Source organism: Lathyrus oleraceus, chromosome 1 (genome assembly GCF_024323335.1).
Source record: "Lathyrus oleraceus cultivar Zhongwan6 chromosome 1, CAAS_Psat_ZW6_1.0, whole genome shotgun sequence".
NCBI lineage: Eukaryota > Viridiplantae > Streptophyta > Magnoliopsida > Fabales > Fabaceae > Lathyrus > Lathyrus oleraceus.
Window position 1 is genome coordinate 48,539,230 of NC_066579.1, and position 72,089 is coordinate 48,611,318.

The window sequence follows — 72,089 nt, forward strand, 5'->3', positions numbered from 1 at the left end:
CTGAATAGCACTGAACAACAGATTCATATATGACCTGATAATGGAATAAAGTTCAACAACAGGTTCATACATGACCTGAATAGCACTGAACAACAGGTTCATATATGACCTGATAATGGAATAAAGTTCAACAACAGGTTCACATATGACCTGAATAGCACTGAACAAGAGGTTCACATATGACTTGACAATGGAATAAAGTTCAGCAACAGGTTCATATATGACCTGAATAAAGCTCAACAACAGGTTCATATATGACCTGACTAAAGCTCAACAACAGGTTCATATATGACCTGACAATGGAATAAAGTTCAACAACAGGTTCATATATGACCTGAATAGCACTGAACAACAGGTTCATATATGACCTGATAATGGAATAAAGTTTAATAACAGGTTCATATATGACCTGAATAGCACTGAACAACAGGTTCATATATGACCTGACAATGCTCAACAACAATTGGACTCTTAACCGTAAGTAATGGATTATAACCAACTTTTAATGGATTTTGCCAACAACAATTGGACTTGAAAAAGACTGCGAAAACCGGATGTTGGTTTAAGGGTACCAAAGACAAACTGGGATTAGAGGTCAAAGGACATAGGATCAACAACAAGACCTAGGTCAATGCAAAATGAGCACGAAGTACATTTCGGCTATGCATGGTTTGGATTTTTTTTATGCATGATATATGAATGATCATGATTATGAGAATGCTGACACTTGAGTGGACAGGGAGTTTGTAAAGACTATTTATGGAGATCATGATTCCTCAACACCGAGAACTCAAACCCGTACAATTAACAGGCGCATCCAGAGGAGAATCTATCAAGCTAGACAACCACAACTTAGCCAATGGGATCCTTTTGTAGGATTAACGAATCGTGCTAGCATAATTTCCGAGCACTCGCCTTAAACTCAATAGTTATTGACGTATGGCAGAATTTGTTTAAGAAATTTGAAAGCACGAAGAAAGAGGTTCTGCCCCTCTGTGGCTCATCTTGCCCCAGTCTGTTGGGTCTTTGGAAATGTTCACCTTGAACGTGAGTTTGGAAACAACTTGCCATGAGACTACCTCGAGATGGCTTGCCCCTAGTGTTTGAAACTTGTAATGGTCCGAACTTGACTAACCAAATGTTGGAATGGTAAACTCTTGATTGACTGTCCTTTGGATAGTTTGACTCATTGAGCTCTGAGGTGGCTTGCCCCAGTCTAAGTCTTGAAGCAAATTACTCTTGGCGAGATGACCCTTAGGGTGATTAGCTCGAATTAACTGATGCTCAAAGTGATTTCCCCTATTTGGACTTCTTTCACTTTATCAATTTCCTCAACTGCATATTGTTGGAATTTCTTTAATGCTAAGTGTTGACTCGCAAATAAGATTGTGCATTCAAAAAATGGTAATTTTAATGCAATGTTTATGCAAAAATTTGAACTCAAAGTTTATTGATATGAATGGGTGAAATACAGTGAACGAGTCATTGATAAGACACACAATGGTGATCAAGTCATTCACAGTATGCAAGTTGTTGCCATCAAATGATTAACAAAAATCGTTTGGAGTCAAGTTAACACAACCTTGTTATAGTATGCTTTCAAAAATAACCCTGTCTCAATTAGGTCTTTTAAGGGTTGTAACGTGGTCTGGTTCACGGTTTTTTGAAACAAAAGGATATAATGAAGGAGAATTGCGACCCAAAGCGCAACGGAAATTAAAAAATTTCTCCTTTAGAGATCCTTACGAATGGTCATGATCAGTGATAGAATATTTACCTCTTGTGACGGTTGAAACCTTTGGTGCAGATCTCTTGTGACGATCAAAACCTTTGATGCAAATCCACGAAGCGATCACGAACGTTGAACGATGACAACGTCTCTACTCGGTCCACACGAACGGGTTCCTTCAATCTCAGTGCTAGCTGGTACGAATGAAGGCTTTGAGTGAGAGAGAGAGAGAGAGAGTGATAGAAAACGAAAATAATGCAACCGCAAATTTTTGCTTCTGCACAAGCGTTCTATTTATAGAACCACTTGTGTGGGCTTCAAGCTAAAAGCCCACTTAAGTGTATTTTGGCCCATATCTTATAATATGCCCAAAATCACTTAAGCTCATGGTACCTTACCATATTTCGTATTCTACTCAAGTACATCGTACCTTACGATGCTCTATAACTCACTTAAGGGCACCGTACCTTACGGTATTCCTTAGTTACTCTATCTCTCATCAATCCGTCCTTTGTGTGTGACCCTGTAGGTTTTCGTGACGTTGGCAATTATATTAAATCACGCATTTAACATAATAAACAGTGAGCGGTATCTAGCAACACATCACTGCTACCCAAGACACAAAAATGTCATGTGATCTGACAATTCCTTCTGTGATAATAATTATGTGTATAATTACCCTTTTGCCCTTATGTCTATATTGAACACAAGGCATAGACCGTGTCATCCTTGTTCAGTTCAATATTGGGCCCATAGACATTTATCCTGTTACGCAGGATGGGCAAATTCCATCTAGGACACTCATGTCCCTCAGCATGCTTTGTGGAGTACCCATTAACTGTCTTTATGGTTATCCAGTTACGGACAACGTTGGATCAGCAATAAAGCACTCGACTCTACATCTAGGATCCATAGTGGTTTCAGGTCGAAGAGTGGAATACACTATTATCACCATGAGAATAACTTATGACACTTTGCATAACTTTCTATATAGTATTCTCATAGTGGGTCAATCCGGTACAAATATTACTCTTAATATTCATACCTATGTTTAAGACTTGATAACTCTTTATCCATGATCCATGAGATGTGATCATCAGTCTACAAACATAATAGTCTTAATGCTTTAATGTTATCCCACTTCACACTAAAGCTCGACTACGGATACTTTAAGAATAGTGTCCTTATGTTTAATGTGATCTCATGATTAAGTCATACTTGATACATTAAACAGACTAGCTATTCTAGGGACTTTATTAAACAAACGTAATAAAGAAAAAGCCTTTTATTATTAATAAATAATTCGATACAAGTACCAAAAGTATTGGCCTCTAGGGCTTACACCAACATATAAGGCTCAAAAATTATTTTTACCCACCCCTTCTTCTTGATGATCTCCAGATCCTACGTTCAGCTAATTCGATACACGCATTCGACTTCCAAGAGGGTTCGAAGGTGTGATGAGGATTCAAGACGAATTTTCTTGAAATGGCAGTCATCTTATTTTGTTTTTGTTAAGGATTTAATGACCTCCTTTGATTTATTTATTTTATCCCTGATTTTTCCTGGACCGCTTCTTTGAAGCTTTCGGTCCATCGGGATGCCCTGACTTTTGCCTGAGTCATTTTGTGGTATTTGGCTTAGCGAGCTTTTTCAATCCTTTTTTTTAAAAAGGTGTTGACTGCCATATTATTGGTGGATAAGGATCAACCAACACTAATTTTAGCTTTTCTTAGCTTCTTCGACACTTCAACATGTGTGTGAAGGATAACATGTGGTTGAACCTAATTGGAGGGTGTACATATGGATGATTTTTTTGAAAGATCGAATGCACGATCAAACTATCTGAACATAACTACCCTGCCCCAGGTTAAGATTAAGGGTTTTAGATCCGAAATAAACACCAACTTCTAGGCTCAAAGTGGTTGACTAGGGATTAACTCCTTATCTCTTCAGTGTTTGGGGATTTGAAACAATGCCTTACATTATTGACAAGGTTTTACTCAAAAGTATACCACAACAATTTCAGGTGTTTTTTTTCATCATCCTCCTTCCAATCTTTGTTAACACAACGGTTTGATAAACAAAAGTGAATGAGAGGAGTATTTTTTGTTTTTAACATAAATGAGAAACGAGTGAATACGAATGGGTTAATTCAAAAGATGCATAAACATTTCATTAATCTTACCAATTCAAAGAAAACAACAATACTTAAAAGCAATTAACAATCAACATGAAAGGAAACTACAAAAGAAATGCTGAGACAGCCAAATGATTGCCAACTTTAGGGAATTGACTTCTTCAAACTTGATGGTTGGGATCAACAAGCTTTTTGACATTGGCATGATGATCTTCAAATTCTTTTCCTTCAATCTCATTGTTGAACGCAACCCTCTTGGATCCACTACTCACTTCTCCTTTTCTTTCATTGATATGGGTCGTGACATTGGAAATCCAAGGCGGTATCTCAATGCTCTTACCAGGAAACAATGATAGCTCATTAGCCACATCCCTGACATCTTCCTTGTGGAACAAAACCTTGAGGGGTTTCAAGGGTCCTTTCCCTTTCTCATTACTTGGCCCAAAAATCAAGGTATATGTACCTGAGCCTTCCTCCTTGAGTGTTGGTGACCTTATGTCAATCAATCTTTGCAGCTTGAGCTTAAAACTCTTGCATTCCTCGATGGAGTGCCCCATTGTTCCAGTATGGTATTCGCACTTGACCTTCGGGTGATCTTCTTCAAAGATTAAGCTCTTTTTGTTAATCAACTCTCGCACCAAGGCTTTCAGCGCTAAGCAAGAATCCAGGTCATATCCCAATGCTCCTTTATGGAATTCACATGTTGCATTTGGATTGTACCATGACAGGTATGGTGACGTAGGTGTGAGAGCTCGAGGGGTCACCAAAGCATTCTGGATCAGCTGTGGGTAGAGCTTGCTATATGGCACCGAAATTGGGTCATTGTGATTTTTGTTCCTCTTATTCTGATTCTGATTTTTGTTCTGAACCTGACTCCGGTGATTTTGAGGAGGAATAGCCAGAGGATGTTGATGATGACGTCTTGAGGGAGGGCCATATGCCGGTATATGAGGAGCTTCCACATGGAATTTCCCTTGACTTGAGGTAACACTAGATAGATGTGGAGTAGTAGCTCTCTTCGTTACCGCAATGAGTATGGGATGACCCTCTTTTCTCAACAAGACATGCGGGGTTTCCAAGACCCATCTCATTTGGCTCTTCAAAAGATTAAGTTCCTCCTTCAGTGCTTCTTGGCTTTTCCTTAGCTCGTCCATCATCTCCTGAGACATGGTTCTTTGTTCTAAACGCGTGTTGGGAATCACTTTGCTTGAACATGGACAAAGGATGGGTGAGTTTTTTTTTTGGTATTTTCGAGAAATGATATGAAATGCATGATGACGAATGCATATGCAATGGTATATGAATGGATGCAATGCATTGTTTTTTGTGTTTTGGTATGCAAATAAAATGCAATGCAGGTAGTTAGGGTCTGGGATAACGTGAGTAACTCAGAACACCCTACTAGGTAGTCTCCTTAACAGATAGTTCTAGGTTTTCTACCCATAAACCCACTCACAGGATAGTTTCTACATTTTTGATAGGGTTCCCAGAGTCATGGACCACAATCGTATCAACATCATGCAACAGGCTAGCTGCTTTATGATAAGAGTGACGAAAGGTCTCTTCTGAGCGGGGTTTTCATGTTGGGTGCAACAAGGAGAGGCCCTTGGAGTCCAACATTACGCGACCACCAAAGCAGGAACTGGTTCTAAGAGGGGCTCCTAGAGTCATGGACCCTTCATGAATCAACGTCATGCAACAGGCTAGCTGTATTATAACGAGATCCACAAACAGGTCTACTCTAAGGGGAGTCTTCACGCTAGACACGCAAGGAGTGGCCCTTGGATACTAACACTACACAACTTCCAATTCTAAACTTATGTGTTCTCTCTTCTTTTTCCAAAGCTCGGGTGTAGAGCTTTATTCATGATATCAAAATCCCAAAACCCACACATAGATATATACAGATATAAAAATGCAATAAAACAAAGATAAATAAAACATATAACAAAGGAAGAAAAATAAACAAACAAAAAGCTAACACACATACGAAAACTTAACTGAACTAGGGTTGACTCACTTAGGGATGTTCCTCACCCCAGCAGAGTCGCCATTTGTCGCACCTCGAAAAATGGGGATACGACTTTAAAGCGAAGCGCAATCACACGCTCGCATTGATGGACTAAACAGAGTCGCCACCGAACTTTATTTATTCCTAAAAAGGAAAGGGGAAATATCGATAAAACCCAAGACAAAACGACAATGATTATGGTCGTCGCAACCAATATCAGGGTTCGGGAGTCGGTTACGCAAGGGGAAGGTATTAGCACCCCTCATGTCCGTTGTATTCAACGGGAACCGTTTAGTTAATTTCGTTTTGAATGTTAGCTTATGTTAGTCTTCTTAAGTTATAATGAGGGAGAGAATAAATAGAATCAAAAGAAAAGAGAAGATGTTTTTTTGGATTTTTTGACGAAGGACTAAACCTAAGTTTTTTATTAGTGGGCCTGGAAAGATTTACAAATCCTGCTCCTACGTATCTCAATAGAGAAGTCAAGGCTTACGTAGTTCTGGGTAGAAAAAAAGTTTGTTTGTTGGTCGATTTTAGCGAAAGCTATACTGTATTAATCGACGAAAACATTGTTTTACCCAAAACAGATGAGGAGTGGATGCATACCACACATCGAACGGATTTATAAATCTACATTCGGAAAAGCGTCACTTATCTCGACTCAACAATCGTGGCCGAAACATTGTTTTGCATCACCTTAAGACAATATATCTTTCATTTATGAAAAAGGTTCTTTGATTAGTCACACGGCGGCGAAAAAGAGTTTGATTGGTTGGATGTATTTTGAGTAATGGCGAGAACTTGGATGAGCGAGATATCCATCTCGAATCCTAGTCTCAGGAGTGCACGGTATACACCATGTTCCATTTATATCTTTATTAACAAAAGTGTTTAATAAAGATTAAGTATTTTTCAGGTTTAATTGAGAAAGGGTCTGAAGAAACCGCATTGACAATTTTAGACGATGGCGAGAGTTAAGATAGGCAAGGCATCCACCTCGAATCTTAATCTCAGGAGTGCACGGTATACACCATGGTCCATTTCCATTTTTATTGAAAGGTGTTGAATAAGGATTAAGTATTTTTTGAGTTTGAAAGACGGATATTTGAGAATGAGGCATAAGCCCTAAGATCAACAATTCAGGGTTCTACTGGAATGCTAGATTCCAATGGTCCTTTTTCAATCGAATTATTTAAGAAAAATACTTGGACAACGAACACTTGATGAGAATCAATTATTCAAAGGGTTACACCAGAATGCTTGATCCCAACGGTCCTTTTCTTTGTCCAAGTTAATTATTGAGTGTTTTAAGAATGAAGAAAAAAGAATGAACGGTTGATCCAAAACGTGAAGCTCGGGACGGATTATTCGAGGGTTCCCACCGGAATGCAAGATTCGAATGGTCCTCTTCTTTCGTGTTTAAAAAAAAAGAATTTAATCGGGTTGTAAAGATAGTTTAAAATAAAATTATATTATAGAGATAGAATTAATTCTACAATTTTATATGTATATCGAATTAATTTTGTATATAATCGGGTTCATTTTATATATATAATCGAGCTCATTTTATATATATAATCGAGTTCATTTTATATATATGACCGAGTTCATTTTATATATATAATCGAGCTCCCACCAGAATGCTAGATTCTAATGGGAGGAAATGGAATTAAATGTCGAAACTATGGAAAGTTAGTGAAATTTAAATTGAAGAATTTAGTGAATTCGAATGTGATTGTTTACATGTGTAGAGGGTATGAACATAGGTATCAATAACCTAATTAAATTAACTAACGCATGCAAATTAAATAACCGTGCCAAATCCCATATCAAATAAAAGTCAACCATTAATTAAATCTAAAAGGTAAATATTTAAAAATCCAAACAAATAAATAACGATTAAATTAAATTAATAAAAATATAAAAGTAAACTAAATAGTAGAAGTTATAAAAATTTAAATGAAATGGTGAGCATAAAAATAAAAATATGGGGATATATACTACTTCCGAGTATCGAACCCCTCCCGCTAAAGAGAGTGAAATTGCTCTCTCTCCACTAAGCTACTTATTGTCATTTGTTTTCTTAATAATAACTTAAATATATAAACAAAAGTAACTAAAGATAAATCGAAGTAAACAAAAAAAATGGAACGAGGTAGTCTGCTGGGTATTTTTTAGAGTAAAATCTAATCTAAACTAAGGACCCTATCAGTATGGGTCTCTTCCTATTCTGCGTGGGAAACAGAGTTAACAGTCACATGGGGAAGAGGATGAAGAGCCATTAATGCTCTTGGGGAAAGGAAAAAGTCATTAAGTGGATTTTAATTGCATGTTTTTTTAAAATAAATAAAATAAAAGGAAATGAGAGAGTGCATATCAGATCCAAAAAAGTGTTCGTCTTCCTCATTAACGACATCCCCCATTCTCTCCATCTCTCGACCTCAACCTCTCGTCGTCTCTCAATCTCTCGTCATCTCCCACTCGCTTGCACCAACCTCACAATACCCTACCCTCATCCCAAATTCACAAATCCACGGCTTTAAAGAAATCCAAACAATAAAGCTTACCTTCGGTGGTGGTTCGGTAGTGACGATGAGGCTCAGATCTGCCTTCTTTACCTCAAAGCTTTCTCTTTGAAGTTCTTCTCCTTCGCCGTTTCAATCTAGGTTTTTTCGCCGTTTTCAAATTAGGGTTTTCGTCCTCCCCCTTCTCGCCTCCGCTTCCCTCCTTTTATATCAACAACTTAGGGTTTTTTTTAGCTGTCTCCAGGAAATCCAAAAGGGCATCTTCTGTATTGCTTTAAGGCGCTCAGACATTGGTCTGCCTCAATAGGCGCTCGACATGAAAACGGTAATGTGAACCTTCGCTTTTCTCACTCTATTTTGTTTTAATTCTTTTTGGGGTATTTTGAAATTTTACTGCCTTTGCTAATTACCTGTGTTTTACTGCAGTGAAAACTGGTGAAAATTAAAACTTCGGTTATTTGCAAAGCTTCGATTATAAACACGGGTTGAGTGAATTGCAGCATGGTCTCATTATGCAGGTTGTTCATGAGTTTCTGCAGCAGGTGATAATGTGAATTGCAAGACACCTGTATCGTTTTCCATGTAACTGGTGTGTTCATATGGTGTTGCAGATCATGGGTTATGGCAAGGAATGCACGAGGTCTGCTATTGTGCAAGCTAGGTATGCTTATTGCTGCAAAACTCTTCTGCAATCCTAGTTTGGACTGATGTAGGAGTTTTGATATGCATGATTCTGACTTGTCTCATGTGCTAATGGACTGTATGGATTGATGACAACGCCATTTTACAGATGAGATTCACATTGTTTTGTACAGTCTTCAACATGTATGCATGTCTGATGTCGAGCTTGCAAGGTTTTATTTCGGTTTATGATGGTGAGCTCTTGGTTATTGCTATAAGTTTACATGGTTCTATAGGCAATGCTTCACGTTGTGATTAATTGGCGCAACCCTGATCATGATATGTGAATGTGCTTTGCTTCTAACTGCTCAATTGGACTTTGCATTACCACGTTGTTTGTTGTCTTGATTGGTTTGTATGGCCTGAGTTAACTGCAGGCTTTTGCTCATTGCAGGTCTGGTTTGGGCATTGTGATGGACGTTGCAGAATGTGCAAGTAGATTCCTTCGTGGTTCATGTTCTTGTGAGGTGATCATGATTTGTAATTGCATAGCATTTTGGCATGGTCTGAACTTGGTTTAAGTAGCTTGTGTGTAGTAGGTACATGTCCATCTGCAATTCTGATCTGGCCATAAATTATTTTGCTCGGGTCTTTGGCTAAGAGGGTTAACAAACATTTGCTGCTTGCTGAGATGGTAGCTTGAATGCAGGTACATTCTAACTTTGGTTCAACATGGTTTTGGCTCAGCTTGTAAGTCTCATTTGCCTTGATATGGTTCTGCAATATGTTTGTGGTTGCAGGTCATGATTGGTTTGAATATGAAATGTTTCTTGTTTTTTTTTTAGAAAGGAGCGATGACACTGACAGAAGTATGTGAAGGACTAGGTCTGTTTGAACTAAGGAATAGAAAATGGCACATACAAAGAACTTGTGGTTTTAACGGAGATGGCCTTTTTGAAGGCTTAGACTGGTTGGCTTCAACTCTGAAGGAGAAAAATGCCTGTTGTGTTGATTCATGTATTGATTTTGAAATTGGCTCATGTATGGCAATTCAAGTGTACGGTTTTGTTATTGGTTCATGATGCAAGAACTACTCGGAAATGCAAGGCTATGAATGAACATTGGTTTCGCTTGTGGATTGGAATGCTTGGAAAGAGGAATTAGAAATTATGACAATGTTTTGAGCATGTAACCTATGGTTGGAATTGGTTTCTAACTTTTAATTTTTGTGATTTGGATGGAATCGTATTATAAAGTTAGTGAATTGTATTGAATGGTTGAATGTGATGAATGCTATAATTTGAAATTATTATGGAAAGTTTATTTATGAATGTTTGAATACTAAGATTTGGAATTTGAATGAAATTGAAATTGAATAGTTATGGAAAATTTCTATTGAGATTTGCATTATGATTGGAATTACTGGTTTGAACCAAAATTGGGAATTAACTGTGATTGAAAAATTATTGGACATTATTGTTAAATATGAATTTAAACATGAATGTGGATTGATGAAAAGTTAAGATTTTGAGTGTCATACATTGACTTAAAGTCTAGAAATGGTATGGTGGATTTTGATGGACATGGTTGTTAAAAGGGTTAATGGATAAATGGATATTTGGTTATAAAAATGGATATGGATTTTAGAAATAATCCAAGACTAATCTAAATGTCAATTTAAAATCAAAAAACCAATAAGACCAATTAAAATCAAATTAATCTATAATTTGTTAAAATTAATTTGATATCAATTCTAACATTTATTTGAAAATTAAAATCAATTAGAGTTTGAATCATTAGTAAAAAAAACAATCAAGATTAAATTGAAATTTGAAATTAGACTTAATTTGAAATTAAAATCAAATTGAAAATTAAAAAGTCAAATAACTTAAATTAGAATCCATTTTGTAATTAAAAGCACCATGATCGAAAAGGCCTAGATAATGACCAATGTTTATCAAAATCGAGTCAATATGGATTTGGGAATGGACGATTGACTTTGGTCAACTAATTGACCAGAAAGTCAACGATTGACCTCAGACGTGAATTAGGGTTTATATTAAAATGAATGCATGATGCATAGTGGATGAATGCAGATGGATCTAAAATCGGGGTATGACAATGTTGTAGTGCCATAATACAAAAAACTCTCCCAAGGAAGGAATCCGATCCGGGCTGAGTCGTTTTACCAGTAACCATTGGAGGCACCTACATTGGTAATGGTTTGATTGACTTGGGATCTAGCATCAATTTAATCCCCCTATCCGTTGTTAAAAGATTGGGAAATGTTGAGATTAAATCTACAAGGATGACTTTACAACTAGCCGATAAATTTACCACTTCACAATATGGAGTTGCTCAAGATATGCTAGTGAAGGTGGACAAATTCTTGTTTCCGGTAGATTTCGTGATAGTGGAGATGGATGAGGATCGTGATGTTCCTCTAATTCTTGGAAGACCATTCATGAAAATAACCCGGATGATGATTGACATTGAAGATGGATTAATGAAAGTAAGAGTGCAAGATGAAGAGGTAACTTTCAATCTTTTTGAAGCCATGAAGCATCCTAATGACAAACATGATTCTTTCCGAATCGATGCCACCGAGGAGGAAATAGTAGAGGTCGCAAACCAAGTTCATGTTTCTAATTCATTAGAGAGATCTCTTATCGGAGCCTACAATGTTTTGACCAAAAATGAAGAAAAAGAGATTGAAGCAATGTTGCATGAGTTATAGTCTTGTGGAGAGCTTGCTTATCATGAAGAGACAAATGAAGATTTGGATGTGACAAAGAAAGTGGAAGAACCAAAACTAGAGTTGAAAATGCTACCTTCACACTTGAAGTATGTGTTTCTCGGTGATGATTATACTAAACCAGTGATCATTAGCAATACCTTGTCCACAAAGGAGGAGCATAAATTGATACAAGTGCTGAAAAAGAATGAAGGTGCAATAGGGTGGGTATTATCCGACTTGAAGGGTATTAGTCCGGCCTATTGTATACATAAGATCATGATGGAAGAAAACTTCAAACCCGTTGCACAACCTCAAAGGCGCTTAAATCCATCAATGAAAGAAGTAGTTCAGAAGGATGTTATCAAACTCTTGGAAGCCGGAATGATTTATCCTATCTCCGATAGTGAATGGGTGAGTTCGATGCAAGTAGTTCCAAAAAAAGGTGGCATGACGGTTATCAAAAATGATAAAAATGAGTTGATTCCAACTAGAACGGTAACCGGGTGGAGGATCTGTATTGACTATAGAAGGCTAAACCAAGCTACAAGGAAAGATCACTTCCCACTACCTTTCATGGATCAAATGTTGGAAAGGTTGGCCGGCAAAAATTTCTATTGTTTCTTGGATGGTTATTCGGGTTACAACCAAATTTCGGTCAATCCGGCGGATCATGAGAAGACGGCTTTTACATGTCCTTTCGGCATCTTTGCTTACCGAAGAATGCCTTTTGGGTTATGTAATGCACCGACAACATTTCAACGGTGTATGCAAGCGATATTCTTGGATTTGATCAAAGAATGCATTGAGGTGTTCATGGACGATTTCTCCGTTTATGGATCGTCTTTTGATTTGTGCTTGAAACATCTTGATGTGGTTTTCGGAAGATGTGTGGAGACCAACTTAGTGCTCAATTGGGAAAAATGCAACTTTATGGTCACCGAAGGTGTTGTACTCGGTCACAAGATCTCCTCCGAAGGGCTAGAAGTTGACAAAGCAAAGGTGGAAGTCATTGAAAAATTACCACCTCCAACAAATATAAAAGGAATAAGGAGCTTTCTCGGACATGCCAGATTTTACCGGAGATTCATCAAAGATTTCTCAAAGATAGCGAAGCCCTTGAGTAATTTGCTCAACAAAGGTACGCAATTTCTTTTCGATGAATCGTGTCTAAAAGCTTTCCTTGATTTGAAAGAAAAGTTAGTCACCACACCCATAATCATTGCACCAAATTGGACACTTGATTTTGAACTTATAACAATTTGGATTATAGAACGGCGGTAATAACAACCAATCTCTGTGGATACGATATTAAAATATTTGCCAAAAAATATTTAATTAAAAATATGGGTGTTACTTCTAGTATCAAGTACTAAATCTATGGCGAACTCAACTTCATATCTCAGAGGTAAGTCACAAATATCTTCAAAAAAAAACATCAAGAAATTCACTAACCACCAGCATATCACTAGCCACAATATTGCTCTTCCTCACACTCAAGGAAGCAAACACCATGAGCACATGATCATCCTCCTTCAAAGACATCTCAACTTGACCAACATACTTGAATCTCGAATGCATACTCTCTTCGAGTTCGGAAAACAACACAGACTCAACAACACCTGCACTTTTATCCTCGACAACACACTAACCTAACCCTTCATACCTGAAACACCTCATAGGAAAATAAGCCTCTCTCCACTTATTTCGATCCCGCTTTTGATGACAAACAATTAGAAAAACAAACGAGCATCGACAATGATTTGCACACATGTCGCATACTAGGGAACAAACAAAAGTACACAAAACCTGGCCAAATGGATCCACCTACTTTGATACCACTATGTAACACCTAATCCCCGACTCAGAAATTAATAAAATAATTCAAATAAAACTCCATGATCGAAGTGTCACGCATTCTTCACCATAACATAAAATATCAACATAACATAGTCAGTAAAACTCAGCAGCGGAAAATCATTAAGTTGGCATATAAGTGTAGCACCTCAAATTTGTCCTCCTCATTCATGCATTCATTTCATTTTTTTAGGTCATTTATCATTCCATATTGCATTACATCTTGGTAGTCAGAATTGGCATCAAGAGAATCCTTTGTACAAAAGAGCAAGTCTTTCCTTGAGATGAAGACGACATGATTATTCTAAAGAGCTTATATGGGCTAGGGTTTCATGTTGAAGCAATTTTACCAAGTGGTAGAGGCCCAAATTCATCAGTACATTTCCAGGACATCTGAGGACCATAAAAGTCAACTGTGCAGTCAACTGAGGGCTTTAAGATGGGGAACTGAGCGGAAGCATCTCAATCATGTTCAAACAAGGTTTATTCATCATTTCAAACATCTATCTTGAAGATTTAGAGGTCAAAGCAAAAGTTTCCAAAAATGGAAAGTGACCTGTAATTTCAAGTTTCCAAAAATGGCAAGTTTTTGGTTCTCATTCAACTTGACTTTCCAACATCAAAGAAGCTTCAAATGGATTTTTGGTGAATATGAAAGTTGAAGACCTTTCTCTCCTCTTTTCAAAAAGTCCTATATCATGATCATCTGATGAATGGTTGAGAAGTTAAATGATCACAAAGTGTACATGGAAGTTCAAAGTAGCATAACTTTTGATTCAAAACTCCAAAACGGTCCACTCTTTTTGCAAAATAATTGTCATGACCAAGGCTTTCCAAATCAATCATTGCATTGCATGAAAGAAGCTCACATGATCAAGTGTCCATACATGTGCATTTTGGAGGGAAATTGAATAATTTGAATTTGGTGGATCATGTAAGCCTAATACCAATCCAATGTTACTTATTGACTGATTTTAAGTGGAATTGAGGCATAACATGGCACTGTTCACGTGCACTTTAGCCATGCATAGTCACATTTGCATTTTTTGTATTCCACTTCATATTTCCTTAATCCCAATTAACCAATGCCTAATCTTAATTTCAGTGTGATTAAGGAGGAGTATATAAGCCTAATCATAACTGTTTTTACAGGGGGAGGCATTTTCAGATCTCAAAATTTTCATTTCCCTCCCAATTTTCTCTCTCCTCGAGTTCCAAAATTCTTCACACAAACCTTGATTTTCTTTGCATATTCTTACTCCTTGTGGAAATTTGAGCAGGATTGAACCATTGTATTGAAGAATTAAGCAAGATCTTGAGCAGAACAAGTGCTTGAACACATTAATGGAAGCTTCAAATTGAGCTGGATCTAGGTGTTTCCAACTGGTAATTCTTGCATCAAGCTTCAAGTCACGGTTAGAGGAGAAGATCTGGAAAGTTTGAGAGCTGTAGCGCACGAATCCAATCACTGCAAGTTCAAGTAAGTGAAAATTCGAACCTCTCTTTTTGCCAATTCATTGCTATGAATGTATAGATCTCGCATCACTGAGCATGTTGATAGGTTCTGCTTTGAATTTGGTTAAGAATTGAGTTAGTTATGATGATTTAAAGTTTGGATGTGAAAAATGTTTCTCTTCGATCCGTGCGTATTAGTGAGAGTTAGATCAAATGAATAGGATATTTGAGTTCTACGTTTCAAGACGGTTCTATCCATGTATGATACGATGAATTCTGGAAAATAATGTTGAGTTTCCGCCGGAATCCAACCGGAGAAGACGACCGGAACCACTGTTCCGGCGTCTCTGCATATTGCCTAGGGTTTTTGCCCTATCAGCGTCCACCTGTGCACTTGCCTGGCTGAATCATTGGCCTGGCTTCGTTTGACCGAGCTTGCATGGCGTTTGACTCGCTGACTGGCTTGCCACCTATTAAATGGAACGCTGTGTTTCATTAGGTTCTTGGTCATGGCATGCGTGGGTTCGAATCCTCGCGTGTGCGTTTCTGACTTTAATTTTTGATATTCGCTTTATCCTTCAATGCGTGGGTACGAGACATAGCTTGTGCATTGTTTCTGATTTTTCAATTGAGCGCTCATTTTGACCGTGCCTACATGTGTTCGAATCCTGGCTGCGTACATTGCTGAATATTATTTGAAATATCACTTTCCCTCCATTTATTTTGTTTATGTCATTTTATTTCATCAACTTAGAAAAATCACAAAAAATAGTAAACATGTCCAAATTGATCCAAACTATTTTTCACATTCTTTTTTAATCTCTAGATTTTTATAGAATTTATCTCATGATTTTTGTGCTTCTGGATTTTTAATTGTGTTCGTTTGTTTGAACATGATGCCATATTGATATGTTGCATTCATTTGTTTGTGAAATGCTCATGGTTAATCCAATTGACTTGAAATTTTGCATGCTTGGTCCTAACATGTGACATGATTTTCTGGCTTTGGTTTGAGATTTTTATCACATACCATCACTGTTTTGGACACATGAACATGAAGTGTAACTTTTGGTGTCACAATCTTGACCTTGCCTTTGTACATTTTCATTCATATACCATTTGAGCTCTTATGGTTTTAATTTTTTGCATGATGATCATTCATAACATGATAAGCTCACATAAAAAATTTCATGATCAGTGGGTGCTTTTCTGTTTTGATTTGGATTTTCTATTTTTGATGTCCAACTTTGATCACATTGCTTGCCTTGGCTTTACCTTGATCATTTGATGGCTTTGCCTTATGAATTGAGTTTGATCCTATTGAGGACACTTTCTTGTTTGATTGAATGTGCTTCATGTGAAATATTGACTTCTGTTTTGACTATTTGACTTGCCTTTGACCCTAGTGTTTGTACTAGTGGTTTGTACTTACCAATTGTGTTTTGTGTTTCAGGCTTGAGCATTTAACACTAATGGTTGATGTGATCTCATTACATGAGATGCCATTTGATTTGATCACTAACTCTTGTTGTGTTGTAGGTCCATTGATGTGATGAACTCACTTGAGTGCTTGCATTTGTGACTTGCATTGTGTAGATATTGGAAAGTTCCACTGTTGTTGTCTGTTGGTTTTTTCTGTCTGAGATATTGACTGTTTGGCTTTTGTACAGGTACATTAGTCGCTTTTAGCTCTTGCTTTGGAGTGTGGTTGATACACCACTTAGGTAGCCACTCTTTTACTCCATGTAGTCTGGAAGTCCTGCCACCTTTTTGGCAGGCATTTGGCTGAAGTCCTCCTTAAGAGGCAATGATTGTGATTTTTATATTTGTGCCAAAGACCTCCAAGTGAGGCATGTTACTTGTTAAGTCCTCCTAAGTGAAGAGGCAATTGACAGATAGAAGGGATTTGCAATCAATCCCCTGTTATTTAGTTGAGTCTTTCATTATGCTCGCACTACGTGCTGATGCTTTTGAATAAACACCCAAGATCTTGTATAGAGTCAGTCAAGTGGAATAGGGTCCCTCTTTCTGGATCCCCACGCTTTCTTTGATTTAAGCTCACCCAAGCCCGGGTTAAGAGCATGAGGTCTGATCCTCATTTCCGTATTTGATCAGCTTCACCCTAACTCTCAATGTTAGTGGTTAAGAGCTTCAGAACAACCCTACAGTTTTGGCTTGTTTGTCGAGGTTGATATGACCCCTCTTGACTAAAGCCCAACCATTTGTCTGAGCCTCTTGTTTGTATATAAAGTGTGATGCCTGTTCATTTATGATGATGTTTATTTGATATTTGAGCTTACTTGCTTCCTGTGTGAGTTATGTTCTGATTAGAGACCTCAACTTAGGGATCGTTTGCATGACAACTTTTAGGCTCGAGTAGTAGTCTCCCTATTAGTTTGTTATCTCCCTAGTCTCTGGTTATGAGGAAGTTTCTCCCCTGTTAAGGGGAACTACGTCGCCCTGATTCTCATACCAGATGAGATACGTAGGCAGGAGATTGAGCGAGATCTCTCCGGGCACCCTTTTGTTTTTTTTTTGTGTGTGTGCTCCCTTTTTTCTTTTCTTTAGTGTGTGTTTGTTAACCTTTTTCCTTTTTGTGTGTGTTTGGAGTCGGATGTAAGGCCATCTGTTGGCATTCTGTTTCCTGTTTGTTGTTTGTTTGTTTTGAGGAGTTAGATGTAAGGCCATCTATTGGCATTCTATTTCCTGTTTGTTGTTTGTTTGTTTTGAGGAGTTAGATGTAAGGCCATCTATTGGCATTCTATTTCCTATTTGTTATTTGTTTGTTTTGAGGAGTCGGAAGTAAGTCCATCTATTGGCATTTTGTTTCCTATTTGCGTTTGTTTGTTTGGAGTTGGATGTAAGTCCTTTTATTGGCATTCTGTTTCCTTTTGAGCGTTTGTTTTGACGTCTAAGCGTCTCTTTTTAGCGTTTTGTTTCGGCGTGCGTTAGCCGAGCTATGAGTGCTCTGATTCTTTCTTTGGATAGAGAAGATACGTATGCATAGGATGCGATGTCCTAGCGAGCATGTTCCCCATTTCCCCGAACTACGTTAACTCTGATGTTTGTTTCTGACAAACTACGTAGGCCCAGGATGCGACATCCTGCCGAGTCCCCTTCCTCCATCTTCTTTCACCTGTTTCTTATTCCAGTGCGTGCATTTCTTTGAGCAGTTTAGCAACAACCTTATTCTATTCTTTTGAGCGTGGATCCCGTCGAGTACGACGGACGTGAGGGGTGTTAATACCTTCCCCTTGCGTAACCGACTCCCGTACCTTGCAATCTCTGGTCGTAAGACCGTTCCTTTCCCTTTCTTAGGTTAGTCCTGCGCTCCCTTTCCGTCAGAGGATGAATAGCGTCGGTGGAGGCTCTATAAATGTGTTTTTTCCCGCCGGTTGTTTTTCGCGTTGCGACAACTGGCGACTCTGCTGGGGACTATTCTTCCCTAGTGGGCCTTTCCTAGCGTTTGTTTGTTTACTGTCTATTGTGTGTTATTTATTTATTGCTTTGCATACTTATCATTCTTGCATTGCATCCTATGTGCACTTTACTGTTTCATGCATACTGTGCTGGATTCTGTACAGGTTGGTTCCTCTGATTTGGGGTGGGTGTTCTGAGTGGGGCTAAAACCCAGGCCCGAGTATACACCTAGGATTAACGTGGTCTCATGTTTCCTCACATGTTGTATGACATGATGTTGCGACATGACATTCCACATGCGGACGAGGTTCTTTTGAGAGAGTCCTTCCGTTTGGAGTATTCCACTCTGGTTGGGTTATCTCTTTTGAGCTGTTGACTTTGGTGACCGTTCTTTCCCGGATCTTTGGTTTAGATGATCTTATGAGAGCTGCAACGGCACACCCGAAAGGGTAAACCCGTTGAGTATCTTGTCCGATTGTCGATACCATTATCCGCCTTAGGATGACCTCATTAGAATTCACCTGTGAGGGGAGGGGTTTGATTATTACAGATACAGGTTCTGTCGGCGATTCTGTGATGGTGACTTTGGTTCAGTTGGATTTATGGATATTTATTTCTGACACGCCGGAGTTCTGTCCGTGGTATTTATCAGCTGGTTCCGTTTATTTCGGATCCCCGGGTTGAATTTGGGGTTGCTTGTTCAGAGGATCTTGTGGCTATCTGTCTAGTGATTGTCCTGCGATGATGGTGATATATCCTCCAGTTCCGTTTATTTCGGAACCCCAAGTTGGACTTGTGGTTACTCGGTCCCTCAGATGGTTGGGATCAGTTCAGAGACCGGAACTTCCGAACAGTTGATGTTCAGATGACTTGGAGGATGGCACTGTGACTTGCATTTATGCATCTGCATCATTCCCATTTTGCATTCATCTGCATCTAACTCATGTCTATCCATAATCAGGGTACATTCTCGATTGAGATTCTGGTTGAGAGACATCCTGGTTTCGGGAACAAGGACCGATTTTAAAAAATGATTGATGTCAGAATATTATTGTCAGATTACTATCCGTCTCGATGAAGCCAGAATCGAAGGACAGAATGTTCCTCATACGAATAGACATTGCATTCATGCATAATAACATGTCTTCTATTTTGCAGGTGTCGGTTTCTAACTTATTTGATTGACTTAGGAATCATTGCTCGCACACGCCGAGTCATTCCTCTGCACATAGCTCGTTCGCTCAGATATCCTGCCAGACTCAACAAACCCAGACTAATGGATCCACCCAACGCTGACATTCTTGAGCTGAAAGAGAAGATGAGTGAGTTTGTCGATGTCATGCAAGGGTTCGCCTTGGGTCAGAAAGCAATCGCCGAGAAGGTGAAGAGGATTGAAAGCTGGCTGAGAATGGGGAGAATACAGGGAAATGCTCTGTCGTCTGGAGTAAAGAAGCTCTTTGATATTGGTCAGCGCAGGAAGGAGGGTGAATCGAGTGATGTGTATGCCCAAAGGGGACACGGAAGGGATCGTTACCACTCGTATGCTGCTACAGTAACGATTCCTGCTGGTAATCAATCTGTACAACAGCAACAACAGTCACCTCAACAGAGAACACAGAGAGCTGGGTGCCAAGTAAGAAGAAGGATGACAGATCGTCAGCTTGATAGGCCACCCGTGACGTATACCTTTCTGTTTAAGAGGTTGAAGGATCTTGGGTTAGTTCAGCCGAGGACGTTGGCTCCGGTAGGACTAGATCAGAGGCCTGGAAGTCACGATGAGAACGTCAAGTGTGAGTTCCATTCTAGTGCACCCGGACATAACATTGAGGGTTGTAGAGCTTTTAAGCATGTCGTTCAAGATTTGGTGGATTCTAAAGCCATCAATTTTGCACCGACGCCGAATGTTAATGCTAACCCCATGCCGATGCATGGTCCTATGGGGGTGAACGTGATGTCAGAGGATAGGAGGAAAATAGAGGTGACAGATGTGGATCAGTTGAGGACTCCAATGGCTGTGGTCAAGAGACATCTGATGAAGAGTGGAGTTTTCCCTGGTTGTGATAATTGTTGTGCGGATGTCGCTATGAATGAGTGTGTAATGATGAGGGAGACGATTCAGAGAATGATGGAGGTGGAAATGGACGGTGAACTATGTGAAACACCATGTCAGGCGTTTGAAACCGTCAAGGTGGAGAATTCCATTTTTGCTAAAGAAGAGAAAAAGCCGTCCATTTCTTCTTACAAACAGACCATGGAAGTGGTGAGAAATGGAGAGGCCCAGGGCTGGGGAAGAATGATAGACATTGCGGTGAAAGCAGATAGGTTCGGGGTTGGCTATCAGTCGGGCCAAGGCTCGTCTGGTCAGAATAGAGGACGTCGTCAACCGTTCACGTTCACCAGTGTTGGGATGCTAGATCCAAATCGCGTCTGTGCGGTGGGTGAAGAGATTGACAGTGACTGCGAGCTCGAATCGTGGATAAAACCGTGCGTACCAGGGATGGAGATCCAGAACTGGAAGGCCTAAAAGATCATCACTGTCACTCTACGTGAAGAGTAATATTTCTATTTTTCAATTCTGTCTGCATGAAAGCCATACGTTTTGCCCGAAACGTAATGGTCCATTGTAAGGGCCACCTCATGTGTTTCATTTTGCAACATTTTGCATCATTAATAAATGGATGTTTTCACATTAAAAGCGGTGTTCCCTGTTTTTCATTTATTTTTGCAGTTCTAAAAATAAAAAATGGCAATGCTTGTTTTCATTTTCCTTCCTTTTGATTTGTCTCGTTCCGACCTCAAAAGCAACGCATGAATCAATATTCATGCAGATGCGATCATTCTCCGGATCTCATTGATAACAATTATGTTACACCTCTATATGACTTCGACAATCCGATCTATCATGCCGAAGAAGAAGACGAAGAAGATTGTGAACAGCCGGAAGAATTAGCCAGGTTGTTGAAACAAGAGGAGAAGGTGATTCAACCGCACGAGGAACGAGTTGAGATTGTTAATCCAGGCACCGAGGAGGTCAGAAAGGAAGTGAAAATTAGGGCCGCTTTGGAGGCAAATGCCAAGAGCAGAATGGTAGCACTGTTGAAAGAGTATGTTGATATCTTCGCCTGGTCTTATCAAGATATGCCAGGGTTGGATACCAATATTGTTGTGCACAAGTTACCATTGAGAGAAGACTGTCCTCCGGTGAAGCAGAAGTTGCGCAGAACTCGACCCGAGATGGCCATGAAAATCAAAGAGGAGGTTCAAAAGCAGTTGGATGCTGGTTTCCTAGCTGTCACTAATTATCCGCCTTGGGTCGCGAATATTGTGCCAGTGCCGAAGAAGGAAGGAAAGGTGAGAATGTGTGTGGACTACCGGGATTTGAACAGAGCTAGCCCGAAAGATGATTTCCCATTACCTCACATCAATGTGTTGGTAGATAATACAGCTCAATTCTCGGTGTTTTCCTTCATGGATGGCTTTTCTGGCTATAATCAAATTAAAATGTCGCCAGATGATATGGGGAAAACAATGTTCATCACACCGTGGGGCACTTTTTGCTATAAGGTGATGCCATTCGGTCTCAAGAACGCCGGTGCCACGTATCAAAGAGCTATGGTGACTTTGTTTCATGATATGATTCATCATGAAATTGAATGCTATGTTGATGACATGATAGCAAAGTCCCAAACAGAAGAGGGGCATTTGATAGACTTGGCCAAGTTGTTTGACCGGTTGAGACGATTCAAATTGAGGTTGAATCTGAATAAGTGCACTTTTGGAGTGCGGTCCGGTAAGTTGATGGGGTTTATTGTGAGCGAAAAAGGAATCGAGGTTGATCCTACTAAAGTAAAAGCAATACAAGAAATGCCTGAACCGAGAATAGAAAAGGAGGTTCGTGGTTTCTTAGGTAGATTGAACTGCATTTCACGGTTGATATCTCATCTAACAGACACATGTGAACCCATATTCAAGTTGTTGAGAAAAGATCAAACGGTCAGGTGGAAGGATGATTGCCAACCGGCATTTGAAAAATAAAAGAATATGGGCAGGAGCCTCCGATTCTGATGCCTCCTGTGGAGGGACGACCGTTAATTCTGTACTTGACAGTCCTCGAGGGGTCTATGGGGTGTGTACTGGGGCAGCATGACGAGTCTGGTCGAAAAGAGCATGCAATTTACTACCTTAGCAAAAAGTTTACCGACTATGAAACAAGATATTCACTGCTCGAGAAAACTTGTTGTGCTTTGGTATGGGCTGCTCGCCGACTGAGACAGTATATGCTGGTTCATACCACTTTGTTGATTTCCAAGATAGATCCGATCAAGTATATATTTGAGAAGCCAGCATTGACCGGACTGGTTGCGAGATGGCAAATGATTTTGACTGAATACGATATTCAGTACACTTCTCAAAGAGCAATCAAGGGGAGTGTATTGTTTGATTACCTCTCCCAGCAACCCATTGAGGATTATCAACCGATGAAGTTTGAGTTCCCTGATGAGGACATCATGTTTCTCAAATTGAAAGATTGTGAGGAACCGATCCCGGAGGAGGGGCCTGACCCTGAATCCGAGTGGATTCTGATGTTTGATGGGGCCGTTAAAGTGAATGGTAGTGGAGTTGATGCTGTTTTGGTTACGCCGAAGGGATCCCATGTTCCTTTTGCTGCCCGGCTAATGTTTGAATGCACCAACAACGTGGCTGAGTACGAAGCTTGTATCCTGGGTATCGAACCTCGGTGCATACATCTACTGGGGCAACACCTTTCTCGCTGGTGTTTGGGACGGAAGTTGTGTTACCAGTTGAGGTCCAGATTCCGTCATTGAGAGTCCTGACAGATTTGAAGTTGAAAGAGGCTGAATGGATAAGGACTCGGTATGAAGAGTTGAGCCTAATTGAGAAAAAGGCTGGCAGCCATTTATCATGGGCAGTTGTACCAGTAGCGAATGAAGCGTGCTTTTGACCGAAAGGTGCGACCTCGTGTATATCGTGTGGGAGATATGGTGGTGAAAAGGATCCTTCCTCCTCAGAACGATCGTCGGGGCAAGTGGACACCCAATTATGAAGGTCCATTCGTGGTCAAGAAGGTTTTCTCTGGCGGAGCCTTGTTGTTGACGACCATGGATGGCGAGGATTTTCCATCCCCTATGAATGCGGATGCAGTTAAAAAATACTTCGTATAAGAGACCCGCTGGACGAAAAGAATAAAATAGTCCAGGCAAAAATGGGTATCCTGGCGAACCGAAAAAAAAAGAATGAAAAGGTTCGGGAAAAAATTAGGGATAAAAAGGAAAAACTGTACACCCGGCAAGTCGAAAACCCCACAAGGGCGACTTGGGCAAAAAAGGGTATCCCGATGGACTCAAAACCCGAAAGGGCGGTCCAGGCAAAAGAGGGAATGAAACGAACAACTGCGTCCAGCATGATCGTTTGTACTTTGGTTAAGACACCTGGATAATCCCCAACAAGGATCGATCGGAAGCGTCTTGTTCAAAAGGCAGAAAGCACGGAGAGTCTTGAGGACATATGGGGTGTAACCGAGTTGGAACTCGATGAGATCACGGGTTCACATTGCCATTAGGATAGATTTTCCTTTTTGTGCGCAATTACCTCTTTTCAGGGATTGCTTTCTGTGTATTGCTCAATTATGAGCCACTTTTGTTCAACCAATAAAATGCATATTCAGTCATATATTTTTGTTTTTGTTTTCATAACCGCTTTGATTGCAAAAACATCTGTTTATTTTGATAAAGAATCTTTGCATTTTGAGACATAGGGGTCCCTTCCAATGCATGTTTATAAGATTGAAAACCGGAAATCTTATTCGGAAGGTTGAGTGACCTGGGCGTTGAAATTTTGGCACGCCTGGGGCACGTTTTATCTGACGATCTCTTTTGCAGGTGCTATCGGTTATTTTCACTCACTTGCAGGTTGTGATATGAAGCCTTTTGACAAAAGAATCCTTTGAAGTCCAATCAGGGACGAGGGAAAGAAGAATGGCGAAAAGACAGCGAAAGGATTGCGACGATCCTAGAGAGTTAATCAAGAAGACTCTTCAAAGTCTAAGGACTAGAGAGTTGGCCCGGATCTGAGGAGATCGATTGTCTCGAAGTAGAGAGAAGTCGAGAATACAAGGTGATGAATCAGAAGAGACCGGATGAGTCTAGGAGCTCTCAAAGGTGGAAAGCTGACACTATGGTTAGATGTTGAACACCAGTGCTCGACGAGTCGACGGGCGTTCCATGTCAAAAATTCCGTACCTCCCCAGCAGATTCGAGATCGGTGTTCCCTAGCAGGTTTGAGATTGTTATCTCTCCAGCGGATTCGAGATCGGTGTCGCTTCAGCAGCCAGGCCTGAAGTTTGCTGTTTCCCCTAGCAGGGTTGAGAGTGTTATTTCCCCAGCAAGTCTGAAGGTTGCTGTTTCCCCAACGAAGGTGTGCGTTGGTAGTTTTTCCCCAGTGAAATCCCCAAGCAGATCGGGTTCAGTGGAGGTCATCCCCAGTGAGGATTATCCTTTCCCCAGCAGCAGTGCTATTTCCCAGCAGGGTGGAGATTGGAGTGATATTAAGTTCTGCAGCAGAGTTGCTCATGCTGTCCCCGGAGGGGGATATTTTTTATGCATTCATCATTTAGAGAAGCATAGCATATTGCATCATTAATTGCGTAGCATTTCCATGGTTATGGAGCATTACGCTGTAAAATTCATGCATCAGCATTGCAAGCATAAGCTAGTCCCAAGCCGTGGTTACCGTTCGAGGATTGGTTTAGCTGGTTGGTGAAGATGTTACTATGAGGAGTTTAGCATCGCGACGTTGGGTCATCTAGGTCGATTTCAGAATTTGTTTCTCCAGCATGGTCGAGAGGTTGGTGTTTCCCCAACAAGTGACTCCATAGTTGAGTTGGTTTCTCTGCCGTTCTGAGAATGTCAGATCAGTAAGTATCCCCAGCAGTGCTACTCCCCACAGAGTTAGGAGATCGAATCAGGAATTGTGTGCTCAGCAAAGTGATCATTTGCTTTCCCAGCAGGAGTTTTCCTCCCCTTGCATCTTGCAGGCTTGATCATATCCCCAACAGAGGCGGATCATTTTTTCAACATCAGCATGGCACGTTTACAGCAGTTGCTCTTGGCAACGTTCAGAATCGATAATCCCTAGAGAGATTTATTTCCTCACCAGTCCGCGAAAGGAAAGCTTGATTCTCTCCCCAGTTTAGTCCCCGGAAAGTGTCTGCCTTGTTTTGACATATGTAGATGTCATCCTTACGATACCGGTAAGTGTCGTGTTGATCCCCGTAAGGTCTGTTTTTTTGGTGTCGGTACACATCATCTTCCGATGTCGGTAAACATCGAGTTCATTCCCAGTCACCGGTAAATGTCTGGTTGTGTATCCTTTCTTCCCAGTCATCGGTAAATGTTTGGTCGTGTATCCTTTGTTCGATATCGGTAAACATCGAGTTCATTCCCAGTCATCGGTAAATGTCTGGTCTTGTTTCACTTGTACACATCATCTTCCGATGTCGGTAAACATCGAGTTCCTTCCCAGTCATCGGTAAATGTCTGGTCGTGTATCCTTTCTTCCCATTCATCGGTAAATGTCTGGTCGTGTATCCTTTCTTCCCAGTCATCGGTAAATGTCTGGTCGTGTATCCTTTCTTCCCAATCATCGGTAAATGTCTGGTAGTGTATCCTTTCTTCCCAGTCATTGGTAAATGTCTGGTCGTGTATCCTTTCTTCCCAGTCATCGGTAAATGTCTGGTCGTGTATCCTTTGTTCGATGTCGGTAAACGTCGAGTTCATTCCCAGTCATCGTTAAATGTCTGGTCTTGTTTCACTTGTACACATCATCTTCCGATGTCGGTAAACATCGAGTTCCTTCCCAGTCATCGGTAAATGTCTGGTCGTGTATCCTTTCTTCCCAGTCATCGGTAAATGTCTGGTCGTGTATCCTTTCTTCCCAGTCATCGGTAAATGTCTGGTCGTGTATCCTTTCTTCCTAGTCATCGGTAAATGTCTGGTCGTGTATCCTTTCTTCCCAGTCATCGGTAAATGTCTAGTCGTGTATCCTTTCTTCCCAGTCATCGGTAAATGTTTGGTCGTGTATCCTTTCTTCCCAGTCATCGGTAAATGTCTGGTCGTGTATCCTTTCTTCCCAGTCATCGGTAAAATGTCTGGTCATGTATCCTTTCTTCCCAGTCATCGGTAAATGTCTGGTTGTGTATCCTTTCTTCCCAGTCATCAGTAAATGTCTGGTCGTGTATCCTTTCTTCCCAGTTATCGGTAAATGTCTGGTCGTGTATCCTTTCTTCCCAGTCATCGGTAAATGTCTGGTCGTGTATCCTTTCTTTGATAAATATCAATTCCTCAGTAGAGTCGTCGGTAAATGTCTGGTCTTGTTCCAGTTGTAAACATCTTTTTCCTCCCTAGTTGAAGCCGCCATCGGTAAATGGCCTCGCTTTCCTTGATATCGGTAAATATCAAATTCTTGTTTTGAAGCCGCCATCGGTAAATGGCCTCACTTTCATGGATATCGGTAAATATCAATTCTGCTTTGAAGCCGCCATCGGTAAATAGGCTCGCTTTCTTTGATAAATATAAATTCTATTTTGAAGCCGCCATCGGTAAATGGCCTCGCTTTCTTTGATATCACAAATTATTGTTTTGAAGTCGCCATCGGTAAATGGCCTTGCTTTCTTTGCTATCGGTAAATATCAATTCTGCTTTGAAGCCGCCATCGGTAAATGGCCTCGCTTTCTTTGATATCGGTAAATATCAAATTTTTGTTTTGAAGCCGCCATCGGTAAATGGCCTCGCTTTCTTTGATATCGGTAAATATCAAATTCTTGTTTTGAAGCCACCAACGGTAAATGGCCTCGCTTTCTTTGATATCGGTAAATATCAAATTCTTGTTTTGAAGCCGCCATCGGTAAATGGCCTCGCTTTCATGGATATCGGTAAATATCAAATTCCCAGTTGAAGCCGCCATTGGTAAATGGCCTCGCTTTCTTTGATATCGGTAGATATCAAATTCTTGTTTTGAAGCTGCCATCGGTAAATGGCCTCGCTTTCATGGATATCGGTAAATATCAAATTCCCAGTTGAAGCCTACATCGGTAAATGGCCTCGCTTTCTTTGATATCGGTAGATATCAAATTCTTGTTTTGAAGCCGCCATCGGTAAATGACCTCGCTTTCCTTGATTCGTCACTTATCAGAGTGCAAATTCTCTGGTTCTTTTGGTATTCAATCCCTGTTTACCTTGAAAGTATGACAGTCGTTGCTTTCATCCGTTTAGGTTCTCAGTTGATTGAATAGGGGCAGCTGTAGCACCTCAAATTTGCCCTCCTCATTCATGCATTCATTTCATTTTTTTAGGTCATTTATCATTCCATATTGCATTACATCTTGGCAGTCAGAATTGGCATAAAGAGAATCCTTTGTACAAAAGAGCAAGTCTTTCCTTGAGATGAAGACCACATGATTATTCTAAAGAGCTTATATGGGCTAGGGTTTCATGTTGAAGCAATTTTACCAAGTGGTAGAGGCCCAAATTCATCAGTACATTTCCAGATCATCTGAGGACCATAAAAGTCAACTGTGCAGTCAACTGAGGGCTTTAAGATGGGGAAGTGAGCGGAAGCATCTCAATCATGTTCAAACAAGGTTTATTCATCATTTCAAACATCTATCTTGAAGATTTTGAGGTCAGAGCAAAAGTTTCCAAAAATGGAAAGTGACCTGTAATTTCAAGTTTCCAAAAATGGCAAGTTTTTGGTTCTCATTCAACTTGACTTTCCAACATCAAAGAAGCTTCAAATGGATTTTTGGTGAATATGAAAGTTGAAGATCTTTCTCTCCTCTTTTCAAAAAGTCCTATATCATGATCGTTTGATGAATGGTTGAGAAGTTATGGCTAAATGATCTCAAAGTGTACATGGAAGTTCAAAGTGGCATAACTTTTGATTCAAAACTCCAAAACGGTCCACTCTTTTTGCAAAATACTTGTCATGACCAAGGCTTTCCAAATCAATCATTGCATTGCATGAAAGAAGCTCACATGATCAAGTGTCCATACATGTGCATTTTGGAGGGAAATTGAATAATTTGAATTTGGTGGATCATGCAAGCCTAATACCAATCCAATGTTGCTTATTGACTGATTTTAAGTGGAATCGAGGCATAACATGGCACTGTTCACGTGCACTTTAGCCATGCATAATCACATTTGCATTTTTTGTATTCCACTTCATATTTCCTTAATCCCAATTAACCAATGCCTAATCTTAATTTCAGTGTGATTAAGGAGGAGTATATAAGCCTAATCATAACTGTTTTTACAGGGAGAAGCATTTTCAGATCTCAAATTTTTCATTTCCCTCCCAATTTTCTCTCTCCTTGAGTTCCAAAATTCTTCACACAAACCTTGATTTTCTTTGCATATTCTTACTCCTTGTGGAATTTTGAGCAGGATTGAACCATTGGATTGAAGAATTGAGCAAGATCTTGAGCAGAACAAGTGCTTGAACACATTAATGGAAGCTTCAAATTGAGCTGGATCTAGGTGTTTCCAACTGGTAATTCTTGCATCAAGCTTCAAGTCACGGTTAGAGGAGAAGATCTGGAAAGTTTGAGAGCTGTAGCGCACGAATCCAATCACTGCAAGTTCAAGTAAGTGAAAATTTGAACCTCTCTTTTTGCCAATTCATTGCCATGAATGTATAGATCTCGCATCACTGAGCATGTTGATAGGTTCTGCTTTGAATTTGGTTAAGAATTGAGTTAGTTATGATGATTTAAAGTTTGAATGTGAAAAATGTTTCTCTTCGATCCGTGCGTATTAGTGAGAGTTAGATCAAATGAATAGGATATTTGAGTTCTACGTTACAAGACGGTTCTATCCATGTATGATACGATGAATTCTGGAAAATAATGTTGAGTTTCCGCCGGAATCCAACCGGAGAAGACGACCGGAACCACTGTTCCGGCGTCTCTGCATATTGCCTAGGGTTTTTGCCCTATCAGCGTCCACCTGTGCGCTTGCCTGGCTGAATCATTGGCCTGGCTTCGTTTGACCGAGCTTGCATGGTGTTTGACTCGCTGACTGGCTTGCCACCTATTAAATGGAACGCTGTGTTTCATTAGGTTCTTGGTCATGGCATGCGTGGGTTCGAATCCTCGCGTGTGCGTTTCTGACTTTAATTTTTGATATTCGCTTTATCCTTCAATGCGTGGGTTCGAGACATAGCTTGTGCATTGTTTCTGATTTTTCAATTGAGCGCTCATTTTGACCGTGCCTACATGTGTTCGAATCCTGGCTGCGTACATTGCTGAATATTATTTGAAATATCACTTTCCCTCCATTTATTTTGTTTATGTCATTTTATTTCATCAACTTAGAAAAATCACAAAAAATAGTAAACATGTCCAAATTGATCCAAACTTTTTTTCACATTCTTGTTTTAATCTCTAGATTTTTATAGAATTTATCTCATGATTTTTGTGCTTCTGGATTTTTAATTGTGTTCGTTTGTTTGAACATGATGCCATATTGATATGTTGCATTCATTTGTTTGTGAAATGCTCATGGTTAATCCAATTGACTTGAAATTTTGCATGCTTGGTCCTAACATGTGACATGATTTTCTGGCTTTGGTTTGAGATTTTTATCACATACCATCACTGTTTTGGACACATGAACATGAAGTGTAACTTTTGGTGTCACAATCTTGACCTTGCCTTTGTACATTTTCATTCATATACCATTTGAGCTCTTCTGGTTTTAATTTTTTGCATGATGATCATTTATAACATGATAAGCTCACATAAAAAATTTCATGATCAGTGGGTGCTTTTCTGTTTTGATTTGGATTTTCTATTTTTGATGTCCAACTTTGATCATATTGCTTGCCTTGGCTTTACCTTGATCATTTGATGGCTTTTACTTATGAATTGAGTTTGATCCTTTTGAGGACACTTTCTTGTTTGATTGAATGTGCTTCATGTGAAATATTGACTTCTGTTTTGACTATTTGACTTGCCTTTGACCCTAGTCTTTGTACTAGTGGTTTGTACTTACCAATTGTGTTTTGTGTTTCAGGCTTGAGCATTTAACACTAATGGTTGATGTGATCTCATTACATGAGATGCCATTTGCTTTGATCACTAACTCTTGTTGTGTTGTAGGTCCATTGATGTGATGAACTCACTTGAGTGCTTGCATTTGTGACTTGCATTGTGTAGATATTGGAAAGTTCCACTGTTGTTGTCTGTTGGTTTTTTCTGTCTGAGATATTGACTGTTTGGATTTTGGACAGGTACATTAGTCGCTTTTAGCTCTTGCTTTGGAGTGTGGTTGATACACCACTTAGGTAGCCACTCTTTTACTCCATGTAGTCTGGAAGTCCTGCCACCTTTTTGGCAGGCATTTGGCTGAAGTCCTCCTTAAGAGGCAATGATTGTGATTGTTTATATTTGTGCCAAAGACCTCCAAGTGAGGCATGTTACTTGTTAAGTCCTCCTAAGTGAAGAGACAATTGACAGATAGAAGGGATTTGCAATCAATCCCCTATTATTCAGTTGAGTCTTTCATTATGCTCGCACTACGTGTTGATGCTTTTGAATAAACACCCAAGATCTTGTATAGAGTCAGTCAAGTGGAATAGGGTCCCTCTTTCTGGATCCCCACACTTTCTTTGATTTAAGCTCACCCAGGCCCGGGTTAAGAGCATGAGGTCTGATCCTCATTTCCGTATTTGATCAGCTTCACCCTAACTCTCAATGTTAGTGGTTAAGAGCTTTAGAACACCCCTACAGTTTTGGCTTGTTTGTCGAGGTTGATATGACCCCTCTTGACTAAAGCCCAACCATTTGTCTGAGCCTCTTGTTTGTATATAGAGTGTGATGCCTGTGCATTTATGATGATGTTTATTTGCTATTTGAGCTTACTTGCTTCCTGTGTGAGTTAGGTTCTGATTAGAGACCCCAACTTAGGGATCGTTTGCATGACAACTTTTAGGCTCGAGTCGTAGTCTCCCTATTAGTTTGTTATCTCCCTAGTCTCTGGTTAGGAGGAAGTTTCTCCCCTGTTAAGGGGAACTACGTCGCCATGATTCTCATACTAGATGAGATACGTAGGCAGGAGATTGAGCGAGATCTCTCCGGGCACCCTTTTGTTTTTTTTTTGTGTGCGTGTGCTCCCTTTTTTCTTTTCTTTAGTGTGTGTTTGTTAACCTTTTTCCTTTTTGTGTGTGTTTGGAGTCGGATGTAAGGCCATCTGTTGGCATTCTGTTTCCTGTTTGTTGTTTGTTTGTTTTGAGGAGTTAGATGTAAGGCCATCTATTGGCATTCTATTTCATGTTTGTTGTTTGTTTGTTTTGAGGAGTTAGATGTAAGGCCATCTATTGGCATTCTATTTCCTATTTGTTGTTTGTTTGTTTTGAGGAGTCGGAAGTAAGTCCATCTATTGGCATTCTGTTTCCTATTTGCGTTTGTTTGTTTGGAGTCCGATGTAAGTCCATTTATTGGCATTCTGTTTCCTTTTGAGCGTTTGTTTTGACGTCTCAGCGTCTCTTTTTAGCGTTTTGTTTCGGCGTGCGTTAGCCGAGCTACGAGTGCTCCGATTCTTTCTCTGGATAGAGAAGATACGTATGCATAGGATGCGATGTCCTAGAGAGCATGTTCCCCATTTCCCCGAACTACGTTAACTCTGATGTTTGTTTCTGACAAACTACGTAGGCCCAGGATGCGATATCCTGTCGAGTCCCCTTCCTCCATCTTCTTTCAACTGTTTCTTATTCCAGTGCGTGCATTTCTTTGAGCAGTTTAGCACCAACCTTATTCTATTCTTTTGAGCGTGGATCCCGTCGAGTACGACGGACGTGAGGGGTTCTAATACCTCCCCCTTGCGTAACCGACTCCCGTACCTTGCAATCTCTGGTCGTAAGACCGTTCCTTTCCCTTTCTTAGGTTAGTCCTGCGCTCCCTTTCCGTCAGAGGATGAATAGCGTCGGTGGCGGCTCTGTAAATGTGTTTTTTCCCGCCGGTTGTTTTTCGCGTTACGACAATAAGCCTCAGCAGCAAATGAATAATAAAACTCTAATATAAGTAAGGCATAAAAAAATAAAGTATGGAAAACTCATCCTCAGTGCTACATATCAGAGAGACTCTTCTAAGACACAATGATAAATAGCTAAAGAGGCATCGACGATGTCCTCTAATTCAAGTGACTACTCATGTACCTGATTGTCTGTACTCCAGAGGAGCACATACGTCACAATAACAAAAAGGGGTGAGAATACGCTCAAATAATATGGCGGTACAATACATAAAATGGTAGATCACACATATCTACATTAATCATATAACAACAGCATCGCGTATTCATCAACCACCCACGCGTCAACAATCATTTATTCATCATCAATGACTCATACATCATCAAATCACACATAATTCATAGATATTTCACATCACATCATTAATATTATCTCATTCCCAATGCAGGTATATACAAAATGTAACATCATCCCAACTCTACATGCAAATATGGTACCGACACAATGGACATCAGAAGTATGTTACTGATATTGCCAATCGCTTCCAATCCCACCAATAGACCAGAGCACATCAAACCATTACCGATTCCACCATTAAATCAACAAGGCTTTACCATTCTCATTATACGGATGTCAATTGCTCGCTCCCGGTCCCACAAATGGATCAGAGCATATCAAAATCATTATTGATTCCACCACTTAATCAATAATGTTTCACTGATCCCACCATAGGCATCAATTACTCGCTCCTAATCCCACCACTGGACCAGAGCACACCACTGGACCGAAGTTCGTACATCATGATGCATGACACATGCAACTATATGCCAAATAAGACCATTAACACAACATACATGATCATGATTAATTATTACTCACCAATGTACAATTTATACACACATGACAACCACAACATACATCCATAAATCACAACATTAATTTGTCATCATATAACATCATTTATGCACAATATTAATTTATCAACAACAATTTCACCAACATTAATTCAATAATGCATATCAACATTTATGCAAGCTCACAATTCGTCAACAATTAATCATATAATCATTCGATAATAAAACAATGTCAAATAAATATTGGATTCAAAACACAACACTGAAATTTGAGTCGACGCGTCAAAACTGACTGCACAGACCATGGCAGTCTATTTCCAGACCATGACGGTCTTCATGGAGATGACGACCTTCCCATCATCTTCTTATACCACATGTCGCAATTCAACCTTTTTTTCATCTCTCAAGAGACCCTGATGATATTCCCATCAGTCAATTGATAGGCGTCATCCTTCCCAAACGTGTTGACGGGTTGCCGGTTACGTAGGTGACCCTTGTGCATAAAGTAGGAGCGCGTTTTCTATCATTAGAGCTCATTCGAAGCTCCAATTTCACACTCAGAACACTCAAATCGATGAGAAACGAACCATACATCAATTATAACATATTGACATGTTAATTTCACATAGGTCCACATTTAATTTCACCAATTTATCATGAAATGAGATCATGCTCGTAAAAACTCAAACACACCAATTAACAACAACAATTTGCAGATTTCACATACTTTCATCATGTATCAACTTAACATTATATAGTACATGAATTTCCTATCACAATGAATATTTAAAACAAATTCATCACAATATTATATCAAATATACATATGCATCATCAATTGGGGGAAAAGAGAGAAAATCTAAAGGAGGATTATGGAGTTCTCACTATCCTTAATGAAATTGGCACCCTTAATTGAGTAGTTCTCTCTACCTCAGATTTCCTGCAAAAACACTTTAGTTATGACTTCCTCTTTTTCTTCCTCAAACCCTTGCTCTTGCCCTCCAAAAGCTATTTTCTCAAATTTTCACGTACTGCTCAAACTTTCTAAAGCTCCTCTAATCTCATCACATAATCTATTTATTTAATCTAGTTTCAGCTTACTATTACTTCCACATTGACCCAACTGACTTTTGTTTCTCACCACTTACACCATAATTTCTCATAATTCCATTTTCTACCCAAGTCTCACTATTTTTTATTGTCTATATTTTTAGTTAATATTTTACTATTTTAATTAAATAAAACAATTAAATTATAATAACCCCCAAACACCACATATATATTATCACCAAATAAATAATAAAAAATATGTTAAATCATTTAAATAATTAAATAAAGCAACAAAATTCAATTGAATAAACTAATTGAATTCAGGATGATACATACATCATTCATTATGTTGAGCTATATTTCCAATGCATGATAGATGATACAAATTATTAGGCTATATTTGTAATTATGTGAATGTCTTTGATCTATAATACAATTGCACAACTGAAAAACTAGATATGACTAATAAGATATTGCGACGTTCACTACATCAATCCGACAGAAACTGAGCTATAACACATGTATTTTACTAGTTTTTAATATGAACTATGTAACTTATTTGTACCATAATATTAATACAATTCTAAATAGGGTTTATATATGTTTGTGGTCCTAAATATCTCAATTTTCGTTTTTAGTCTCTCAAATTATTTCCTTCAAAGAATGATTCTCTTAAAATTTTAAAATTTTGCATCCACGTTTTTGGTTCATTTTGCAACTTAGCAACGATTTTTATAATGTTAGTGACAAAATTAACGACGGTTTTAGTGTTGGTTTTAGTATCAGGGACCAAAAGTGTGGATGAAATTTTTTAAGAAGACGATTCTTTGAAGAAAATATTTTGAAGGACTAAAATAAAATTTAAGATATTTATGAGGACCACAAACACATTTAGCTCTTCTAAATATAACTATTAGTCATTGTTCCTAATTTTTGGACATTTGATTTAATCTGTTTTAGTTTTGTACATAATTATTATTTTTTTCTAAAAGAACCAAAACTTTAAGATAAAAATTAAAAATTAAAAAAATAAGATAAGGAGTAATAGTTATTAATTTTAGTTGGATATTTTATTATATATAAATTTGCTTATTAGCAACACTGTTATTTTAAATTTTAATTTTAATTTTAATTTATGACATAACAAAAAGAAATTCAAATATAACTACTGATTACTTGAAATAATTGTAGGAACATTTAAATGTAGATTATAGAAATGTATATTTATTTTTAAAAGGTAAAATTTTAATCTAATTTAGACGGAAAAAAATTAAAAAATTTATGTATAAAGTTATCCAAAACAAACAATTGTTTTTAAATTTAAAATATTTTATATAAATATTAAAATATAACAACAATATTAAATAATGTAAATAAAAAAAACAAAAGGACATGCTTATAAGTTGTTCACAACTAATTAATGACAACATATATAATTCTAAGTCAAATAGGACTACACAACATAAATTAAGAAAAAAATACCTTGAGTGCTTTCCCAATCAACAATTAAACAATAAACAATTTTTCTAAACAATCTTAATTTGCTGGCTAGTCAACTACACACATATCATTAATCAATAAATTATAATAGCATCATTATATATATATCCAAAACATGCTTATCCTAAACACAAAACAACACTTAGTTATAATTAATCACATCTCTTTTCATAAAACTCTTCATAACCATCTCCATGACAAGCCCTTCAACTTTTCTTTTACTCATAGCAATTTCCTTGCTATTATTCTCAAAACCCTCTCTCACAATCTTTGTGAGTATCAATTGTGGATCCTCAAAATCTTTCATTGATGAAAACAACATAAAATGGAGTGGTGATTATGATTACATTCAAAATGGAGTACCTCAAGTGGTTTATTTAGGTTCTAGCCCATTAAGCACTCTAAGATTCTTCTCAACTAGAAAGAAAAATTGCTACTCCATCAAAGTTCCAAGAGGTGAAAAAGTTCTAGCTAGGGCAAGCTTTTATTACGGAAATTATGACAATAAATTTTCACCACCAGTATTCGAACTTCAATTTGATGGTAACTATTGGGCTAGTGTTAATACTTCGAGTTATTATTATGTTAATTATGAAGCAATCTATGTAACTAAAGGAAATTTCACCAGTATATGTGTTGCTCAAACAAAGGATAAACAATTTCCTTTTATATCATCACTTGAAGTTAGAAGTTTGGATCCTATAATGTATAGTCATGTGGATTCTAATCATGCTTTGATTTTGCAATGGAGATATGCTTTTGGTGGAAATCAAACTATAAGGTATTCTAAATTACTATATTGAGACTTAAAATCATATTTAACATTATCTAACATTATCGTTGATGCGCTGATAAACATATCATATCATGTCAGGTATCCAGACGATATATTTGATCGAATATGGACGCCAGCATACGGTATCCTTCTTTCCGAAGTCAAAAGTGAGGAATCAAACATTGACATTACTACCGCGGAAGATCAACCACCAAAATCCGCACTACAAAATGCAATTGTTTCATCAAGCACTGATGCATACATACAATTCATCAACAGGCTTCCAACAGATAAACATCCTGTTTATATAAATGCTTATTTCTCAGAAGTGATGGAAAGTGCTTTTGGAAAAAGATCAATTCAAATGTATATTGATGATAAGCCATTTTTAAGTCCTATTGTTCCTCCTCTTGGAAGTGTGAAAGAAGTTTATGTTGCAAATGTTACAGCTTCGGCAAATACTACATTTATTCTAAGGGCTTCAGATTCTTCTACTTTTCCTCCCATATTGAATGCTCTTGAAGTTTTTACAATAAGTGATGCATTCAATGCAGGAACAGATAGTAAAGATGGTAAGTGATTAAGGTCTTGTTTTGATAAACACTTTAGTTAAGAGTTTATAACATTTTTGGCTTTGTGTTTTATTTTATGAGATTAGTGGAAGGTTTGTTAGAACTACAATTTGCATTTGAAGTGCTTGTGGATTGGAGTGGAGACCCTTGTCTACCATATCCTTATAATTGGGATTGGATTCAATGTACTTCTGATGCCAAACCTCGTGTAATAGCATTGTAAGTAAATTGATATCACTTTAATATAAACCCTATAAATCATGTAAATATTATATAATAGCTACTAATAATTTCTTGATATTTATGTGTCTAATAAACTAGGTATTTGAGTGATTATGAGCTACAAGGAACCCTTCCAGATTTCAGTTCCATGACTGCACTTCAAACAATGTCAGATATTTACTTACAAAACACAAAACCCTAATTACTATTCAATTTTTAACATTTTACATTTTCATATTTCGGTTCGGTTCTAGAACTATTTGTACAATATAGGTCGGTTCATTAACCGAATATAATAATTCAATTATTTTAACTTCAGTTCAATTATGTAATATATTTTTTTTCAAATTTTGTGTTGTAGTGATTTGCAAAACAATACTATAGAAGGACCTATTCCTAATTTCCTAGGCCTTTTGCCTAATCTCAAGACATTGTAAGTTTCATTTTAATTCAAAATTTTGTTTAATAAAGTCCAAAACATGTTTTAATCTCATATAGTAAAATTGATTTATTTTTCCTTGATTCATGCAGGAACTTGTCTTACAATAGGTTCAATGGTTCCATACCTGCATCTTTGGTGAATAAGAACATTGAAATTGAGTAAGATGAATGTTTTTCTATTTTTCTCTCTCTCTCTCCAATTCGTTTATATTAATTCTTATTTATATGTAACTCAATGATTTGATTATTTTAGCACAAGAAATAATTGTCTCACTGGAATGAAGTGTGAGCCTCTAAAAGATTCACCAAGTAAGCAAAAAGCATCACTTTCAGAAGATGAACCAAATATAATTGATTCATCATCTTTGCCAGAATTTAGTTCAGGGGATGGAAGTGTGAAGCATAATAAGATAACAAAGATATGCATGTTAGCTATGCAAGCTTTGCTACCAATGATTTTCTTCAAGTATATATGAGAATAATTTTTATTTTTATTACATGATTATGAAGATAATCAAGAAAGTTATGTTTTGTGTGACTCTTTTATAAGAGTTGAAGTGTTTCCAATTTAATTTCCTTATTTAAATTTGTGTGTGTATTATATAAATTTAGGACTATGTAATCCACAAATTATAACAATTGTTTTATCAATTTATATGAGAAATTTTAAATGTAGATTATCATTGACTTGCTACAATGTAAAAAAAAATACCTTTGACAATTGATCCAAACTAAAAATTAAAATAAAAAGCAAGAAGTGACATATAAAAAATTAACAAAAATATAGCTGGATATGTCCGACTTATCTCTCAAAATACTTTTAAAAGCACAAATAAAAAGTTAATTCTACTAAGTGATATAATCAACAAGAAAATCATGCATTCCTAATCTATCTACACATGCACTTTTCTTTTTAAAAATGTGAGATATCTTGAATCTAAATTTTTTTGAGTGTGTAAAGTATTTTTTTATTTAATTAAAAGATGTCACAGGATAATATTCAAATTAGTAAATGTACAAATGGTCGACTTAGAGTCAGTTTTAAGTCAAAGATTTCTTCAATTTTTTCTCTTACATATTCGATAGCAAGAAAGATTTCATGCAATTCAGCTTCAAAGGAGGTACAAACTTCAATGTTGGTTAAGAAAGTTCTCATGAATCTTCCTAAATCATTCCTAAATATGTGACCACAAGTTGATATTTTAGGATTTTCTCTTGAAGATTCATCAGAATTGCACTTAATCCAAATATGACTAGGAAAATACCAATTAACTTGTATGATTCTAGATGTGGGAGGAGGTCGATATTTGATGTCAAAACATTTAATAATTGTAAACTCTTGAATTGAAGAGTACATGTACCGCTTGAAATAAGTAGATGTCATATAAACCAATTTTTTAACGTGAAAAATATTTTTATCAAAGTCAATGTTACCATTTTGAAATCTGATATCATTTCTTGTGTGTCAAGTTTCCAAATAATTATTATGATAAGATTCATGATCAAATTCTTAATTTGAGAGCTTCAACTTCTACCTGTTAGTTTGAATAAGTTTTCGTAACTAATTCTATGAATGTTCATGGCAAACAATCTCTTCATCTAATGTAAAAAAAGTAAAGTGTACTTGCATCTAAGAAATAAGCGGTTTGCAGTTTCCACATCATGATTACAGAGATAACACCTAGAAATCATATGGATTCTCATTCAAATCAGGTTATTTTATGTTGCAATAACATTATGCATTAGTTCTAAAGTTACTAATGACTTAACATGTGGTATGTAGGGATGCCAAGTGAATATATTCAAAGTCACTAGTGACTTAGCAGGCAGTACTCTAATGCATAACCATACAAGACTTCTCACTGTTACATACAACATAATATACTTACTAAGGTCTCTGAGTACCCATGTCATTGTCGAGGTAACATGCACACCTATACTTTTTTACCAATACAATATCGCCCACCGCGGGGCTCCAGTAAAACTAATATGGGTCACACCCCTTTCATTCTTACTCTTTCCATCTTTCCTCAGAAGATGTCCGACAAATATTTACACTTCAATATAAACATCATAGTCGGAAGTTTCGCTGGTAGAGGTAGCTTCAGCTCCCCCCGAAAGAAATACGCAATGTAGGTGTTTGTAACAAATGTAATATCTTCTTGTTCACGTAGGGGAACTCAAAGGGAAACAAGGGCTAACATCACTTTTTCAATGAGGATTCCATCAGAGTCAACCCTTACAATAATGACCCATTGGTCATCACTATGCATTATGGCAACTCGGATATCAAACGAGTCTTGATAGATCCTAGTAGCTCTTCTGACGTCTTATTTTATGACGTTTTCCAAAAACTGCAACTTAATCCTAACGATGTCAAAATGTCAGTCGCTCGTTAATAAGATTGTCAGGAGAACAAGAACACGTGATGATTCATGTAACTTTGGAGACCACATGTGGCGAGGCCGCAGATGCTAAGGAGATTGACGCCAACTACCTCATTGTGGATGCCTTGTCACTGTATAAAATCATCATAGGGAGACTTGACATTAACACATTAGGGGCAATAATTTCCACCCTATACATAGTACTAAAGTACCCGCTACCTGGAGGGCGAGTCGGCACAATCCGAGGAGACCAACAGATCGCTCAAAAGTGTTACCTGAGCAGCCTGGCGATAGAGAGAGAATAGCTCGCACTGGTTGAGGCCCCTCCTTCAAAAGTTCCAAATGTTGGCCTCGACTGCTGGGATCCTGGATTGGGCACGGAGCGGAAAGGATCACACCCACGAAGGACTTAAAGGAGATCCAAATAGGCCATTTTGCCCATTAGGTGACAAATATAATACTTCACTTACCAAGGAAGAAGAATGTGAACTAGTTGGTCAACTCAGTATAAATGTCGATCTGTTCGTCCGAGGCCCCTCTGATATGCTCGAGATTGACACCAAAGTGGTGAGCCATCGCCTTGCCATCCACCCTTCTGCCAAAATAGTGTTGTAGAGGAAACGAAAAGTTGGCAAGGAGAAGAGGGTTTCCATTAATGAAAAAGTATGAAAACTATCTGACGTCAGGTTCATTATAGAAACAAAATACTCTACCTAGCTAGCCAACATTGTACTAGTATAGAAAGCTAACAATAGATTATGCATGTGCGTAGACTTCACAAATCTGAATGCAGCCTATCCAAAGGACATGTACCCACTATCAAACATCGATCGCCTTAACAATGGGTATTTAGGATACCACACGTTGAGTTTCATGGACACATACTCAGGGTATAACCAGATTTGGATGGACCCTCTAGACGCTTCCAAAAAGCCTTCATGTGAAATCATGGAAACTACCACTACAATGTCATGCCTTTTAGCCTCAAGAACGTTGGAGCCACCTACCAGCGACTCATGGACGATGTGTTCGCCCATTAGATATGGTGAAACCTAGAGGTCTACGTCAACGACATGATAGTAAGAACTATCGAAGGGCATAATCATGTTGAAGATTCAGAGGATGTCTTGCGGTCACTCAGGAAATACGATATGCGCCTGAATCCCGCCTAATGCTCTTTTGGGGTTCAGGATGGAAGATTTCTAGGGCTTACGTTGACCAGTAGAGGCATTGACATCAATACAAATAAATGCCAAGCACTCGTCAACATGAGAAGCCCCATCAATGTCAAGGACGTGCCACAGCTTACAGGTCTCATTGCCACCCCATCTCACTTCCTCTCATGCGTAGATGACAAGACTTTCCTTTTGTTTTCCTCTCTGAAGAAGAAAGAGATATTCAAATAGACTTCTGAGTGCAAAGAGTCTTATTAAAATTAAAATACTTCATCGCTTCGCCCTTCATTCTTACTCTCTTGAGGGAGGAGTCCCCACTACTCCTCTATATCTCAGTCACAGATCAGGCGATGAGCTCAGTCCTTGTCCAGGAGACAGACAAAGCGGAAAGACCTGTGTATTTTGTGAGCAAGGTGTTCATAGGCGCTGAAACACGTTATTAGAAGATTGAGATGCTATTATTATTCGTCTTTGTCATGGCAAGGAAGTTGAGACCTTACTTTTAGGTTCACAAGATCTTTTTTAAAACACACTATCATGTTCGTCAAGTCTTGAAGAAGCTATATTTAGCAGGAAGAATGGTATCTTAGGTGGTGAAGCTCTCAAAATATGACATCCAGTATGTCCCATGGGGAAACATCAAGTCACAAGCTATGGCAGATTGCATGGAAGAATTTAGCTCGCTTGTAAACGAGGATACGCTCCTGGAGTGGGCGATATCTGTAGACGGCGCCTCGAACAAGGAAGGAATTGGTGCTTAGATATTTTTGGAGGGACTTGGTGACATACTCAATGAGCAAGCACTGAAGTTCAAGTTCACCACCAGCAACAATCAGGCAGAGTATGAGGCCCTAATTAATGGCATGGTCCTCGCCTTAGAGATGGGAGCCTCCATACTGAAGGCCAAAAGTGTCTCCCAATTAGTCGCCAACCAAGTTTTTGGGAAGTACCAGACAAAAGAGCCCCGACTAATAAAATATCTGCAAAAGGTACAAAGTATATCCTCTAGTTCTACTTCTTTGAAATAAAGCATGTTCCAAGCTAACAGAACTTCAAAACATACCTTTTATCCAAGCCTGTTACCTCGAAGAAAACATAATTTAACAAAACAGTAATCCATGAGACTCCCGCCTCCCCCAGCATCGAGTTGAGCAAAGTATACTTCCTGGAAGTTATCCATGAGTCTAGTTGATGTCGCCCATACTGTGTTATCTGCAGGCGGACGAACTTCCACTAGACGAAGGGATATCAAGGAGAATTCAAAAGCAGACTGCTAAGTACACTCTTCTCTCGAGAAAGCTTTATAAAATGGGAAGAGCTTTGGCCATGCTACGGTGACTAGGCGAGCATGAAATTGTCCTTGTACTTGCAGAAGTACACAAAAGAGCTTGCAACAGTCATATTGGCGGGAAATCCTTCACCCATAAGTTGTTAAAGGCGAGATATTATTGGCCTACTTTGATAAAAGATAGAATCTCTTTTGTCAAAAAGTGAGACCAGTGGCAAAGACATATTGACCTTAATCACACCTCAACTGAACTTCTCTATTCGATGACTTCACCCCGACCTTTTTACCAGTGGGGGCGTAGACATCCTAGATATCTTCCTCCTGGCGCAAGGCCAACTGAAATTCTTGATAGTAGAAGTTGATTATTTCACCAAATGGATAAAGGCGAAAGTTATTGCTAAAACCACAACTGAAAGAGTGTGTCATTTTTATTGGTAGAAAGTTATGTGCAGATATGGACTCCCTGAAGCTATTGTCTCCGACAATAGAACTCAGTTCGCCAGTGCTATGATCACTAACTTTTACAGAGATTTATGAGTGCAGACAAAGTTCGTATCTGTTGTACACCCACGAGCTAATGGGCAGGCAAAATCAGCAAACAAAGTAATTCTGATGGGACTCAAGAAGAACTTGATGATGCCAATGGTATATGGGCAGAATTTCTCCATGAGCTATTGTGGTCATACCACACCACCCCCTATTCCACTACCATGGATAATTCCTTTGACATGATATATTGAGCGGACGCCATGTTGCGTGTGGAGATTTACACGCCCTCGTGGTGGCGATCCCAATTTAATCAATAAGTAAACAAAGTCGGATCAGAATGTGCGACGAACCTGGTCGATGAATTAAGAAAGTCGCCCATGTTCGAGAATTCGCCTATAAGCATATAACCGTCAAAAGATATAACTCTAAAGTCAAGCGAAGAGACATGTGAGAATGCAACATGGTATTAAAATAAATGGTTCTACCCGCATAGCAGGGAAAACTACACCTAACTGAGAGGGGGCCATAACGCATATTCCATAAGCTCCCTCATGGGGCGTACAAGTTGCAGAAGTTGGAAGAGTCGCTCTTTTTCCCAGAACTTAGAACACTATTCATCTTAAATATTATTACAATTACATTATTTGTAATTTCTTAATAAATATCGTGATTATGATTCTGTGAACAATTTCTCGATTATTTATGACCAATGGGAATATTTTTCTAAGTGTTTTTATGTTGGACTTCATGGCGAAGATCCTTGCCTCCCTTTGAGACAATGTCTTTATGTTGGACTTCATGGTGAAGATCTTTGCCACCCTTTGAGGCAATGTTTTTATGTTTCACTTTATGGCGAAGATCATTGCCACCCTTTAAGGCAGTGTTTTTATGCTAGACTTCATGGTGAAGATCATTTCTGCCCTTTGAGGCAATGTTTTAATGTTGGACTTCATGGCAAAGATCTTTTTCGCCCTTTGAGACAATGTTTTTATGCTGGACTTCATGGAAAAGATCCTTGACATCCTTTAAGGCAATATTTTTATGTTGTACTTCATGGCAAAGATCCCTGTCGCCTCTTGTGGCAATGCCTTTATGGCGAAGATCCTTGTCGTCCATCAGGGCGATACAAATAAGATATGTAACATCTCGCCTGAGGGACTTATGGTCTCATCATTCAGGACGATACAAACACATATGTATTGTTTGACCACGTGATTTCATAATATAATATGTATTCATTATGTCATCATGTTATTTGTCACATCATTTAAACTTTTTAATCAAATTCTACTTATAAAAATAAGTTTAAACTTATAATAAAGTTGGTACTAAAATAATATATTTAAAAATAGAGAAAAAGGAATATGCACTGACAGTGTAAAATATTTTTACACTGTCAACCAATGAGACTCATGTATCCCGCCACATCACACTTTCATTTTTAAAGTACTGTTATGCTTTGGCAATTTAAAATATTTTGATTGAATATCAGTGTAATATTTCTTTACACTGACAGTGCACTACCTTTAACCTCTTAAAAATAAAGAAACTAATTTTTGAATTAACATTTAAGTCTAAAAACTAACTAAACTATTTTCCGTTTAAAAGAACTTTTAATGTATTTTCCAGTTATATAACATATTTATTTTTTAAACAATAATTTTAAATTTAACTTTTTTTTCACATGATTATTTACGAATTGTGACGGGATCTTTTAAGATTTGAAATGTAAGATTTTTTATTTTAAAATCTAAATAAATTACAAAATAAAAAATTATTATTAATTAAAATAACAATGAGTTCTAACAAAATAAAACTTCCCTCTTAAAATTACATGATTAAATTCTTACATTGAATTGTTCTTTTATGCATATATGCAAGGATTTTAGTTAAGTTAAAAAAAATGTAAAATTGATTAAAATAATTATATAAAATGATTAATTGAATTTCATTCCGCATGCAAAATTTATTTTTATTGTTCAAATAAATTTACATTGTTGATGCAAATAACTACATTCTAAAGCTATATAATACGTAGAATGCAAATAACTACATTCTGATAATTTAAAATTGTTCAAATAATTGAAAAACACACTATTTTTTTAAAAACATAAATCACAAAAAATATTATAATAATCATATAAGAGATATGTCAAGCAAAATTTATGACAAACAAAAATGAACTATGTTAAGGCTGCTTACTAGAAAATTAATTTTTGCCGTAAAAAACGACTTTATGTAATAAGCTGAATTATATAATAGTGGTGCATAAGAACGTGGAGTACACACAGGTAGTTAATATATTCTATTTTTTTAATAATAAAATAAAACAATGTATACTATTTTGATTCTTAATTTTGGATGTCTTTATATTTTCACACATAAAACTGTACTTATATTACTATCTACATTCATAAATATATAAATATACAATTACTTTAGTATTTTCTCTTTTTATTATAAGATTTTTCTTAAATTTATCTATATTAATTATTATTTTTATCAATTATGTCCCATATTTTTTATAATTGTTAATAAATATTTTATGAAAATATTTACTAAAAATTAAATATATAGTCTAGATTCCAAATTATAAATACTAAATTAAAATTTAAAAGTTATTTAAAAGTTTTATATTAATTATCTATATTATAATATTTTAAATATAATTAACGTAAAAATAAAATAGAGTTAAATATGTTACTCCTAAATATTCCATAACTTAATTTTAATTCCTCCCAAAATTTTCTTTAAACAATGATTCTCGGAATATTTTCCTTTACATTTTCGATCTATTTTGTTAAATTTCTCTAGTGAAAGTTGTCGTGGGATAACTGACTAAATTTTGACACTCCAGATTAACAACTTCAGATTAATAGATGACCACGTTAGTTTTTTCAGATTAAAATTTGTCCGCATGGAATCCAAATATATTGAAAAATATTTCTTTTATTGATTGAGTCAATATTTGTTTTAAAGGTTATGTTCTCAATATTGTGTTTTACCCTAAGTCACTTTCTCTCCCCGAATTTTCTGTGTAGACACACAAACTTCAAACAAGGCGAATCACATATTTGTTTCATCTCAGCCTAACATCTCACCAAGACGAACCAAACTTGTTTCAATATCCTATTCTAAATCACGACGAATCAAACTCGTTTCCATGTCTTTTTCATATGTAAAAAGCTAACATGGAAGATTGACTGGGTGTTATACTCGTATGATGTCCTACCATTGCAAAAATAAACCTAACAACAAAGGAATTTTTTAAAGATACCTATTTTAGAAGGTACGACATACTTAGATGGATGTAGTCTCTGAAATTTGATTTCTATTACATCAATTTGTTATCTTTTGTACTTTCATTTATGTTTAACATCTACTTTGTAATGAAGTGCAATTGTTAAAGGAGCTTGTACTTCAGAATGTTAATGTAACAGAATGTTGTTAATGAGTATAAATTTGAACTGCATTAAAAAATGTAATGACAATTTTTGTAAATGAAATATTGGTGATTAGTTGTTTTAATCTTGACAATATATTGTCATTGTTCTTTGTCAATGTCTGAAATTTGCACCCTTTTGTATTGTTTATGTTGACAAAAAAATACTTGACACTAATTATTTGCACACTGCACTGTTTCCACTATTGGATAGAAAATTTGTTGTTGAAATTCTAACATAGTTTGGCTTATTTGTGGCATAATTATTGCCATAGTTTGGCCTATTTTGCCTAATTTTTGTCTTAGTTTGACTTAATTTTGCCATAGTTTGTCCTAATTTTTGCCACAATTTGGTCTAATTTTTTTTCTCCATTATTTGCCATAATTTAAAACATTGACATACAACATGATAGTACAAACCACAAATTTTGTAACATTTTCATACAACATTAATCCATTCACGAGAGTGAAAACAAATTTTGAAAGTACAAGTGATACAACGATAACTAATCCTAACAATACATAGACAAAATACATCATTATGGCCTTGCATATCAGTATTCATGATAATACAAATAAAACTTTCTTGACTGACAAGTTGTCATCAAAATATCACTAATTTTAAAATGTCTCAAACATAATATTCGTTGAGATAAGCCTTCCAAATTTTACCCCAATTTTTCATTATCCTAGCACTACTACTTGGCACGATATTTCTTCGGGAATCACAATTGAATTTTCAGCATATTTTCCAATGCCTACCATGTCTCTATTTTGAGCATCATAAGTCTATAGCTTTTTTTTTGTAAAGTGGAACATCATTGATTTTTTTCCCTTTTTTTCTGTTATACTGTTGACCTGTTATAATAAGTAATAGTTGCTAAAATGAGAAATACACTAAACTTATTATAGCACACTATTTACCATAACACAACTTACATGATCATCGCTACTTTGCCTATTTGGAGATACTTTCACAACTTCTAGTGGTTTGAATGCATTAAATTTAACTACTTTAGATCATATATCTATTAGTGTACGTGGGTTGAGTTGGATCGGGTTTGGCCTAACCCATTACCCAACCCGTTCAAAATTCAATGGGTTGGATCAATCGTCTAACCTGCAATTTTATTGTCAAAACCGACCCGAACCAAACCGTTCATTAATGGGTTGGGGTGAGTTGGGTTCGCGAGTTGTGTTTCAAATAAAATATATATTTTTTATGATTCTTTTTGTCGGTTTTAAAAAAAAATGTAACACAACTCAATATAATCATACTCATTTATAACACTCAAATTCAATGAAACACAAATAGTTGAGTTGCACTCCCATCATCCCTAAAGGGTTTTGGATCTTCTTTCAAACTACCACCAATGTGTTTCCACCAGAGTTTCACAACGTCAATATTAAACTCTGAGATAAAAATGTGGGACTAACCTGACTAAAGACGTGTAATTGATTGTTTCTTAATGTCTCAATGAGAACATAACCACCAGCTTTCAATGCCCTCAACTACTTGAAAGATCACACCCAAAAACAACTTTTAAAATAAGAGACTTCGACTTGGACAATGCTTTGACCTGGTCTTAGAAACTTCGAGCATTATCAATAGAGTTGAGAAAGAAAATTTGATCAACAATATTATTTTGAGAGAAATTTTTTGTAAAGTAGAGTGACGACCTAATAAATTAGGATTTCTCCTATTCAATTATCATTTTTCCCTTTTAGAAATTATTCAAAATTAAAATTAAATACTAATTATAATTATAAAATAATTTAGTCCAAGAAAATTCATCGTGGCCATTTGTTCATTTGCTAAAATGTCAAAATTTTGTCAACTGTTGGAAAAAATTTTCTAACAAAACGAAAAACATTACAAAAATTATTGTGAGAAATATTTAAGGACGCCAAAAACATATTTATTGTAATAAAATAGTCTTATAACTTAGTTAATAATGATACAAGAAAATTCAATTACAAAGTTGCTTTACAAATTTTTAATTAAACTATAAAGCACTTTTGGTATAAAATTAAAATAATGTAATAAGTTCCGACCATTATTTTGGATTTTTGTTTTATTTTATTCCCTCGACTGTTACTGTGACACCGTTTCAGCTTTCTCTCTCTAAAAACTCCATCACTTTCTCTCTCTAGGGTTTCATCGTTCATATATTATCTCTGCTATTTCCCCAAGGTATGCTTCAAATCGCACATTTCTTCCATTTTCGTCTTCTTCGTTCATTCAACGCTCGTTGCTTTTTTCACAGTCGAAAATGGAAGCGACGCGAACAACGTTAAGCTTAACGGCAACTGTTCTTCCTTCATCCTCCCGTCTGTCTAAGCCGTCAATATTCGCCGGAAGATCTACCGTATCGCTTTTCCGTTCCAATTTACCGTTCTCCTGCAAGGTATTGAATCACTTTGATTTTGTTTTTTCTTTTGTTTTAGATTTTGATTTGTGGTTGCGACGATTGCATTTTCTGTTTGTTGTTGTTGATGGGAACAGAGTTTGATGAATTTCTGTAGAAATTAATGGTTTGAATGGAAATGAATGAGTAAATACCCATTTTGATGCCTAAAATTATAGGACTGTATATCAAATAATCCATGAAATTAGTAAAAATGTTGTTTAGATTCATTCATCCAGTGATATTTGCATGGATTATAATGATATCCAAGGTTTTAAATATCGGTGTTCTGGTCGCGTAAAGACTTTCGTGATTTCCGTTGCTATAGGTGTTGCAACAGTGTGAGTTTTCTTCATCACAAAACCTTGATGATATTAAATTAGTAAAGTCAGAGATGCATTTGAATCTAAGGGATTAATGTCAATTTGGCATTTGATACTTTGAGATATTTTTGGTTTTCCTGTGAACATTTGATGATTGACACCGGTTCTATATTGTATTTTTTTTGCTTGGTGTTATTGGCTTGATAAACACGTGGGGTGTTTGTTGTGCTTTCACTGAATTAGCTTGTTTTAATACACAAGATTTGAGGGATTGTTTGTATGCTTGCTGACTGTTTTTGGTGGTTGGTAGCTGAATACTTCTGTACCTGTCTCTAAGCAAGGCCACGGGAGGAAGCTCTCTGTTGGAAGTAGAAGGGGTTTTGTAGTTAGAGCCACATCATCCTCTGCGGAGTCATCTGGATCAAGCTCTAATATTGCCCCACTGAAGCTGGAGTCTCCGATCGGACAGTTTCTCTCTCAGATTTTGGTTTGTCACCCACATCTGATGTCTGCTGCAGTAGAGCGGCAGCTAGAGATATTCCAAACTGATCGTGATGGTGATAAACAAAAGGAAAAGCCTTCTGCTTCAAGAACTGACTTAGTTTTGTACAGGTTTGATTTATACTGGATTATATCTGATATTTTTCTTTTTAGCACCATAAATTGTTCATAAATCTGGGAAAGCTACTTTCTTGCTTATCAGGAAAATTTAGATAAATTGTCTTTAATTGATAGATGCATTAATTGGGCTTGTTTACTTTTTTTATTTACAATCCACTCTATATTGTTCCATGGAGTGGATTGTAAATTTGTAACGTAAATGAAAATAATGCCTAATGGATAAAAGTATAGTATAAGTCTAACAGGAAACCTACATAATGTTTTTAGTGACTGACAATGTGGTTAAGTTATAAATTACTTTAAGGAACTTTATAAAATCATACTAACAGAATTACATGATAAGGAAATGGACTATGGATATTCTTTTTCAAAGTAAAAGCTGTAGAATTCCTCTGATGAATAATCTATCAATATAGATAGATAATAGACTTAGAAGTTCACATAAGTTTGTTTCAATGAAAAACTATTTAAGCCTTGTGCGTCAATGTTATCGACAGCGGACCATGGCAGAGAGCCAAAATACAACATACGGCTGACTTATGGCGCCGACGTGTCTGATGTAAGGCGCCGTGGCGCCACCACCCTTCACAAGTTTGGCCACAGTTCGCCAGCGATATCCTGTCATGGACGATATTTGACAACACTGTTAAGTGCATTGCATAGTAATTATTATGAAACAAGAAATTGTGCAATCCTTGCTTTTATATGTAATACACTGTTAAGTGATATACTTGTCTCCGATATAAAGTTTGCATTTCAGGTACATTCAAAATCTCATCAAATTGTTTTACATAACCTTTTGGTGGAGAAATACCATCTGTTTCTAGTCTTATGAAATGCACATTATGTAATCAGTGAAATTAAGTTACTCTTTGTGAAGTGCTGAATTTTCTTGTGAAATAGATCTGCTATATTTTATTCTGTGTATTTGCTGATTCAATTGTATTTAGTTTGAATCCATAAAAAACACCCTATATTAGTAGAAAAACATTAGTATTGATGGATGGTTTTATTCTCACAAGGCAAGAATATTCATAATGGTTTTTGTTTCTAGCCGTTTCCTATTGAATTTTTTTTCATAGTTATAAAGCACTAAGACATACTTTATAAAAAAAAGGGTGCTAACCATTTACCTTGTTCCAAATTTTTACAGACGAATTGCTGAGGTTAAAGAAAAAGAGAGAAGAAAAGCTATAGAAGAAATATTGTACACATTGGTCGTACAGAAATTTATGGATGCTGATGTTTCTTTAGTACCCTCCTTAGAGCCACATCCTTCCGGTCAAGTTGATTCATGGTCTAGCGAAGATGGAAAGCTTGAGCAGCTTCACTCGCCTGAAGCCTATGAAATGATCCAAAGCCACTTGGCTCTCCTTCTTGGTAATCGATTAGGCGATTCGACATCCGTAGCTCAGATCAGCAAACTCAGGGTAGGACAGGTCTACGCAGCATCAGTAATGTACGGATACTTTCTTAAGCGTGTTGTCCAAAGGTTCCAGCTGGAGAAGACAATAAAAATTCTACCTGATGAAGCAGAAGAGAATAATATTAGCAGATCTACGGAAGACAATACAAGAATAGCAGGTTTTGAGGTCCCTTCTCAATTTACACCCCACCCCGAAGTCCCTGCATGGTCTGACAGTGGAATCGGTTCGGGTGCATTTAATCAAGAGATAACAGTGTCTAGATTGCGCTCCTATATGATGTCATTGGATATTGAGACATTACAAAGATATGCAACAATTAGATCCAAAGAGTCTGTCAGCATTATCGAGAACCATACAGAAGCATTGTTTGGAAGACCAGAAATTGCTATAACACCAGAGGGAAAAATCAATTCTTCAAAAGATGAAATCATCAAAATTAGCATTGGTGGTTTGAAAAGACTTGTTTTAGAAGCTGTTACCTTTGGTACTTTTCTTTGGGATGTTGAAAGCTATGTTGACTCAAGGTACCATTTTGTACTAAACTGAGTTCTCCAAAGGGAAAAAGTTCTTATTGCTTGGTACTGAGTACTGACCAATTTTTATTGGCACAATTGAAGTTCAAACGCTTTTCACATATTGGTGTTTGTATATAGTGGATTTGGCTTTCACTGAGAATGAAAAGTTTCTACAAGTCAGATATTAGCTGTTTATTTGTTTAGTTTTGTTATCACATCAAATCCTTACGAATAAATTACTTTATAACTGTCACATTGTATCGCTGATAAATAATATTTCATTGCATTCACTCTTATTCATCATGGTTCGTTAAATTCGCTATCAATTCAAGCAAACACAAAGTACTTAACATTCACCCACAGAATTCGCTATCAATTCAAACAAACACAAAGTACTTTACATTCACCCACATTGTGACAAAAACAAACACCAAAATATGCAGCAATTGAGGATAACAAGAAATATATTGGCTAACTAAATTGAGGATAACAAGAAATATATTGGCTAACTAAATGGATACAAATTATGCTATAGTTTTGAGCAAAACAAAAATGTCTCAGAAGTACATTGCTTTAACTACATTGTCTCTTATATACAGCCAATGGAGAAATGCTGGCTCTTCAACATTTTCTTTGGTAGAAAACTCGACACCATTTTTTCTCAGTGCTTTAACTAATTTCACACTTCTTGGTACTTGGTATGGTCAGAGTTGGGTCGGATAATGTATTTTCAAAACTAACTTCACACTCTACTGTTGAACCATTGAATTAGATCTTTAGTGATATCCTCTTTTTCTGGTTCAAAGAGTAAATCATGTGAGAATCCTTCATACAATTTGATACTTTTGTCATTTGAAGAAGCTTCTTCATATAGTTTTTGTGAAGCAGTAGGATCGGTCACAGAATCACAAGTGCCGTGTAGAACAAGAAATGGAACTCTCAATTTTCTTAGGTTTCGTTGCAAGCAACCTGTAATTCGAAGAATCTCGTACCCAGTTCGTATTCTAAGCGATCCAGTGCATACTAACGGGTCTGTATATTTCGCGATAACCGCCTCTGGGTCTCGAGAAACTGGCAAACCTTTCTTGTATGCAGCATTACATGGAAATCTTGGCAGCAAAAATGATAGTATTGGAGCCAGTACCTATAAAACAAAATATAAACATGAATATTGATGATATACATAAACTTAACAAAAACAAACTGCTAACTTATAGTTCAAATGATCAAAATAATTTTTTCGGAGAGGACCGTCTATGAAAGCGGACTACTACGCAGGACTAAAAATTTGAGTAGTTTAAACCGTGACTAAAAAGGGTCTCACAAAATATCTGTCATGGTTATACCTGACAGAACCCCTATTTGATTTATCACACTTAAACCATAGTTAACCGACCATGCAAACATAGCCTTAAATAAAAAATTGGACAGAATGGCAGATTATGCTTACCTCCAAAATTGGATGAGAAGATTCAACTCCAACTGCAGGTGATGTGAATGTAGCACCAGCTATGCAAGCTTCAACCTTTGGATCAAGAAGTGCCTACAATATATATATAGAAGTGAATATTGAGTGCTCAAATTGTTCTTGAGCTTTTTTGCTTACAAGCAAGTTTCAAGAATCTTATATGTACCTTAAGAGTAATTGCTGCACCTGTTGAGTGTCCATAGCAGAAACATGGAAGGCCAGGATTTTCAGTTTTAACCTTCTCGATAAATACTTTCTGTTTATAAAAAAGTTTAAAATAGTATTTATCAGAAAAATGATAATTCAAAGAGCAACATACCATACAAACTTAGACATAAATTGCAATCCCTTTTAGGGATTGTTTGAATAAATATCTTAATTAAGCACTTATCTCATGAGTGCTTATGTATAAATTATTTCTTTAGTATAAGATAAAATAAAAGTTAACTGTTTTGTATAAGATATAGCTATTTTCATAAGTTATTCTGAAGAGCTTATGAAAATAACTACATGTCACAAGTTTTTTCCTTCCGGGACATTCTGATAGTTTGACATTATATACATTAAAAAGTGACAAACACAAACATGATATTAACAATGAAACATCAAATTGGTTAATAAATTTAAAAATTAATTAATTAAATGCAATCACACATATGCCATCATCGTGTCGTTGTGGAAGACCAGGCGTGAGTGTTTTAGAGGCTTTTATAAACCCTCTCAAGCAGGCTCATAAAACAAGTCGATCCAAATAGGACCATAGTTATATATTATTCAACAAAACTTGAAGATTCATCAACATACCAAATCAGACACTGCATCATCAAGAGAATGTACATAACCATGCAGTCCATCACTTCCACCATGACCTAAAAGGTGAGTGAGTACACATCAGTAAAACAAAATCAGATTTGACCTAATACCAAAACTGAGAAATCAGAAGTGAATGAACCACACTCTAACATACAAGTTTTTACAAAAGATTTATATGCAACACCTAACCTTATATATTGTTATATTTGGAACCAAAATATGGTTTTTTGGAGAAGGTGAAATTGATTCTAGAAGCGTAGAATTAATTTTGACATGTTTAAATGTTGGCCGAGTATAATTGATTTGGCCTCCAGAATCATTTCTAACTTGAATCTATAATTTCAAGCTTTTACCACTATAATTGATTTATTGTTCAGCTCACATTTACATGATATAAAAACATAAACCACGTCACATTCAACTCACTTTTAGGTATAATCAATTTTACAAAATCAATCAACTCATTCAAAATCATCTTGTGTCTCTGTAAAACCAAGTCACAAGCAAAGTAGTCATCTAGTTTTTCAAAACAATCACTTGAGTAACAAAAGAAAATGCACAATCAATGTCATTCCGAATCCTAATCTTGGAGGCATCTAGGTAGGTCAACTAGGTCAATTTGATGTTCCTTCAATGCAATAAGAAAAGCATCTACACATGCTTTCAGCAAAAGAACACATAAACCTCGAAAGAGACACACAAAACTTTCAAATCTTAAAAGTCAAAGAACACTTATCTCTGTAAGACTCATTAATTTAAGATAGTATTCAATTGCTAATCTAGACTCCATTTGAATCTTAAGCGTATGACTCGGACACAATACACACAGATGATAAGCTTACTTATATACAGGAGCAACATCCAAACTAGATGCATGCTGAAGATGATGGTCACTTAACTAATAAACAAAATGAAGAAATCATTGTTTTCCATAAGTATTCAATGGTAGTATCATGTAAGCAAAGGATGACATAGAGTTTGGCAAAAGAAGTTTTGTTTTCATATTTCCTCACTGTTTGCATAAACTACTTCTGTAAAGACTTGGAATATAAATGTTTATGGATAAAGTATTTGTATAGTAAATGATAAAATAATGTCAAAATTGTTCCCATAAAACCTGTTTTTTAGAGAAATAAGCTGAAGATAGTTTATAGACATGTCATAAATTGTTTAACAATCTTACATGCATAGATACAAATAAATAAACTCAAGTAAATCAATTCAACCCGACTTTAAAAAGTATGCATAGTTTCAAGGGAAGTTCCCCTCTAAGGAAAATACTCAATAATATAACATCAACACTTCAAAAGACGTGTCTAGTGGTACACATGTGATTACATTCAATCACTTTTATTGCTCATAAAAAATGTTTATATAGATTATGAATAAATGATTTAGAAATGAATTATACAAAAGAGATGATACTTTAGATTAAAGACATCCATGGTTCTGCACAACACAATACTGATACATGTAGATGCCTACGTGTCACTATCTGTGTGCGTTTGAATTGATGGTGTGCTAGTGTTACATAGACATCACACTAAGGTATGTATTTATATTCAATCACTTCTATTTCTACAAATTAATATTGGTTATAAATTGATGGTGTGCCTAGTGTTACATAGACATGACACCCACATAGGTATTAGTGCTTCATAGAAAATGCTCTTATAGGTTATGAATAAATAATTTAGTATTGAATTATACAAAACAAGTGACTTTTGCAAATTTATATTAATCAAATAGGTACTTCATTTAATCTAAGGAATTTTCAAGAAAAATTTCGACCAATATCTCAAGTACTTCTTTGGATAGGATAACTTCGATTGGGCCTGAAAGAGACCGGCCCATTTCATATTCGGCACCAGAATAACATAGGAGAGCGTAAGGAAAGTTAGGGCTACCTCACGTGGAGAGCACGCGAGTGCACCCGACTCATACCATTTCACCTATGGGTGTGGGTGGTCCGGCCCAATACCATGTAGGTTCAGCTGAAGGTACTATCACGAAGAAAAATCAATCATTGCCATAACTTTAGAGAGGAAATCGCGCTTTCTCTGAAGAAGGAGGACCAAGTCTCCCTATCCCCACGTTTCAACCAAACAATTCGGGTTGGAACCCTCTTGCACCCACATACGTGAGCAGGATTATCACAAGTACATTCTCTATTCTTAATTAAAGAAAAACACAAACCACTTGTATATCATAATTGGTTAATGCACATAGTGTGTGCACATTGTAAACTCCGGTGCACCCTATAAAATAATGTAAATGTGACGCAATCACACAATCATGCAAAATGTAAAGTACATCATTAAAATTTATAAAATCTTCCTTATGTTAGGACAAGGACAAAGATATGAAAATGTTATATACCCTAATTGACAAACAAAAATACCTAAAAACCAAATTGATGAATGATAAGGTGAAATATCTATTACCATTCCTCAGAGATAATACAAACTCATAAATTATATTAGGCTCTTACTTACCAATCCAATCCATCCCATAAACTTTGTAGCCATTAGCGTTCAGCTTCTTTGCATAATTACTATATCTACCACTGTGTTCATTAAGACCATGCATAAGAATAACAAGTCCCCTGCACAAAGTACTAAAATATTAGCCATTGTGGTTAATTCACTGCAACAACCATAATCAGCTCGCGAACAATGAATATTGAAGAATCGAAATCTATAAACTATTAACATACCTAATCCTAACAGAAACAGGGGTCCAACATTGTGTGAAAATAGTATCACCCCTTTTGGTTCTAAAAAGCCAATATTCCCTCATACATTTCTCATCACCATCCTCCAAAAGTCTTTTTATAGCCATTTCCCTTCTCATCAAATAATCAAACACCTTAACTGCAACCACACCAGCACCACTCTTCCACGGCACAATCTTTGCCGGAACACGAACCACTGCGCCTTTCCGGTGATGATGACAACAGTCATGATTCTGATTCTTGTCCTCTTTTTCAACAGGTGATACCCTTCTTCTTCCTCTAAATGGTAAAAAAAGTAGCATTACAATAGCCGATACCAACATGAAAAAACTCTTCAACGCTCTTATCGATAACAACAAGGCGCTTCCTTTTAACACAAACGCTTCGGTAGCCATTTTTTTCTTACGGATTCAATCACCCTTTTGGTATTTCTTCTTCCAAAACTTAAAAAAAATGAAGGAAGAAAGAAAAAAAGAAGTTTTATTTTTGGCTTGTTATGATGGTAAAATGAGTTTGAAGGCGGTTGTGTTTACCAAATATAGTAGAAGGTGAAAAGATAATTTTGTTGAATGTGAAGAAGAATTGAAATTAAAGAGAAGATGATGAATGTGTTTGAAGGTGGTGGTGTTTAGAGGTTAATGTTGAATGATTTTTTGATGAGAATGAGAATGATGATGATGATGATGATGATTGGTTAGAGGGGGTTGTGGCACATGGGATAATGTGAGAGGGAAAACGTTGGAATGAAGGAGTTATATAAGGATGACACGTGGAGTTCGAGAACATTTTTGGAAGGTGAGAAGTTTAAGATTGATATGAACCAGACAAATACAATGTTTCATCTAGAAATGTCCATCAATTATAGGGAGAATCGGTTATCAATTTCGTTTGGATTTGTCTTTGTCATGACGCACTTTTTCTTCTTCAACGAATGTCACATCTCACTTTATCAATCATCAATAAATTCATACAATATACTCCCAAAAAGGATCATTTTATTGAAAAAATTTATTTTTTTTAATTGTGACTCGTTAATTTTAAGATAGTATTAAATATATATATATATTTTAAATATTTTAAAATAATTATTATACAAAAAGAAAATATTTTAATTTTTTTATTATCCGTAAAAAATCAAAAAATAATACTTAAAAAAAGAAACGGATAGAGTATTATAGTATTCTTTCCGTCTTACAATGAATAACACATTTCATCATTTTATACATATTAAAAAACTTAGAAAACAGAATGAAATTTTTATTGAAATATTAGGAAAGACAAAAGTAATATTAATTAGATGATAAAATTGGTGAATGTACATTATAAAGTAATATAGATCATTCATTTTAGAATACTATTTTATTTTAAATAATTCACTCAGTGAGGATAGGAAGAAATAATAAAAATGTTAAAATAATCTAAAAAACAATTTTCACTTAACTATATCAAACATAACAAATAATATTCGGTTTTAGAGATTGATTTTCCGTCTTTATTTAAATCAATTTATATTTCAACACCCATAAAATTATCATCTCATTAAATAATTAATGCATCTAAATTATATATGGATCACATACATTAAATAATATATGGATCACATACATTGAATAATCAATGCATCTGAAGTATATAGGGATCACATATATTAAATAAGGGTAATGCTAACTTGTGTCCAAGAGCATATGTTAAGAAACTCACAAATAGAAAATTTGTATTAAAAAAATAAATAAAATTATTAATTATAAGTTTCTAATAAATTTAATACACAATTTAATACACAGTTTCTAATAAATTCATTAAATAATGAATGCATCTAAATTATATTAAATTATAGATATTTAATTTTAACATATTTAAAAAATATTTTTTTATAATAAAGATTAGAAAGATAAGGTGTTTTCAAAAAAAATTATATGTAAAAGAAAAGTAATAATTTTTTTTCAAATATTAATTGTCTTTTTAATTATAATATTTTTGACTATTTATTAATTTATTTAACTTTTTTATATAAATAATTAGAAATAATTTTAACAAAAGTACAATTAATACTATTTTAAACTTTAAAAATTAAAACTATAAAAAAATAAAATAAAAAACATATTTTAAAAGAAACATAGAGAATTAAGGACCTGTTTGATTTAATTTTTAAAAACAGTTTTTTTATTTTCAAAAATTATAAAATTAAAAATCTGTTTGATTACAATATTTTAAAAAATTGTTTTTAAAAACACTTTTTATTTTTATTGTTTTTAAAAGTAAAAAGCAAAAACAGGTTAAACATATTTTCATTTTTCAATTCTGCATTTCTGTACTTACTTTGAAATGAAAAACACGGAGAAAAATGATAGTTTTCATTAATGGCAAAACTGTAATTATAAATAATTTTCCACTAAATCACTTGAATGCATAATGAAGTAGAAATAAAACATGGAATCTGATGCACTTACTCCATAAGTTTGTAAAAGGTTTTCTTTTTCAATTTTATTTTTCTAAACTGTCTTTGACTTTGCAAAGTCTCGTAGACTCATAGTTAGACATGATATTGACAATCTATTATATCATTTTAAAAAGTAAAAGAATATTATAATTTTAAATTAAATATTTTTTTCCTTTCAAAATTATCAAGTTTTATTTTAATTATCATTATAAAAAATCATATTTTAGATTTTATAAAATTATCATGCAAATAATTTTAGTCTATAATATTTTATCAACCTATTTAAATTATTTTTGTAAATATTTTTTGAGTATTATAAAATATTTTTTTTAGAAAAATAAGTTCAAAATCTAATATTAAAATTCATTTTTTATCTTGAGAATATATTCAAATTTAATGATCATGTGTGAGATATAGGGATCCCACTTTTAAGAAGGTACAAAAGTTTGTACCTTTATGTGACCCATTATGGATACACTCGAGGAGATCCGATCTATCCAAAATGATCTATGTGGCTAATGTGACAACAAGACTAACATAGTCAACATGGATCACCTTGATTATGAAATAAATTTAGAATGAAACTCTCTTTGAAGTTATCATTCGATGTTTTGTAAAAAAAACTAGTATTCAACCTTGTAGAAGTAGTTAGTCGAAGTAATAAGAGTCAATTGTATTCGATAGAGTCGAATACAACATATAGTTGTTGTGTCGAAGGTAAAATATAAATTTGTATGTTTTGGATTTGGTCCTTGATTGCATATATATAGACATACATTTGTAGTTTTCAATAACACTTCATTCTGTAATCAGAGCCGACCATTTCCTGGTGCAGCTGTAGAACAGGGCCCCAAATTTTAGGGACCTACTTATTTTTTTATTATTTAAACAATACATTTTACACCTATTTTTACAAAAATATGTGTAAAATCTATATATTTTCAAAACCTACTTTACACATTCGTTTTAAAAATAGGTGTAAACATAATTTACTTTTTTATTTTATTTTTAATTTCGGTATAAATTTATATTCTTTTAGGTCTATTTTAAAATTAAAACAGGGCCCCCAAATTAATTTCGGTATAAATAGTTTTTCTCATTTCTAAAACTATTTTTAAAAATTAGTTCACCAAATAAATATTTTTATTTTTTCTCTTCCAAAACTGTTTTGAAAAGTTATGTTACCAAACAATTTTTTTAATAATTCTCTTCTTAAAAATACTTTTCTAAAACATTTTTATAAAACATATTTTAAAAAGTGAAAAGCAAAATTATTTCAAACGGGCCCCTAATATACATTCTTTCAAATTTTTATCATAATTTTTTTCTAAATCTATTAAATAATCAATGTATTTAATATATATATATATATATATATATATATATATATATATATATATATATATATATATATATATATATATATATATATATATATATATATATATATATATATATATATATATATATATATATATATATATATATATATATATATATAATAAATCTTAAAAATTAAATTTTTAAAATTAAAAAATTAGAAGGAATATATTTTTATTATTTTTAGTTTTGTGGTTTTCTTTAAGCCGTGGAAATATTTCGTTAAAATTAATTTTAAAATATCAAATTTTGATGGATTTCTCCATCATTATTTAGAGAATATGACCAAACTATCGTACTTCTCCGATTAAATATCCACGATATCCAACTTTTCCATATAAATTTTAATATTAATCTATTTTCAAATAATTTTTTTTTCATATAAGTCGCTCAATTTAAGAGAAAACATTTTTATTATTGGCACGGCTATATATATATATATATATATATATATATATATATATATATATATATATATATATATATATATATATATATTGTTGGTGCAAAGGTAGAATGAAAGATGAATATTCTATTCAGAGAATGACGGCTACAAACATGATAAAAGTTACAATGATTTCCACTCTATTTATAAGCTAAAACTAGGGTTACTAGAATAGGATAAAATACTAAAATACCCTCTAACAAACTTAGGGGCTAAGAAAATAGTACAACTAATAAATATGAATTACTTCTAATACCATCCCTTAATTCATATTCCATCAAAACTTGTAACACCAATTCCATCCCTTAATCTGAGAAATTGATCAGTCTTGATAGCTTTCGTCAGAACATCTGCCAACTGTTTCTGAGTGCTGCAGTGTACAACTTCTAACACTCCCCTCTGGACTTGATGTCTCAGAAAATGATACTTGGTCTCAATGTGCTTGCTTCTTCCATGCAACACTGGGTTTCTGGCAAGATTGATTGCAGACTTGTTGTCAATCATCAGCTTCAGAGGTTTGTTTACTTTAATCTTCAGATCCTGCAATAGATTCAGAATCCACACAGCTTGGCATGCAGTAACAACACCTGCAATGTATTCAGCTTCACAAGTTGACAACGCCACAACAGGTTGCTTCTTGGAACACCAAGAAATGGGACCTCCCAGAAATTTGAATAAGTACCCAGACGTACTTCTTCTGTCAACTCTGTCTCCACACCAATCAGAATCTGAATAACTCAGAAGTTCTGACTCATCCTTTCTTCCAGAAGGAAATAATACTCCATACTTCAGAGTTCCCTTGATATACCTCAGAATCCTGACAGCAGCTTGGTAATGGGACCACTTAGGTTTACTCATGAACCTACTAACCATCCCAACTGAATAGCAAATATCAGGTCTGGTATTGCACAAATACCTCAGAGAACCAACCAACTGTTTGAAGGTTGTAGCGTCCACATCCTTTCCATCAGAGTCAGAATCCAGTTTCTGATTTGTATCAGAAGGTGTGACAGCAATCTTACAATTCTTCAGATTAAATCTCTTCAGAAGTTCTAATTCATACTTGAGCTGATGCAAAATAATACCTTTCTCAGAGTATCTGAACTCCATCCCTAGAAAGTATGTCATTTTGCCTAGATCAGTCATTTCGAATTCATTCATCAGAACTTTCTTGAACTTGGCTATCTCCTGTTCAGAACTTCCAGTCAGCAGTATATCATCAACATATAAACATACCAGAGTCATATTTCCTTCAGAAGTATGCTGAACATAGACACCGTACTCCATCTCACATTTCTGAAAGCCTTGCTTCTTGAAAAATGAATCAATCTTCTGATTCCAAGCTCTGGGCGCTTGTTTCAATCCATATAGAGCTTTGTATAATCTGTACACCATCCCTTCCTGATTCTTTTTCACAAATCCAGGAGGTTGTGACACGTAAACTTCTTCTTCTAATGGACCGTTCAGAAATGCAGATTTTACATCTAAATGCATCAGAGGCCAATTCCTGTTAGCAGCTATTGCAATCACCATTCTGATTGTTTCATGTCTTGCTACAGGTGCAAACACTTCAGAGTAATCCAGCCCAGGTTTCTGTAGAAATCCTCTGGCTACCAACCTTGCTTTGTGTTTGCCAATTGAACCATCTGGCTTTAACTTCTGCTTGAAAACCCATCTGACGCTGATGGCTTTCTTGTCTTTTGGAAGTTCTGTCAGCTTCCAAGTCTTGTTTCTCTCTATAGCATCAAGTTCTTCTTTCATGGCCTTCAGCCAGAGCTTCTGCTTAAGAGCCTCTTCTGTATTTATGGGTTCAGAGTCTACTAACATGGCACACTGAATAACTTCTCCTTCAGAGTCTACTTCAGTGTCTTGCAGCATGTCAAATTCTGCATATCTTCTGGGGATGTTTCTGATTCTTTGTGGTCTCTGAACTTGTTCAGAGTCTTGAGCTTCAGAGTTTCTAGCTTCAGATGGTTGACTTCCTCCAGAGTTTTGACCATCTTCAGGGGTTGACATATTTCCAGAGTCTGAATTGCCACCAGAATCTGGATTACCATCAGAGTCTGGGTCATCAGAGTCTGGATCATCAGAGTCACCTTCATCTTCTGAGTCTTCTCCAGAGTCAGAATCACTATCAGAATCAGAATCAACGTCAGAGTTTACTCCAACTTCAGAAATTCTTAACTCTGACCTTTCTTCAGAAGTTCTAACATCAGAATCAGATTGAGACTTATCCCAATTCCAAACTTCTGATTCCTTCACAATCACATCTCTGCTGAATTCAATTTTATTGGTTTCTGGACAATAGAGCTTGTACGCACCTGTACTGTGGTACCCTATCAGAATCATCACTTTGCTTCTATCATCCAGCTTCTGTCTTCTGGCTTCTGGAACATGTTTATAGCAAACAGAACCAAACACCTTCAGATGACTAACACTTTGCTTATCTCCAGTCCACTTCTGTATTGGAACTATTTCCTTCAACTTCTTCGTAGGACATCGGTTGAGTACATACGTTGCAGTGGCAACAGCTTCTCCCCAGAGCTTCTGAGGAAGCTTCTTCTCCTTTAGCATGCTTCTCACCATATCAAGCAAAGTGCGGTTTCTCCTTTCAGCAAGACCATTGTGTTGAGGGGTATACGGAGCAGTAACCTCATGCTCAATTCCATTCTCCTCACAGAACTTCTGGAACTCTTTGGAGTTATACTCACCTCCACCGTCAGTTCTAAGAATCTTCAACTTCTGACCACTCTGATTCTCAGCCTTCACTCTGAACTTCTTGAATTCATCAAACACCTCGTGTTTAAACTTAATAAGGGATACCCATGTCATTCTTGTGAATTCATCAACAAATAACACAAAGTATTTATTCCCTCTAATCGATGCTACTGGAAATGGACCACACACATCAGAATGTACAACTCCCAAGGCATGTTTTGCTCTTGGAGCAGTTTCTGACGCAAATGGCAATCGTGGTTGTTTTCCTTCCATGCAAACTTTGCATGACTTTTCAGGCTTCTTAATTGCAGGAATTCCATGTACCAACTTCTTTGAATTCAGATGTTTTAAGCTTCTGAAATTCAAATGACCAAATCTTCTGTGCCACAGCTCACTCTCCTTCTCAGCACTTGTTGCACTAAGACATTCTGAGTCTGCAGTTCTGACATTCACCTTGAATGTTCTATTCCTTCCCTGTTCTGACTCCATAATCAACTTCTGATTGCAGTCATACAGCTTCAGAAGATTGTCCTTCATGGTAACTGAAAAACCTTTCTCAATTAATTGTCCCACACTCATCAGATTGCTTCTGATGCCAGGTACATACCACACGTTCTGAATCAATGCTGTTTTCCCATTGTTCAGAATCACTCTGACATTTCCCATACCTTCTGCATTAAGATATTTGTCATCAACACATCTGATCTTTGTCCTCCTTTTAGAGTCAAAGTCAACCAGCCATTTCTTGTTTCCAGTAAGATGATTTGAACAGCCAGTGTCCATATACCACCAGTCTATCAGATCCATATCATCAGATTCAGAGGCCATCAATAGCACAAATTCGTCATCAGAACTTCTGGCTATATTTGCTTCTTCTGATTTTCTCTCCTTGTTTGACCAACAGTCTCTAGCAAAGTGACCAAACTTCTTACAACAGTAACATTGGATCTTCTTCTTGTCATACTTCTCTTTTCCTTTCTGAGCATTCTTTTGTCTATCAGAGGTTGAGCTTTCTGACTTCTGACCACCATCAGATCTTCTCCTGGCTTCTGACTGCTTCTGATACCTCCTATCAGAAGTTGCTTTCAGAGCCTGCTGCTCTACTTCCCTTTCAGAAGTTCTTTCAGTCAAACGCAACTCTTGCGCTTCTAGACTGCTCTGCAGCTCTTCAATTCTCATGGTGCTCAGATCTTTGGAATGTTCTATTGCTACCACAATGTAATCAAATTGAGAGGTAAGCGATCTTAATACCTTCTCCATGATTGTTTCTTCAGAAAGAGTTTCTCCACACGCTTTCATCTCATTAGTGATCAGAATCACTCTGGAGATGTATTCAGAAACTTTTTCATTATTCTTCATGTTGAGATTCTCATATTGCTTTCTCAAGGACTGAAGCTTCACCTTCTTCACTGATGCGTCACCACCATAACATCTAACCAGTGTGTCCCACGCAGCCTTTGCTGTCGTTGAATCTGCAATCTTCTCAAACACATTTACATCAACACATTGATGAATGAAGAACAATGCTTTCTGATCCTTCTTCCTTACTTCCTTCTGCGCGTTTTTCTGTTCATCCGTCGCATCTGTTGCTACCGGAACATAACCATCAGTGACAAGATCTAGAACATCTTGAGCACCGAATAGTACACGCATTTGGATCATCCAACGATTCCAGTTTTTACCGTCAAATACTGGAAGTTTGGTGTTCATGTTGCCGTTTCCGTTCATCTTTCTACCTTGCACAGTACACTCAGATTTCTCACACAGTGTTTCCCAACCCACAGAATTAAAATTCTGATCAGATTTTGTTCAAGATTCAACATGAATCTAAGAATCAAAATCAAACACACAAGACCTCACGTTCACTCGTGTTTCCCGTGTTTCCCAATGAATCCGAACCGGAGCTCTGATACCAATTGTTGGTACAAAGGTAGAATGAAAGATGAATATTCTATTCAGAGAATGACGGCTACAAACATGATAAAAGTTACAATGATTTCCACCCTATTTATAAGCTAAAACTAGGGTTACTAGAATAGGATAAAATACTAAAATACCCTCTAACAAACTTAGGGGCTAAGAAAATAATACATGTTATTGACGCCTTATCTTTGAATTCAAAATCGGATTTGGATCATCCGTCGCATCTGCTGCTACCGGAACATAACCATCAGTGACAAGATCTAGAACATCTTGAGCACCGAACAGTACACGCATTTGGATCATCCAACGATTCCAGTTTTTACCGTCAAATACTGGAAGTTTGGTGTTCATGTTGCCGTTTCCGTTCATCTTTCTACCTTGCACAGTACACTCAGATTTCTCACACAGTGTTTCCCAACCCACAGAATTAAAATTCTGATCAGATTTTGTTCAAGATTCAACATGAATCTAAGAATCAAAATCAAACACACAAGACCTCACGTTCACTCGTGTTTCCCGTGTTTCCCAATGAATCCGAACCGGAGCTCTGATACCAATTGTTGGTGCAAAGGTAGAATGAAAGATGAATATTCTATTCAGAGAATGACGGCTACAAACATGATAAAAGTTACAATGATTTCCACCCTATTTATAAGCTAAAACTAGGGTTACTAGAATAGGATAAAATACTAAAATACCCTCTAACAAACTTAGGGGCTAAGAAAATAATACATGTTATTGACGCCTTATCTTTGAATTCAAAATCGGATTTAACATTAAATTGATGTGTCTACGAGATTAAGATTTTAAAATTAGATTGAATTAAATTTTAATTTAATTATTATAAATAAATAAATATTTTTTATTCATATAAGAATATGACGTAGAAGAATAACTATGTTTTTAAAGTTGTATACAAAATTTATTGATAATTTTATAATAATTAATACCCAATACTTTATTTAATTTTCACACAAGAATTTAAGCAAAATTTCAAAGTTAAAAGTAATGAGTTATAGACTAGATAGAATCAAGGCTTTCATTTTAATAAGATAATAATAATAAATTAATAATCTACGATCGTCTTTGAGGATGTGCAAGGTAGATTAACGGATATGGTCTCAACGGATATGGTCTCAAGTTTTTTACAGTTAAAATATACCTAAATAGAGTCTCATAAATCTTTGTCATTGTTAAAATTTAGTTAAATTGAACCTCTAATTTCTTTATCATGGTTAAACTGTAACATCATATTTCTCCGACTTGACATTTAATAAAATAATTTAATATAACTCGACAAATAAAGTGTCACTAATGCTTCACCATAACATAAAAGAACCACAATTAAAATTTAAAAAAATAAGCAGTGGAAAACCAATAAATTTAGTGTATAAATTTCAACAACAATAGATGAAAAAGTGGTTCAACAATCCTCAAAAGAAATAAGACATGCAACAAAAGAAAACATAGAACACCCAGTTTTTTAGTGTTACATATCAGAACGACTCCACAAAGACTCTAATGATAAATAACTAAAGAGGCACAACACCATCCTCTAACATCAAGCATCTACTCTTGTACATGATCGTATGTACTCTAGAGGAGCACATACTCAACAACAAATAGAAATGGGTGAGAATATATATATATATATATATATATATATATATATATATATATATATATATATATATATAGTGTGTGTGTGTGTGCGTGCATAAACAACAAGAATAGATAAGCAACATGTTATCAGTCTCACAACTCATATCAACTACCAAAACAACATCGATAACATAAACTCATACAAAATAATCCAATCAACTCATGAAATCAAATCACTCACTCACATCAACTCATATAAATAATTAACTCATACTCAATGCAGATGCGTATGAAATGCTAAACTTCTCAACTCTGTATGAATGTGGTACCAAGTTTTGGATGATCAGAGGTTTGTTACTGATTTTCATCCTGCCACAGTCCCATCTCTAAACCGGGCCTCTCCAAGGTTCCCTCTCTGAACTCAGAAACGCTACAACTCATGAATGCATGTAATGAGACTCAACTCTATCAATGCTCGTCACGATCCCATCTCTGAATCTGACTCATCACATCTCAACCATTACTCTTTCATGACCACTCACCATGAAACTCAACAATGCTCATTATCAATATATTGATCACAACTCAACATAAAATCAATAATTTCATGCATAATAATTCTCAATTCAATAAAATGCATTGATTCACAAAGAAACATAATTAAATAACCTAAAGTAGTACATGACAATACCAATTAATCGTCAAAATAACACACTGTCACAAAACTAACTCGAAAACACTAAGTTCTGCTCTGTCACTTTTGCTGAGCGAAATACAATCATTGAGCGAGCTCTCGCTAGGCGAGCTCCTCTCTTGCTAAGCGCACATCTCAGGAACCCAAAAAATCCTCACACTGCATATTTCGCTAAGCGAAAAAGTGCTTGTTAAGCGAAGAATCGCTTGCTAAGCGCGACTTACAGAAAAATCCAAGAAACATAACAAGCTATCTTGTTGGGAGAACCTCTTCGCACTGAGCAAAAAAATTCTAAGCAGGGCTTCAACCGCACTGAGTGCGATCGCTCAGACCAGAAACACGATTTTCCACCATTATAGTCATATCAAAGCTCCAATTTTGACCCAATCAATCCCAAACACGCGAAATTAAATCACACATGCTAATACAATATTAAAAATAATCAAATAGGTACATATTAACATATAGTACATCGATTTGATCCAAACTTATCATTATATTCAACAGATATAACACAACCGATAAGAACAACAAATTTCAGAATTAATCAGATTAATTCACACGAATATGATATGCAATCAATACACGAAATTAACATTAAACACATAAATCATGAAAGAGTTTTGATGAAAACTCATCTCAAGCTCTAAACCATTCAACAATGGTGAAAAGAAAAACCCCCAGAGGAGATAATGAACCTTCTCTATCCTCTTTACCAAAGCACCCACAGATGAACACTTCCCCCTATCTTAGAATCGTAGAATCTCTAAGCTTTTGGTTATGGTGTCTCCTCCTAACTCTCCCTCTTCCAAACTCTTTCTCTAACCCTTGCCAAATTTCACGTACAACAAAATAAACTTATTTTCTTCTCAATTCTATATTTAAATAAATCCAAATAAAACCTAATTACTTGTTTCTAATATTACTCATGATATCCTCACTCTCATTAATTACTCCCACACTCCAAAACTCTACTAAACTTCTAATTTCTACCCCACACTCTATTTTCTCAAATTAAATAATTAGATTAATTAAAATTAAATAAAAATCCCATTTTATTTCTAAAAGGTGTGTTCACTAACACATCAAATAAATAATTCACCAATCCATCACAAATTTAATTAAAATAGCATAATTAATTAAATATGAAAAATGGGGTCTCAAGTGTTTCACTTCACGATCCTCAATCCGCAAGGGTAATGCCTCCAAGTTCAAGTTCTCTCTCACTCACACATCATCTAACTGGACTACATGAGATGGATAGGGAATGTATTTCCTCAGTTGAGATATGTGAAAGACACTATGAAAAATTGAAAGAGATGGTGGTAACGCAACTCTGAAGGCCACTTTTCGTACTCGCTTCAAAATTTGGTAAGGACCAATTAAACGTGATGCGAGCTTTTGAGATTTCAATGCACGACCAACACTAGTCACTAGAGTGACTCTCAAAAACACATGACCTCCCTCTTGGAGTTCAAGTGCTTTCCTCCTCTTATCATGATAACTTTTATGTATACTCTACGAAGCTTTCATCTTCTATTGAATCATCTTGATCTCCTCAGTCATCTGCTGAATAATTTATAGACCAAGTACAAGATTTTCGCCAAACTCATACCAACACAAAAGTGTTATATGTAGTTGCATGTCCCTACTTCATTCAGGGGGAACACCTATATCCTGTTATTTTTTCTTGTCTTATCGCTTTGATCTTTCATTTAATTTCGATTTGTTGAGTCTCCATTATGATTTCACTTCTAGAAGTCAAGTTTGAAAAGATTTATTTTTAGGATGCATAAAATTTTGGTTAGATTTTATCTTTGATCAATTGCATGAGTAAGTGGAATGAAAATATTTTATGCTTTTGACTTGAGTTTGATTCAAAGTAAAATCCCAAAGTGCCTTTAAAAACTTAAACATTTGAGATTTTACATGTTTGATTCGAATCATGGAGTTTACGCACATTTTGTGATTCTGATCAAATTGGACAGAGGAAAACTGAGTCATTTGATTCAAATCATTTTTTACACTTGATTCAAATCATTTTCCCGATGTCCACTTCTGTTTTATTTGATTTGAATCAAATTTTGAACATGATTCAAATCATTCACTTTTTCAATATTTTTCCATCGAGTCTGTGGGATTTGATTCAAATCAATTTTTATACATGATTCAAATCATGTGGCTAATGATTCGAACCACTCTTTCCCTAATTCAAATCAACTAACATATTTTCAAATTCCAGTTTACTTTTATTCCATTATAGTTGCATATTTGATTCAAATCATAGATTGCTCTTGATTCAAATCTAACTGACTTTTTCAACCATTTTCTATGCTTAATCTCAGACACATATAAAACCTTTTTGTCATCATTTATCACATAAAATCTTTATTATGATCATAATATTTCAGTGTGATTTTAGTGAAAAAAAACAATTTCTTTTGTTTTGAGTGTTCAAAGTCTTGCAATGAAATTCTTACATCTTTAACTTCTTTTGGTTTAGATCTTGATAACAAGAGTTCTGCAATTGATTAAAGGAGGCACATCCTTGAAACTTATCTTTCTTGAATATCTTATTTAGTTTTTCAGGTTGTTAGTAAGATTGAGGTGATTGTCAATGGTGGTGATAAATTTTATTGAAAAGAAGTAGGTTTTTCTCTCCAAAATTGCCTTAGTAGTGATTGTGTGGAAGACTGCAAATAAGGCGGAGTTCTTTGGAAATTTTTATCACTCAAGGAATCAGTAGAGTCAAAGGGTTAATAGCTACACACGAAGTCTTAGAGCAGAATTGATGATATTGGAAGATTCAAGAAACGTAATTTGAGTAAAGATTACGTAGAAGAGTTTGGGAAGTGTGTTGTATACAAGTCAAGATCCAAATAAGAGATTTATTTTTCTCAGCTGTATTGTAGATTGATGATTGTATGAACTCTTGGAAATATTTTTCAAATAACAAGAAAATATGTAGGTTCCATTGGGAAACCATTGAAGAGTGCACGTTGGCAAAACGAAGACGAAAGCCGAAGCACTATAAATCTCGGGGTCATCTATTTGTTACTCTTGAATTTAATTTCGTAGTAATTGCATGCTTAGGTTCTTCAATTCCATCGTATAATATCGTTTGTCAATTGATAGCAATTTATTGTGTACGCATTAAATTTTATTGAAATTGGATAGCTGGTTAAGCTAGTTCTGTGATTAATAATCTAAAACAAATTGAACTTAGAACTCCATTTATTGAATCATTGTGTAAACACTTCTTGTGCATTATGCAATTGAATCAATAAATACCAAGTGTCTCATCATATTAATATTTGATATTTGTGAAACGATTCGTTTTAACTTGATTAATATTTGAATAATATGATTTTCATTTTCGCATAAAACATTTTGCTCGCAACTCATTTTTGAAAACACTCTGATTTGAAAACGGTGGTTGAGTTTTTTAATTTGGGTATATTCACCCCCCTCTATACCGTTTTTCTACTTCCATATTCACACCCAACAACATCCACCGAAAGATGACGATCCTAAGGGAGCATATAATAGAGCACCCGTTTTCAAAGGCGAAAATTATACTTATTGGAACTTGATCATGTATGTTCACTTGTTATCGATTGACAAAAAATTGTGGTATATCGTCACCGAGGGACCATTTATTCCCAAGGGTGCTGACAACATTATTAAACATCTAAAAGATTAGGATGATGCTAAAATAAAAAAGGCTTCATATGATTTGAAACCTATGAACATACTCATTTATGCACTTAGTGTTAAAGTTTTCTATTCGATTTCACATCATACGAGTGCTAAAGGTATGTGGGTTGCTCTCCAAACTCTCTA

The 72,089-nt window shown here is 36.0% G+C and overlaps 3 protein-coding genes across 3 annotated transcripts; 2 read left to right on the forward strand and 1 right to left on the reverse strand.

The window, feature by feature from the left end:
* Positions 1-36,138: 36,138 nt before the first annotated feature.
* On the forward strand, positions 36,139-38,430 carry LOC127090771 (uncharacterized protein At1g24485). The gene is made up of 7 exons (XM_051029413.1): positions 36,139-36,725; positions 36,819-37,291; positions 37,378-37,510; positions 37,613-37,681; positions 37,875-37,946; positions 38,045-38,113; positions 38,208-38,430. Exons 1-7 carry the CDS (start codon positions 36,139-36,141, stop codon positions 38,428-38,430), a joined length of 1,626 nt encoding a protein of 541 aa, XP_050885370.1.
* Positions 38,431-48,763: 10,333 nt separating this feature from the next.
* Positions 48,764-52,325, forward strand: LOC127100403 (UV-B-induced protein At3g17800, chloroplastic). Its single transcript, XM_051037593.1, has 4 exons — positions 48,764-48,929; positions 49,003-49,143; positions 49,777-50,078; positions 51,241-52,325. The coding sequence occupies exons 2-4, from the start codon at positions 49,009-49,011 to the stop codon at positions 52,058-52,060; spliced, it is 1,257 nt and encodes a 418-aa protein (XP_050893550.1). The 5' UTR covers positions 48,764-48,929; positions 49,003-49,008; the 3' UTR covers positions 52,061-52,325.
* Positions 52,326-52,509: 184 nt separating this feature from the next.
* LOC127100471 (uncharacterized) lies at positions 52,510-57,801 on the reverse strand. The gene is made up of 6 exons (XM_051037708.1): positions 57,027-57,801; positions 56,806-56,915; positions 54,302-54,366; positions 53,664-53,753; positions 53,480-53,572; positions 52,510-53,173 (listed from the first exon to the last, which is right to left on the reverse strand). Exons 1-6 carry the CDS (start codon positions 57,437-57,439, stop codon positions 52,772-52,774), a joined length of 1,173 nt encoding a protein of 390 aa, XP_050893665.1. The 5' UTR covers positions 57,440-57,801; the 3' UTR covers positions 52,510-52,771.
* Positions 57,802-72,089: the final 14,288 nt, after the last annotated feature.

Excerpts from the sequence above, each read along its gene's own strand:
- LOC127090771 (XM_051029413.1), top strand. The coding sequence starts at position 36,139 with ATGACAAGCCCTTCAACTTTTCTTTTACTCATAGCAATTTCCTTGCTA. Across the intron at positions 37,682-37,874 it reads ATGACTGCACTTCAAACAAT|TGATTTGCAAAACAATACTA; the intron begins GTCAGATATTTA and ends TTTGTGTTGTAG. Across the intron at positions 38,114-38,207 it reads AATAAGAACATTGAAATTGA|CACAAGAAATAATTGTCTCA; the intron begins GTAAGATGAATG and ends TGATTATTTTAG.
- LOC127100403 (XM_051037593.1), top strand. The coding sequence starts at position 49,009 with ATGGAAGCGACGCGAACAACGTTAAGCTTAACGGCAACTGTTCTTCCT. Across the intron at positions 49,144-49,776 it reads ATTTACCGTTCTCCTGCAAG|CTGAATACTTCTGTACCTGT; the intron begins GTATTGAATCAC and ends GGTGGTTGGTAG. Across the intron at positions 50,079-51,240 it reads ACTGACTTAGTTTTGTACAG|ACGAATTGCTGAGGTTAAAG; the intron begins GTTTGATTTATA and ends AAATTTTTACAG.
- LOC127100471 (XM_051037708.1), bottom strand. The coding sequence starts at position 57,439 with ATGGCTACCGAAGCGTTTGTGTTAAAAGGAAGCGCCTTGTTGTTATCG. Across the intron at positions 56,916-57,026 it reads CCTGTTTCTGTTAGGATTAG|GGGACTTGTTATTCTTATGC; the intron begins GTATGTTAATAG and ends TACTTTGTGCAG. Across the intron at positions 53,174-53,479 it reads CTTCTCATCCAATTTTGGAG|GTACTGGCTCCAATACTATC; the intron begins GTAAGCATAATC and ends TTTGTTTTATAG.